The sequence below is a fragment of the Eumetopias jubatus genome, unplaced genomic scaffold (assembly GCF_037043125.1).
Source record: "Eumetopias jubatus isolate StellerSeaLion01/CBP00866 unplaced genomic scaffold, mEumJub1_p1.0 scaffold_15, whole genome shotgun sequence".
In the NCBI taxonomy this organism is placed as follows: domain Eukaryota; kingdom Metazoa; phylum Chordata; class Mammalia; order Carnivora; family Otariidae; genus Eumetopias; species Eumetopias jubatus.
Genome location: NW_028274821.1, coordinates 74,267,938 through 74,321,023, shown reverse-complemented (window position 1 = coordinate 74,321,023; position 53,086 = coordinate 74,267,938). Strand labels below are relative to the sequence as shown.

At 39.8% G+C, this 53,086-nt stretch overlaps 1 protein-coding gene and 1 pseudogene across 1 annotated transcript; both read left to right on the top strand.

The window, feature by feature from the left end:
• The first annotated feature begins 5,045 nt into the window (after window positions 1-5,045).
• Window positions 5,046-25,515, top strand: LOC114212855 (uncharacterized). Its single transcript, XM_028107867.2, is given in 4 exon segments — window positions 5,046-6,276; window positions 18,734-19,622; window positions 19,624-19,658; window positions 25,448-25,515. Coding segments are annotated over 4 exon segments (2,223 nt in total).
• A 7,841-nt stretch (window positions 25,516-33,356) lies between these two features.
• Window positions 33,357-38,192, top strand: LOC114212889 (lipocalin Can f 6.0101-like; annotated as a pseudogene).
• The last annotated feature ends 14,894 nt before the right edge of the window (window positions 38,193-53,086 follow it).

The window sequence follows — 53,086 nt, the reverse complement described above, 5'->3', positions numbered from 1 at the left end:
ACTGAGCCACCCAAGCACCCCTGTTCTCTAGAGTATTTTAAAGCAGACCCCATAAGTGACATTTCATCAGCATATGCTTGTTTTGCAGATTTTGTTATCTTCATTTCAGGAACTGATACTGGTTTTCCCTTTAGTGGTTTCCTTTTAAAATCATTTATTTAAGTAAAAGAGTTGTTAAAACTATTAAGTCAAAAATAGTGTGAGTGACATGCAGATACATAAAAATTGTGAAAACAGTAAATGAATAAATGATGTCTGAGCGTTATTCCGAAGGTACGAACAGTTCCTTGAATTTGCCATGTTCTTTTTCCTGTCCCCATTGCTTTTTTCTTTACTAATTTCTCCATCTAGAATGATCTTTCTCCCTCCTCCGTATCTTACTGGCGTTTATTCATTTTTGACACTTCAATAAAGTATTTTATCTTTACTTTAAAAAATTTTACATTTTTCATTATTCATTTTGCATAACTGTATAAATTCTACAAAACCCATCTCAACCTCCCCAAATAGAATCATTTCTTCTTTCCTATTTCTATTATAACCCATTTAACACCCAATAGCTTTTATACATTTACTTGTTTGTCTCCATCTACTATTCTGTAAACTTCCAGTGTTTTCTTCATATTTGTATTCTGACTATCAAATAGTGCAGGTTGTGTTGTGGCCTAATACATGCTTATTGGTGGAAAGAGAGGATGAATGGTTTCTCAATAGCAGAGTTTTTCTAATAGGAGTTCTGCTTCTTCCACATAGTAAAACTGGCCTCATAGTAAACATCTTCTTTAATTTATTATGATGAACTCTGCATGATTAAACATCTTTTACACATCACCCAGTGTTTTTCACTTTAGATTGAACAGGAATGTCCTGTTACAGGGATTTGTGTCACTCAAGGATGTCACTGTGGACTTCACTTGGGAGGAGTGGCAGCACCTGAACTCTGCTCAAAGAAACCTGTACAGGGATGTGATGCTGGAGAACTATAGCAACCTTGTTTCAGTGGGTAAGAACATCTCTCAGAGGGTACTGGGTATTAGTTATCTGCTGCTGCATAACAATTACTTCAAAATTTAGTGGCTTAAAACAAACAGTTTAGTTTGGAAGGGCTTAGCTGGGTGGTTCTGGCTTGTGGTCTCCCGTGTGGCTTTAATCAGATGTGAGCAGAGGCTGCAGTCATCTGAAGGTTTGAGAGTGTAGGATCTGTTTCTAAGATAACTCACTTACATGGCTGTTGACAGGAGCCTTCAGCTCCTTCCTCACCATGGGGGCCTGTTCTCACGACATGACAAACTTCCCCAGAGAGTGATCGGGAGAGCCAGGAGGAAGTCACAGGGCCTTTTGTGACTGGGTCTCTGAAATCACAGACCATCACCTCTACCTTATTGTGTTTATTAGAAACAGTTACCAAGTCCAGCCCATGCTTAAGGGAAGGAGAGGACTTCTTGAAGGGAGGAGTGGCAAGGAATTTATGAACATATATTAAATCCACCATAGTACCCAATTGACTGCCTTTCCTTTCTTATTTACTAAAAGCTGCTGGGTCACTGCATGTTTTATGAGCTTCATTTCAAGTTACGAAGGTCAAAAGAATATTGATTTTGAGTACCAAATATACCAGTGGACTTGGATGAAAAGAGAATGGGTGCTGCATCCTGCTTATTCTTTGAGGGTTAAAGACAATGGGCTGTGCCCAAGTTCTTAGTTTTTATAGATTAATTGAAATAGAACATATGTAATAAAGTGCTCAGATCTTAAATATGCAGATTGATGCATCTTTTCCCTATGTTATTTAACCACCGCCCAGATCAAGGTATAAAACATTTCAGGCACCCTAGCAGGCTCCCTTTGACCCCTTGCCATTTATCTCCTCAGAGATAACAACTTGTGGCTTCTATCACCATAGATTAGTTTTTTCTGTTCTTGAACTTCATGTAAGTGTAATCACTGTAATTGTCTGACATCTTTCATTTAACATAGTGTCTGTGGAATTCATCCATGTTGTTGCACATGACAATATTTGTTTCTCCTTACTGTTGCACCATATTCCATTTAACGAGTGTAGGGTAATTCATCAACGTATCCATTCTACTGTTGATAGTTATTTGGCTTATTTCAGACTTGGGTCATTGAATAAAGCTGTTTTGGACATTCTTTTTTTTTTTTTATCTTCTTATTCTTTGTTTTTGTCTTTTTGTCTTTTTTTACTTTTTTTTTTTTACGTTTTTAATGGACATTCTTATATGCATCTTCTAGTGGAAATAAGTATTTTATTTCTGTTAGGTATATACATAGGAGTGGAATTTCTGGGTCATGGAGCACATGTATATTTAGCTTTAGTAGATACTACCAGTTGTCCATAGAGGTTATAGCAATTTATTTCTTACTAGCAATATATGAGAGTTCCATCAACATCTGGTAATGTTAGTCTTTTTAATTTTAGCTATTCTGGTGCATATGTGATGGGCTTGAGTTCTAGGATGGTTGGATGTCCACTAATGGCCAAGTCCTGTATCATTTCCCATAAACAGGATGTCAGTCTCTGAAGTCAGATGTAATCTCATTGAAGCAAGGAGAACCATGGATGAAGGAGGAAGAAATCTCAAGTTGGGCCTACTCAGGTAAGTGAGAACCTGGCATGTGGGAGACAGGGATGTAAGATTAATCCTGATTAATGAGACATTTATCTTTGAAATATTTTTTAGGAAATCATTCTTTAAGGTCATAGATGTCTAGAAGTGGCTGAAGACGGTTGGTGTGGGATTGTCAAATACCTAAATAACACTGCTACATATCTAATAACCATGCAATCCATTTTCTTTGCTTAACTTTTAGAGAGAGAGAAGTAACCCCCTTACCTGTACTTTGGATCTTATTTATGCCCATGTCATTTAGGACATTTCTTAGTTAACCTCTCTTTGGCTAACATCTTCAGCACCCTATTCTTCCAAAATGGGCTTATATTCCTCCCTTTATCCATTTACCCAGTCTTAGATAATGCCCTCTATCAAAGTGACTTATTGAATGATATTCATATCCTTTATAATTACCTTGTTTTTCTCACCTTCCTTTCAGTGTGATATGTCTTGGAGTTATAATCTTTTGCTTTGTGTTTTTAAAATTTTTCAGATTCTCCAGTAATATAAATATTACTTTGCCTTCTTCTTTTTCTCCTTTCTCTGTGACCATTTTTACTGGATTTTTTATGTTATTTTTATTATGTTGGCTATTTTCCTGCCTTTTTCCGTGCTGCTTATTAAATTCTCCTTACCCCCTATATATATGCAATGGAATATTATGCAGCCATCAAAAGGAATGAGATCTTGCCATTTGCAATGACGTGGATGGAACTGGAGGGTGGTATGCTGAGCGAAATAAGTCAATCAGAGAAAGACATGTATCATATGACCTCACTGATATGAGGAATTCTTAATCTCAGGAAATAAACTGAGGGTTGCTGGTGTTGGGGGGGTGGGAGGGATGGGGTGGCTGGGTGATAGACATTGGGGAGGGTATGTGCTATGGTGAGCGCTGTGAATTGTGCAAGACTGTTGAATCACAGATCTGTACCTCTGAAACAAATAATGCAATATATGTTAAGAAAAAAAAAAAGAAGAAGATAGCAGGAGGGGAAGAATGAAGGGGGGTAAATCGGAGGGGGAGACGACCATGAGAGACGATGGACTCTGAAAAACAAACTGAGGGTTCTAGAGGGGAGGGGGGTGGGAGGATGGGTCAGCCTGGTGATGGCTATTAAAGAGGGCACGTTCGGCATGGACCACTGGGTGTTATGAACAAACAATGAATCATGGAACACTACATCAAAAACTAATGATGTAATGTATGGTGATGAATATAACAATAAAAAATTAATTAAAAAAAAAGAAATTCTCCTTACCCCCTGCCCACACCTTATAATTTAATCTTTCATTCCCCCCTCCAAATTTAACCAATTCTTTTTCATCACTCTATTTTTTGTTTATTTGTTTTTTTCTTTTTTAAATAAGTTCTGATTCATGATGGTTTTCCATGACCTGAAATACTTGTTTGAGTATATTTAATTCTGTTTAGAGTTCAGACAAAATTTTATTTTGCTTTATGGCTAGTTTTCTTTTTGGTTTTGGTTTGACAAGGGACAATTTCCTCTGTTGATATCTGCACAAATTCATTTCCTGATTTTCGGTAGTAGTTCTCTATGGACTATATTTTTCTTTTGTTCATTTTTATTACATTACAGTATTTTCATAAGACTTTTGAATATTATGGAGTCCTTCTCTGTTAATATAGCAGGGCCTTTCCCTCCTTCCTTTCTTTTGGATTGAAGAGGAGTTTCGGCTTTTCTGGTTTTGTGGTTCTCTTTGTCTTCCAGGACCCTGAATTTCCCTTGTTTTCTTTCCCCATTACCACCACCCAATTATGAGTGGGTATTTCTTCCTTCTTTTTTTGCCTTTTTTCTCCCTCTGAAACTGCCTGGTCTTCAAACTCAGAATTTCCCCCTTTTAATAGAGCCTGTCCCATCCCATGCTTTTTGTGTCTTCTGACTCTTTCAGATGAATGTACTTGGAAAGCCCTACCCTGTAGTTGTGCTTCTACCTGGTTACTTATAAAATATTTATGAATATTTTTATATTTAGTGTGGATTTAATCTTTCTGCTGGTCACTTCAACTCACCTTCAGTCTCCTTTGCTAGCATACTTCCTCTGTCCTTCCTGAAATGATTTTTTGATCTGCTTCTGCTCTTCACAGAGCGTTGTGGTGGATTGGCGCTGGTGCCATGTGGAACTTTGACACTGAGTTCATCAACTCTTTTTCCATTGCTCCCTTGCTCACTTCTTTTAGGTCTATTTCTTCTTCTGTCTTTGAGTTTTAAGGTCATATTCTACATTTCAAAGCTAATTGCACTTATTATCAGATTTCTATCTATTTCTACTAAAATTAAGAGCTTTGTTTTTTATTTTTGTGTTTTGTTTTGTATTCTTCAGAGCTCAAGAGTGAAGTAACATCATTTACACTTGGGCTTTTTTTCAGACTTTGATATTAGACCCAAGATGAAAGAATTAACACCATGGAAGAGCATTTCTGAACAAGTGATACTCCATAACATGATTGTATACTCAACTTTTGAAGACTGGAGACTTGAAGATGAGATAAATCACCAGGAAAACCAAGACAAGCGTTTGAATCAAGTTGCATTCATTAACAATAAGCCACTAACTGAGGAGATAGATCATGAATGTAACAATGTACTTGGGAAAGGAATTCATCGGAACAGAACATCTAATGAACACATTGGAGCCTTCATGCAGAAGTCACACCTCTTTGTACAACCAAAAATTCTAACCAGTGAGAAATCATATAAATGTATTCAGTGTGGGAAAGCTTTCAGTGGAAAGTCAGGACTCATTGTACATCAGAGAATTCATACTGGGGAGAAACCATACAAATGTAAAGAATGTGGAAAAACCTTTATTCAGAAGTCACAACTCACTGTACATCAGAGAACTCATACAGGAGAGAAACCCTATAAATGTAGTGAATGTGGGAAAGCATTCATCCAGAAGTCAAACCTCATTATTCATCAGAGGATTCACACAGGGGAAAAACCCTATGAATGCAATGAATGTGGGAAAGCTTTCATCAAGAAGTCAACGCTTGGTGTTCATCAAAGAGCTCATACTGGGGAGAAACCATATGAATGCAGTGACTGTGGAAAAGCCTTCATCTGGCGGTCACAGCTCGTTGTACATCAGAGAATTCATACTGGGGAGAAACCCCATGGATGTAAAGAGTGTGGAAAAGCCTTCAACAGGAAGTCAGAACTAAGTGTACATCACAGAATTCACACTGGAGAGAAACCCTTTGAGTGTAATGAATGTAAAAAAGCCTTCATTCAAAAGTCAGATCTCATTGTACATCAGAGAACTCACACTGGGGACAAAAGGTATCAATGCTGTGATTGTGGGAAAGCGTTTATCCGGAGCTCACAGTTCATTGAACATCAGAGAATTCATACTGGGGAGAAACCCTATGAATGCAGTGAATGCAGAAAAGCTTTTATCCAGAAATCACAACTCACTGTTCATCAAAGAATCCATACTGGGATGAAGCCGTATGAATGCATTGAGTGTGGAAAAGCCTTTAGTAAGAAGTCACACCTCACTGTACATCATAGAATACACACTGGAGAAAAACCCTATGACTGTAGTAATTGTAGAAAAGCTTTCAGCAAGAAATCTACTCTCATTGTTCATCAGAGAATTCATATGGAACAGAAACCCTTTTAATGGAATGAGAAAACTTTAATTAAATGATTAAAATTTCATCACACATCATAGAATTCATAAAGTCTAAAAACTCTATGAATGTACTAAACATGGGAAGCCTTCAACAGTAGCTCCTAAACTATTAAGCACCAGAAAATTCATACTGAGAAGCAAGTTTGAAAAATCATGTATCCAAAAAATTATATTGGACATCTTGGTCCAGGCCTAATAGTAAAAGTTTTTTAAGTATGTAGAAAAATCTCAACCATATGTGATTAGCTTGATCACTTGTGGTACAAATTTTTTAAATGACTGAGCTACCTAGGCATTCCAAGGTACAAATTTTTTAAATGAGTGAGTACAGTTGATCATTGAACAACGTAGATTAGGGTCCCCCTGTGCAGTTGAAAATTCATGTATAACTTTTAACTCTCCAAAAACTTAACTACTAATAGTCTATTATTGACTGGAAGCCTTACTGGTAACATGAACTGTCAGTCAACACATATTTTTATGTAATATGTATGGCATACTGTATTCTTACAATTAAATGAGCTAGAGAAAAGATGTTATTAAGAAAGTCATAAGGAAGAAAAAATACATTTATAGTACTGTACTATATTAATAAAAAAAAATATCCATGGACCTGCACAGTTAAAACCTGTGTTGTTCAAGGGTCAACTGCAAATTGATTAATCAGGACAACAAAGTGACTACTATATGTGATCATTCTACAAGTGATGTAGAAATAGCATTCATAACCTAAATTATCTGTCATTTGGAAGTGAATATGGATATTTGCACCTGCCTTTCTGCACTAAATGACACCATTTTCCCCACATCTTAAAAAACATAAAAGGATAAATTGTAACTAAATAATAGATCTTCCCCCACTCTTTCTTAAGGTATATAGAATTAAGAGAAGATGAAGCCAATGCATTTATAGAGACATCAAAAGTTAGTGGTAGAGGGGTGCCTGGGTGGCTCAGTTGGTTAAGTGTCTGACTCTTGATTTCAGAACAGGTCATAATCTGAGTCATGGGATCAAGCCTCACATTGGGCTCCATGCTCAGCAGGGAGTCTGCTTGAAAGTCTCTCCATCTCCCTCTGCCCCTCCCCCTGTACACTCTCTCTCTCCCTCTCAAATAAATCGTAAAAAAAAAAAGGGGTAGACTTTTAAAAAATATCACTTGGTGTAAAGCATACAGTTAAGAGGCAACAGGCAAAGCAGGCAGTGATGTGGCTGTAAGCAATGTTGGCATATTCGACACGTGATAAAAATAGTTCTACACAAAGAAATTCCTGTTCCTAGTCCTGTTTCAACTCATAGTACTTACATGAGTACTGCTATGCATAGCTTGGGATCTCTATATCCTTGTGATTATCAGAATTGAGTTTTTTAAAGCTTCCTTTATTGGATATTTCTGCCACACACACATTCTGCTAAGCACTTTGACATGTACTTTCTTACTTAATCCTTAGAGCAAATATATGAAACTGAGATTATTACCATTTTATAGATGAGGCAAATGGAGCCCAGAGAGGTTCCCTGGTTCAGCTAAACTCATGTGCCTGGTAAGTGGAGGGCTGAGATTCAGATCAGCCTCTTAGCCTCCACAGGATTCTGTCCCACTCGAGACAAGCAGGACTGAATGTAATGTCACTTCAGCTCCAGACAGAATTGAATTGAATTTGACTGGACATCATATGGTATTCTGTATCCTGTCCCTACATTATATTAAATCAATTAACAAGAAACATGCATTTCAAAGGAGGTATTAAGTTTTAGTTTCTTACATGTAGAAGCTCTTGGAGGTGTATTTTGAGATATTGGTTCAGGGATACCTGTTTTGCTGCCCTATACATTTTTTTTGTGATCAGTCTGAACATAGAAATTATACTATTATTTTATAATTTGTTTGAAAAAATTAAGTGTTTTGTTGAGTTGTCATTTTATCATCACAAATAACTTTTCTTACAAATTCTTACAAATTATTATCCAGGGCATCCTTTCCTTTTCAAGCACAATAACTTAACCTTATGTAAGTTGTAAATATTCATCGTGAAGCAATATTAGGAAAAGAGGGATTGATAGCAAAAAACCTTTTCAGTCTTTCCTTGAAATGAAGGTAAAGCTGATACACCATATTGAGCTTGATCCTAAATTTTTTTTAAGATTTTATTTATTAGAGAGAGAGGGAACACAAGCAGCGGGAGTGGGAGAGGGAGAGGGAGAAGCAGGCTTCCCGTGGAGCAGGGAGCCCAATGCGGGGCTCAATCCCAGGACCCTGGGATCATGACCTGAGCCGAAGGCAGACACTTAACGACTGAGCCACCCAGGCGCCCCTTGATCCTGAATTTTTAATCAAACATTTTTTCTTAGATTTTCAATTAAAAATGTTTTAAAATTTATTTATTTTTTAAAGATTTTATTTATTTATTAGAGAGAGAGAATGAGAGATAGAGAGCACAAGAGGGAAGAGGGTCAGAGGGAGAAGCAGACTCCCCGCCGAGCAGGGAGCCCGATGTGGGACTCGATCCCGGGACTCCAGGATCATGACCTGAGCCGAAGGCAGTCGCTTAACCAACTGAGCCACCCAGGCGCCCAAAAAATGTTTTAAAATTTAAAACTGAACAGCAGCCATGATTTTCACTGTAAATCTTAACTTTAAAATAATTCATTTTATTTTTTAAAGATTTTATTTAGAGAGTGAATGTGAGCTGGGGTAGGGGCAGAGGGCGAGGGAAAGAGAATCTCGAGCAGACTCTGTGCTGAGTGTGGAGCCCAATGTGGGGCTTGATCTCATGACCCTGAGACCCAAGCCAAAATAAAAAAAGGGACACTTAACCAACTTAGCTACCCAGGCACCCCACAAATAGTAATTTTAAACTAAATAGTGAATTGCAGTCATGTAATTCTTTTATTAGTCATTTTAAAAGTCACTTTTGAAGATAAATATTGAGCTGTTATGTAAATGTAGGACATTCATTTTCTAAACATATCAGAAACTAAACTATTAATGTGTATCTTGCCTTCAATGTTATCATCTTGGAAACTATGTGATAATACCACTTGTGCAGCCAATAATTTGTGGAATTCCTGTCTATTAGAATTTCTTTCAGATCCAGTTTGCCTGTCAGGCCCCATATGAAACTATGTAATATTTTCAGAGAGCCTTCCGTAATTAGAATTCATTGTTTTTCTCGCCCTTATCCTTCCTATCATCCCATTAATTCTGTGCATGACTTCAGGAAGAGGAAAGCTTGTGCCCCTTCTATAGTCATTTCAAGTCTCAGGTGCTTAGAAGATTCAATATCTCTATTTTCAATGTTTTGCCTTCTATTTAGTGGTTTCTTATACATAGCTGGTATCGCCATTAACATAAGATAGGTAGGAAATTCTTAGTGTTTTTTTTTTTAAAGATGTTATTTATTTTGAGAGAGAGCATGAGTAGGCAGAGGAGTGGGGGGTGGAGCAGAAGGACAGGGACAAGCAGACTCTGCGCTGAGTGTGGAGCCCGACGCGGGGCTTGATCCCACGACCCTGAGATCATGACCTGAGCTGAAATCAAGAGTCGGGTGTTCAACTGACTGAGCCACCAGGTGCCCCCCAGGTTTTTTTTTTAACTTGCCTCCTAATATGTTGTCATCTGAGCCTATTTACTTGTATTCTCTTTAAAAGGATACTTCATATTACCACCTTTCTACTTAAGTAGTATTACTAATAGATATTTCTTGGGTACTATGAATTAATTAGGTACTAGTCTCCTTAAACAACTGGAATTTAAGAGATTACACAAGATACCATGACTCATATCTAAGGACTCTGAAACATTATGCTATAGGTAAACAGATATTTTGGAGTTTTCAGGCAGAGTTAAAAGTTGAAACAAGTGGAACTACCCTAGTAATTCTGAAAATATGGTTTTAAATAGTTTGAAAATTAAATAATTAAAATGTTAACATGCTTGCTATTTTTTTTAAGATTTTATTTATTTGAGAGAGAGAGAATGAGAGACAGAGAATAAGAGGGAAGAGGGTCAGAGGGAGAAGCAGACTCCCTGGTGAGCAGGGAGCCCAATGTGGGACTCGATCCCGGGACTCCAGGATCATGACCTGAGCCGAAGGCAGTCACTTAACCAACTGAGCCACCCAGGCGCCCCAACATGCTTGCTATTGAGATGTTAATGTTTACTTAAAGTTTTATATGCTGATGGTCACACAAATGCTTAGGTATTATGTTTATTTCAACTTCAAGTTATCACAGTTACACTTAAACACTTCACAGTTTACCCTATTTTGGACATTCTTAGAGTATAACAGAACAAAATGGCATTATGTAAATATGAGTGGGTAGATGGGAAAGAGGCACACCATGGAATTTTTTCTGAAAAGGTGGAGAAAACTGAATTTCCATTTGTTAGCCTAGGTAGAGATGAGTCACAAGAGAAATTAGAAAATGTTTAGATAATATTGAATGAAAATACAATATGTCAGAATTGAGGAGATAGATTATGAATGGAACAATGTGCTGGGAAAAGGAATTCATCCGAACAGAACATCTAATAAACACATCAGAGTCTTCATGCAGAAGTCACACCTCTTTGTACAACCGAAATTTTAACCAGTGAGAAATCATATAAATATATTCAGTGTGGGAGAGCCTTCAGTGGAAGTCAGGACTCATTGTGTGTGTGGGTATTGGGGATGTCACTAGACCAGAGCTTAGAATAAAATTTATAATTTTAAATGATTTATTAGAAAAGAAGAAATGTGTAAAATCAATTATTTAAGCTTCCATCTTATGAAGGTAGAAAGATATGAGCAAATTATACCCCAAAATAAGTAGGAAGATATACGTAATAAATGGAAGAGCACAAATCAATGAACTAGAACAGGGATCGGACTACAGGCCAAACCTGGCTAGTGGCCTGTTCCCATACAGGCCTTAAACTAAGATTCATTTTTACATTTTTAACAAGTTATAAAACGCACAAACCAAACAGAAAGAAAAGAAAAAAGAATAAAACAGAGACTATGCAACAGAAATCATAGGTGGACCACAAAACCTAAAATATCCACTATCTGGCCCTTTACAGAAAATGTTCGCCAATTCCTAAACCAGAGCATATACAAACAAAAATCATTGAGAACAAAAGGTGATTCATTGAAATAATCAATATAATTGGTAAATCTTTGGATAGACTGATCAAGAGAAATAGAAGACAAATTACTAGTAGGAATAAAGGAGGTGGCACCACTATTTTAGAGTCAAAAAGAAGATAGAGTTAATAATAACTTTTATTTCGAAAATTTGACAACTTAGGTAAAATGGAAGATCTCCTTGAAATCATGTTACCAAAACTGAGTAAAGAAGAATTAGAATGCACAAATAGCCCTATACTGATTAAAGATATTGAATTTGTAATTTAAAATCTTCTCTGAAAGAAAATTACAGGTCTAGAGGCTTCACTGGGGCATTCTATCAATGTTTAAGGAAGAAATAATACTAATTCTACAAAAACTTTAGAAAGTAGAGGAGAATTAACATTTTCCAACTCATTATATTGGATCAGTATTACCCTGAAACCAAAACCAGATGAAGACATTATGAGTAAAGAAAATTATAAGCTGAGGGGCTCAGTTGGTTTGGCAACTGCCTTTGGCTCAGGTCATGATCCTGGAGTCCTGGGATCGAGTCCTGCATCGGGCTCCCTGCTTGGCGGGAAGTCTGCTTCTCCCTCTGACCCTCCCCCATCTCATGCTCTCTCTCTCTCTCATTCTCTCTCTCTAATAAATAAATAAAATCTTTAAAAAAATTATAAGCTGATATCCCTGATAACTGTAGATGTGAAAATTGCTTTAAAATTAATGTTTTTGAGGGGCACCTTGGTGGCTCAGTCGGTTAAGCATCTGACTCTCAACTCAGGTCTTGATCTCAGAGTCATGAGTTCAGGCCCCAGGTTGTGAGTTCATGCCCAGCATGGAGCCTACCTTAAGAAAATATTTTGAATCCAGCAGTACATAAAAAGTGAAATATGTCCTGACCAATTGGAGTGTATTCCAAGAATGCAATATTTTATTTAAATATCTGATTATCCATCCATGTAATTCACCAAATTTTTTTTTGATGAGGGGAAAAACATCATTTCCATAGATGCAGAAAAAGCATTTGACAAAATTCAACATCCATTTGTGATGAAAACTCTCAACAAATGAACAACAGATGGTAACTTCTCTACTTCAACCAGTTTCATGGTTACTTCTTTCTACATAAGATTAGAAACCAATAAAAAATATCTGTCCTCATTTTTTTTTAAAGATTTTATTTATTTATTTGACAGAGAGAGACACAGTGAGAGAGGGAACACAAGCAGGGGAGCAGGAGAAGCAGGCTTCCCGTGGAGCAGGGAGCCCGATGCGGGGCTTGATCCCAGGACCCTGGTATCATGACCTGAGCTGAAGGCAGATGCTTAACTGACTGAGCCATCCAGGTGCCCCGTCCTCATTTTTTAAAAAGATATTTATTTATTCCGGAAAGAGAGTGAGAGCAGGGGAGGGGGGGGAGGAGCAGAGGGAGAGGGACAGACTCCACACTGAATGTGGAGTCCAACTGAGGGCTCAATCCCAGGACACCAAGATCATGACCTGAGCTGAAACCAAGAGTCAGATGCTTAACTGACTGAGCTACCCAGGCACCCCCTCATTTTTATTCAACAATGTAATAGAAGTTCTGGCCAATGTAATAAGCAAAGGGAAAAAAAAAGAAAGCATACAAATTAGGAAGGATGAAGTAAAATTTTCTTTTATTCGTAACAACCTGATCTTATACATTTAAAATCCTAAGGAATCTACAAAGGTTAAACCTTTTTTTTAAAGATTTAAGCTTTTATTTATTTATTTGAGAGAGAGAGGGGGAGAACACAAGCAGAGGGACAAGCAGACTCCCTGCTGAGTGTAGAGCCAGACACGGGGCTCGATCCCAGGACCCTGAGATCATGACCTGAGCCGAAGGCAGCCGCTTAACAGCTGAGCCACCCAGGCGCCCCCAACTGATTTTTTTTAAATTAACATTTTGTTTGAAAATAATTTTAGATTTACAAAAGTTACAAAGATGGTAGAGTTCCCACATGCCCGCCACCTGGTTTCTTCTGATGTTCACATCTTACATTACCATTGTACATTTGTGAAAACTAGAAAACTAACATTTACATTAATATTAATCATATCCCAGTCTTTATTTGAATTCCACTATCCTTTTTATGTTCCAGAATTCAACACAGGGATTTCATGTAGGATTTAGTCATTATGTCTCCTTTGTCTCTTCTGGCCTGCAACTATTGACAGGTTAGCTAAATTACTTCATAGCATTGCCTCCTTGGCATCCATTTTGTGTGGCTAAGTGGCCTGGAGGGGACTTGAACTGACATTGGCCCCTCCCTCCTGTGCATGCCTCCCTCAGATAACAGCCTGCAGAGTCACAAGTAAGTAGTCTTTGTGGTAAACAGTCTCTCCTGGGACTGTGCGTCCTTCCCTTATGGGCCCCTTAGATAAGACCCCTGCAAAACTTACCAAAACCTCATTCTTCTTAGTTTGAATTGACCAATCTCGCCTTAGCCCAAGGATCCCAAAGCACTAGACCCTCAAGCCCTAGAAAAGCCCTATGCTCCAACTCTTGCTGCTCACTCTTTGCCTGTCCCCTGCCTTAACCTCCCCATGTGTGTCCTTGAGTGCCATGTACCTCCTCCAGGACCTGTGAGTCAGTGTAAGTATTGTCCTAAGTGTAAGGACAGCATGATATTGACCAAGCATAAAACTAGATCACTTTCCCTTGCAGTCTTTGTTGAACTTTGCCTTGACATCAGACACCCCAGGACCATACTTAACAAATGTTAACAAAAACCACACAACTGACCTTCTTACTCTTTCCTGTTTTTCATGATCTTGTCCTTTTTGAGGAGTACTTTTCAGGTTTTTTTGTAAAATGGCCCTCAGTTTAAAAAAAAATGTAGCCATTCTAGGAGATGTGTAGTAGTATTACTTTGTGGTTTTAATTTGCATTTCCCTAAAATCTAATGATGCTGAGCATCTTTATGTGTGCTTATTGGCAATTTGTTTATCTACGTTGGTGATTTTCCAAATCTTGTACTCATTTTAAAAAAATCAAATCATTAATCTTTTTATTATGGAGTGATAATTCCTTTTGTGTTCTAGATAGAAGTTTTATCAGATATATTTTGCAAATGTTTTCTCCCTATCTGTGGTTTCTCTTTTCAATTTCTAAGCAGTCTCTTCAGAGGAGGAAAGCTTTTAATTTTGAGAAGTCCAGTTTATCAACCTTTCCTTTTATGGTTTGCGCTTTTTGTGTTCAAGAAATCTTTGCCTAAATTAAACTCACAAAGATTTTTTCCCTTTGTTTTCTTCTAGAGATTTTTGTAGTTTTAGCTCCCACATCTATGTTTAAGAGCCCTATTCAGTTAATTTTAATATATTTGTGAATTAAAACTGAGGTACATATTTTTTTGCATAGGGATATGCAATTGATTAGCACCATTTTCCAAAAAAAGATTATCGTTTTCTATTGAATCACCTTAATACCTGTCAGAAATCAAGTATGTATATTTTTTTACTTTCTCTTTTTTTCACTGATATTTACATCTGTTCTTACCACATTGTATTTATTCTTTAGTTTTCTGTTGTGTTGAAATAAACCTTATTCTTCTTTTTTCAGGATTGTTATGCATATTCTAGACCCTTTGCATTTTTACATCATTTTAGAATCAGCTTGTCAATTTCTACAAAGAAACCTGAAGAGATCTGATTTAGATTTAATTGAACCTATAAATCAATTTGGAGATAACCATCTCAGCAATTTGAATCTTCCTTTCCATAAGCATGATATATCCCCTCTATTTATTTGGTCTTTAATTTCTCTGTGTAATGTTTTGTAGTATTGAACATGCAAGTCTTACCCATACTGTGTTAAATTTTCTTTAATAATTTCATATGTTTAGGGGCGCCTGGGTGGCTCAGTTGGTTGGGCGACTGCCTTCGGCTCGGGTCGTGGTCCTGGAGTTCCAGGATCGAGTCCCGTATGGGGCTCCCTGCTTGGCAGGGAGTCTGCTTCTCCCTCTGACCCTCTTCCCTCTGGTGCTCTCTATCTCTCATTCTCTCTCTCTCAAATAAATAAATAAAATCTTTAAAAAAATAATTTCATATGTTTAGGATATATTGTAAAAAAAATAAAAATAGGGCGCCTGGGTGGCTCAGGTCATGATCCCGGGGTCCTGGGATCGAGTCCTGCATCGGGCTCCCTGCTCCTTGGGAGCCTGCTTCTCCCTCTGCACCCCGCATCTCTCATGAATAAATAAATAAAATCTTAAAAAAATAAAAATAAATCCAGTAAGTGAATTTAGCAAGGTTACAGAATAAAAGTAATACAGTAATTATATTTTATATACTAACAGTGAGAATTCTGGGGAGCCTGGGTGGCTCAGTTGGTTAAACGGCTGCCTTCAGCTTAGGTAAGGATCCTGGGGTCCTCTGTGGAGCCCCACCTCTGGTTCCCTGTACAGCGGGGAGTCTGCTTCTCCCGCTGCCCCTCCCCCTGCTCATGCCCTCACTCTCTCTCTCTCTCAAATAAATAATCTTGAAAAGAAAAAAAATGAGAATTTTGAGTTGAAATGGAAATAAAATACCATCACAAAGGGTCTAGAATATGCTAACAATCCTGAAAAAAGAAGCCCCAAGCCCCAACGAAGAATGGGGCTGATTGTGAGACTTATTTTTAGAATACTGTGTGTATACCACAGTATTAACGGTGATTATCACTTTGTTAAGGAATTCCATCTAGTTTGGGGTGTTTTTTTTTCCCCCGCCCTTTTTAGCTTGTTGAATAAAAGGTTATATTCCAGCTGAATCATCTATTAATATAATGAATAGGCATTCCTTTTATGTAAAGGTTAACGGAAAAATCTGCATCCCTTTGGATTCATATTTACCTATTGCGAAAGAAAAAGCTTTTCTTCGTCTCTTTTTTCTTTTTATTTGAATAAGAAAAGAAAGAAAAAAAAAAAGCTACCCCGCTCGCAAGCAGCGGTGAGAAGGAAAGGCAACTCCGGAGCAGGTAGGAGACACTGCACCCGGGCGCCCGTCCTTTGCAGAGCATGTTGGGTAATGTAGTTCTAGGCGGCCGCGTGCGCAGGCGCACTTCCTGGCTTGCGGGGTAAGGGGGGCGCTGGATAGCCGGAGGGTGTTCATTTCTCCTTGGAGCTGGTGACATTGTTCTTTCCCTGACGCCTGCATCCGAGTGGTAGCCGGGGAGGGACCTTCGCTCAGGACTCCTCACGACCCCAGGGGGTGGGGCGGGGGCGCGAGGGGCTTGGATAGCGCGTCCCGGCTCCGGGGCGGGGGCGGAAGAAAGGCGGAGAATTGGAGGTCCGGGTTCGGGTCCAAGTTCAGCGCGAAGCGGTCACCTGGACTCCGCATCTTCACCTGACTCATAAGGGGCTGACCCTACTCTAGTATGATCTCATCTATGTATATCCGCACTGACTCTTTCCAAGTAAGATCACATTCTGAGGTACTGGGGGTTAGGACTTCAGCATATTTGCCGGGAAAGAGGGGTACCTTCAACTCATAAGAGCTGGCATCTTTAAGGTATTGAGTCTCTTCCAGAAGAGACTCCAGAAACATGCGTTTTCAGTTGATTCTCTTTAACTGCTGAGAAGTGAGTGAGCAGAGTGTTGCTATTTTGAAGTTACCATGCCTGTTTCTTACACTGCTTTTAAGATTTTTTTTTCTTTTTTGTCCCTGAGTTTCAGAAGTTTGACTATGATATCCTTGGATGTGCTTTTCTTTGTATTTAGTGTGCTTATGGCTTGGGACTTCTTGAATCTGTGAGTCCTCAATTGGGAAAATCTTCCATCCTTATTCCTTCACATATTGCAATGTTCTCATTTTCTCCTCTTGTTTTGCTTCTTTTACTCTCAACAGATATATAGTGGTGCCAAATAATGTACTTTTAGCCACTTTTTAAATGTAGAACCATGAACCATCTTTGAACAACTTGCTAGCCCTCCATTTTGTTATTTTCAGTTCTTAGCTTTACAGTTTCTGTCATAAATAGTTGCATAAGTGATCCTTTAGTGAGTAGGTATTTGATGTGTTAGGAACCAGTGGCATAGGAGGATGTGCCAGTGAACTTTACCTTGTAGTAATGAAAAGAACCAGATCATTATCAGACACTGTAAGGGATGTGATGACAATTGTAGGAACCTTGTCTCTTTACATAACTAAGGTTTTGTAATTACTACAGATTATAGTGACTTTCCCCACAAATGTCAAAATATGTTTTATAAGTGCTTATCTGAGACTGGACTTTGAGTTTTGGGACCAGAGATTTTTTACTTTATTTGTGCATTGAGTTAAGATATTTCTTTTAGTACTAAACAGGTGATACAACTTTTCTTCAAAACACTGTAAACGGATAGATTTATTTTGCTACCTTAGCATCAACATTCCTAACAGGCATCTTCATCTAAAATGTTTCATATTTATCATGTTACCACTACGACAGAAAACTTTAGTTTTCTTATCTCTTATTATAGCATTGAATTTCTGTTTGTCAGAGTTTTTATTAACCAGTCACATTTCATTTTTCCTGTCTTATTTTTTTACCTCTGCTTTCCAAAGACATTCATTTGAATTAGTGTCATTGACTTTTTGTCATGTCATGTACTTTTCTGTATCTTTATTTTTTTATTATGCTATGCATTTTGTCTCAATGCTTCCATTTCTTTCACTCTACCTATCTGTATTAATCCTTCTCTTCTTTAAACTTCGATATTAACAGGACCTATATGTATAATCATTTGTTTCATCATAGCACTGGTTCATTTTTATTTTTATTATATTTTTTCTGTTATTGATGAGTGAGTTTTATTTTTTCCTTTTATATTCCAGAGGGAAGAGATATTGTCTTCTCCTTAATCTTGGATACTATATCCAAAGTCAGAACATCAACTCCATAGCAGAAAGCTTCTGAAAAAGAATAGTGTCATGGCATGATGTTAGATAGTTTTCTAAATGATGGTTCCTAAAACTTTGCATCAGAAGAATTGGAATTTGATAACCAACTTGAGAAACACTAGTAAAATCGAATTACAAGGACACTCAATTAAAGAGGAAAATCATTAACATAATAATTTTGAGGAAACATTTAACCTGAGCTCAACTCTTTTTAAACAACAGAGAGTTTCTAAAGACAATTATGACATAAATTATAGAAGCTTAAAGCATAGTTCTGTGTCAGTTGATTTTTTTAAAAGGCAACTCATAAATGGAAAGTAATTTATTAGATATGAGCAAGGATGCATTTTTATCTCAAACTGTACTTATTCTGGAAACAATTTAAATGTAAAGCTATAGTTCAGTACTAATGGAACCTAAGAAAATTTATATGAAAGAGAAGCACGAATGTAAATTATGTGGTAAATCCTTCAGCCGGAATGCTAATCTTATTCAGCATCAAAGAATACACACTGGAGAGAAAGCTTATGAATGCAATGAATGTGGAAAAGCTTTTAGTCAGAGCCCTAATCTTATTCAACATCAAAGAGTCCATACTGGGGAGAAACCTTATGAGTGTAATGAATGTGAAAAAACCTTTAGTCATAGGTCATCCCTTAGAAATCATGAGAGAATTCATACTGGAGAAAAACCCTATCCTTGTGATGAATGTGAGAAGGCTTTCAGCCATATTTCAGCCCTTACTCAGCATCACAGAATTCATACTGGAAAGAAACCATATGCATGTATTGAATGTGGGAAAACCTTCAGCCGGAGCACACATCTTATTGAACATCAGGGAATTCATTCTGGGGAGAAATTGTACCAGTGTAAGGAATGTCGGAAAGTTTTTTGCCATAGCATATCACTAATCCGACATCAGAGAACTCACACAGGAGAAAAGCCCTATAAATGTAATGAATGTGGAAAAGCCTTCAGTCATACTCCAGCCTTCATTCAACATCACAGAATTCATACTGGAGAGAAACCCTATGAATGTAATGAATGTGGAAAGGCCTTCAATCGGAGTGCACATCTTACTGAACACCAGAGAACTCATACTGGAGAGAAACCTTATGTTTGTAAGGAATGTGGAAAAACCTTCAGCCAAAGTACACACCTTACTGAACATCTAAAAATTCATTCTGGTGAGAAACCCTATCGATGTAATCTGTGTCAAAAACTATTTTGCTATAGAACATCACTAATTCGACATCAGAGAACTCATACAAGAGAGAAACCCTACCAGCGTGATGAATGTGGGAAATCTTTCAGCTTAAGCCCAGCTCTTACTAAACAAGCAAACACACACAGGGGAGAAACATCAATGTAATAAATGTAGTGACGTTTTCTGTCATAGTACATCTTTAATTCATCATCAAAGAACTCATTTTAGAAATGAAATCCTATCAGAGTAATGAATGTGGGGAAGCCTGCAGCCATAGGTCATCACTTATACCTCAACACTCAGTGGTAACAAACTCTAGGATTGCTAATGAAAGAAAAACTTTAGGCAAAATGCTCATTTTGTTTGTACTGAGAAAAAGCATTGTTCTTGCAATTAATCCTGAAAATGTAATATCATTTAAATAAAAACTTATAATGGAATTATCCCCAAACTAGTTTGTTTTTAAAAACATATTTAGAATATTATTTTTAGAAATAATTTATTATAAATGTATATATTTGCTTATAATAAAAGGTTCCTCAGGTACACAAAAGTTTTAGTGGGATGATGAAAATTGTTTATATATCATCTTTTATCTTTTTAGTAATTCTCATGTTATTCTTCACTGTTAAAAAAACACCTTTATAGTGGATTTGAGTTTTTTAAATTAACAAGTTTGTCTAATAGCCATATAAGAGAATACTTTCCTCCACAGAGAAATATGCATTATTTTCCAATATTCATGGAATATTTTTTAATGGACTGTATATAGTTTTTTGCCAAAGTACATCATATATATATAGTCCATTTAAAAATATTCTATGAATACTGGAAAAAAATATATACATACATATATATAGTCCATTAAAATATATATACATATATTTCTATATATGTGTGTATATATATGGTCCATTAAAAATATGGCTACAAAGAAAATCTCAAAAAATTCTCCCCAAGGGAAATATTCAAGCCCTTCCCATTTTTTAAAAACCACAATAGGATAAAAGTAGACATGAAAAGTTAAAACAGCACCACAAAATTATTTAGAAATTACAGAATAATTTTGTGAGTAACTTTTGTGTTAAAGGATAAATCCAAACAGAAAAAAGACAGTTATTAGAAAATAATAAAATTAGAGCATAAATTAAATATTACATTACAAAAAAAGGAAATAGAATAATGATATAAACCAAAGAAAATAAAGGGAATGCATTAATAAATATAAAAGTACACATTAATGAAATAGGTACAAAAATATGTTTGATAAGCCAATAGACAAACTCTCGCAAGTAGGACAATGGGAAAAACGGAAAAAACAACATCTATACGAAAAGGAATGTAAATATAGATAAAAAGGGAAGTTAAATTTTCTAATTCAATGACTAACAAGTCAAATCTAGCAGTTTTGTAAAATCAATACTGAGATTTATCATAGGACTTCCAAACTAGTTCAAAAGTAGAAATTACATTAATAAAGAGAATATACTTAACAGATGATATAAAAATATTTGGCAAAGTTCTACAGGCATTGGTGTTTTTTAAATTAGGGATAAAAGGAAACTTACTTAAGTTGATAAAGGATATTTATCAGAAACCTATGTGAACATTATGAATAGCCAGAAGCATTCTTACCTGAGAGAGGAATGAGAAATGATGTTTGATGTCAATACTATTAGCATTGCTCTGAAAGTCCCAGATAATTTAATAAGAGAAAAAAATGAGCTAGTAATATTTGAAAGAACTGGCATCGTTTGAGATGGTATGTTTGGTGACTAGAAAATCTAACTAGTAGAACTAGTAAGGTGGAGATGTATAATCTATCAACAATGTGTAAGTAAAAAGCTATCTTAAGTAGAAAAATAGAAAATGTGGTGGAAAAAAGTGACAGTCACAATATTGACAAAAAATCTAAAAATACCAGGAATAAGAAAAAATCCAAGAGATGTTTATAGGATAAATCTTTCCAGAAGAACATAGAATAATGTAATAAATGAATAAACATATTTGGAAAAATAGTATGAAGATGTCGATTTGTTTCAAATTTATCTTTGATTTGTAAACTTAAATCAATAGAATTTTAAAAAAGAACAGTTTTATTGAGGTATATAATTATCACACTGAAAATTTCACTCTTTTTAAAGTACAATTCAGTGGTTGTTAGTATATTCAGAGTTGTGGTACCATCACCACTATCTAATTTCAGAATATTTTCATCACCCCAAAAAGAAACCCCATACCCATTAGCAGTAATTCCCTTCTCCCTCCAGCCTCTGGTCACCACTCATCTACTATCTTTTTGTGAATTTACTCTAGCCTTTTCATGTCAGTGCAATAACAGAATATGTGGCCTTTTGTGGCTGGCTTCTTTCACTTAGCATTAATATTTTCAAGGTCCATCCATGTTGTAACAAGTATCAGTACTTCATTTCTTGTTATGGTGGAATAAAATTCCATTTTATGGGTCTACCAGATTTTGTTTTCCATTCATCAGTTGATGGACATTTCAGTTGTTTCCACTTTTTGGTTATTGTGCATAATGTTGCCGTGAACACTCATGTATAAATTTTTGTGTGGATGTGTTTTCAGTTCTCTTGGGTATATACCTGGGAGTGATATTGTTGAGTCACAAGTTAACTCTATGTTTACCTTTTTGAGGAGATGTCAAATTTTCTAAAATAACTGCACCATTTTACAAGCCCACCAGCAACATGTGAGGGTTATTTTTCCACATCTTTATCACCACCTGTTTTCTCTGTAAGAGATATATGTATACTGTCATAAATATATCCACAAATATACAATAGGTATATTTTTCATAAATATTTTTATAAATACACAGGTGTATATTTTCTTTGGAGAAATGTCCGTTTGGATCCTTTGTCCATTTTAGATTATTGTCTCTCTATTGTTGAGTTGTAAGAGTTCTTTATACTGGATACTAAACCCTTATATATATAATTTGCAAATATTTTTTCCCATTCTGTGGGCTTTCTTTGAAGCTCTTTGAAGCAGAAAAGGTCTTAATTTTGATGTAGTCCAGCTTACCTATTTTTTTCTTTTATTGTTTGTCCCTTTGGTGTAACCCAAAGTTGAAGAGTTATGTATTCTCTTCCAAGAGTTTAATAGTTTTAGTGCTTACCGTTAGGTCTATGATCCATTTTGAGGTAACTGTTTTGTACCTGGTGTGAGGTAGGGGTCCACCATTATTCTTCTGCATGTGGATATTCAGTTATCCCAGCACCTTTGTTGAAAAGACTATTTCCCACATTTAACTGTCTCAGCATCCTTGTCATTCAATGGGATTTTAAAATAAAATTTAGCACACTAAATATAAGTATATTTGAATAACTAAAAGAATGTTAAAAATTAGGAACAACAAATGGGGCTTGCCCTCCAAGCAATTCAAACAATAGTCTGTAGGAAACAAAATAGTTGGTACAGTGCAGATGAGACCATCAGATCTGGAGAATAGAACACAGAAAAATATGAGAATTTAGTTTATGGTAACAGTAGCATCCTAAAATGGTAGGGAAAAAAATGGACTAGTCATTAAATGATATTGAGATGAATGGCTATTTATTTGGGAAAATAATTACCTCATAACATACACAAAATTAAATTCCAGAAGGGACTAAGTGAATGCCATTTTGTGATAGTTTTCCATGAGACAGGAGCTGGGCACACAAATCTGAAGTTTTCTTCAGATCCTTCCACAATCACAACTGGGTAAACTCAAATTTAAGAAGAGTTTTGAAAAAGTTTTATTACAACCACTGATAGAATTATGGCATGACTCTCTTCAAATCCTTACCAAAAAATAAATAAATAAATAAATAAAAAGGAAAAGGCAAACAACATTGCTTTAGGGGAAAAAAGATTGTAAAAGAATAAACCTAAAACATAGTAACAAGACTAAATGTAACCATTATAGCAGTGAAGGACCCTTTTTAAAGGTTACATCTTTTAGATTAGATTTACAGGAAGGAGAACAAACACTTATTGGTTGCTAAATTAAATAGTATAAGAAATTAAGGTGCTAAAGTTAACTGACTCATCCATGGTCACCCAGCACTTTAATAGATCGTTCAAATTCAGGCTTTCTATTTAATGCTGTGAAAGATTTGCTAAGTTGTATTTTTGGAGGAATTTCCCCATTTCATCAAAGAAGTTGAATTTCCAATTCTGAAATATTATTTCTACTTGCTCTGGTAGGAAGGCACCGGCATCCTTCTTTTCTAGATGACTCAGAAACTATAACCACTGTGTCTTTGTTAGTTTTATCTCTTGGACTGTATTGGAGCAATTTGAGGAGACATGGTCACCAGCAGAAGATAAATCAATACACTGCATTCCTCTTTGATTCTTGAAATATGATATACTTGCTTTTCTTTCATTTCCTAGAGTTTCTGGAACACTATGGTCGTCTGTTTTTATTTTTGTTTGTTTGTTTCCAGTTATATCTGAATCAGAGGTGTGCCCTGATAACCTTCCCTTCAGCATCCTCCTTTTGAGCACTGTTAAAATAACCTTCTAGACCCAACGTGGAGCCGCTCCTGGGGGCTCTGCAGCAAACCAAAATTTAGATAATGTTAGTGTCCCTGTAAATGCTCCACTTGACAGAAATGCAATATATTCCATCAGCCAATCCCCCAATGCCAAGCCAACTCTGGGCCTTCTTACCTGAAACAAGGTTGTCTATGTGGCCCCAGCCAATTAAATATTTTTTATTTGTCTCTTCCTTGTTCTTTATTCTATAAAAGCCTTTTGCTTTTTGCCTCATTTTGCAGTCCTCCAAAAGGATACTGGCTACTTGATGAAGTGTTAAAGCTTGTGTGTCTCACCTAAGTGGTCTTTTTAAATCAATTTTTTTTTGAAGATTTTATTTATTTGACAGAGAGAGACACAGCGAGAGAGGGAACACAAGCAGGGGGAGTGGGAGAGGGAGAAGCAGGCTTCCCGCTGAGCGGGGAGCCCGATGCGGGGCTCGATCCCATCTTATTCCTTCTCTCAAAGTGAAAATAGACCGGCTTGAAAAGATCCCTATTGGTAGAAACCACCACCCTGTGGGACTAGGGTTTAATTGAACTGTCCCAGTGCGCCCAGGCAGGAGCCCCCTCTAACCCACCAGCATGCCATGCGCCCACCCACCCCTGCCTCCAGAGAGGATGTGCCAGGCCAGCACCCCAACACTGAGGGGCACAAGGGGGCCAGAGAAGGGGAGCGGTGGAGCCCTGCAGGCAGCACCCGACCTCCTCTATTTATTTTGAGTTTACTTTGCCCTTCTACAAGCCTCATACAGCGAAACGTTAGGGCACTGATTTTTAGACTTCGTTTATAAAAAGAAAAGTATTTAAAACTACAAATTTTCTTCTAAACCCTGCATTAGCTGCATCCCACAGATTTTGATATGACGCGTCTTCATTGTCATTTAACTAGCCTGAACGTTTCCTAATTTTGTTGTGATTTCCTCTTTGACCCGGGCTCCGGCTGCCCATTCCCTGCTCCCTTGGGCGCCTGTGCCAAGCCCAGAATGACTTCATTTAAGCCCCGAGGCCTTAAAACCGGTCCCACCTAACTGCAATCCCGCCACCAGTGCTCGGAGGTCCCCGTGCGTGAACACCGGGGCACACGCGCTCAGGGGAGCCGAGCGCAGGCCCTCCTGCCGTTCTGCTCCGGTGGCCTCAGTCTCCCTTGGGTTGGGCACGTTCGCCCCGCCTCGCGTTCTCTTCTGGATCCCCATTTTCTTCCCGGCGCCCGCAGAGGTTTCTCGACTGGTCTCTTTGGCCCGCGTCCAGGGCTTGGCGAGAGCCCCGTGGGGGGAGAGGGATGGAAAAGAGCGGGTGGGGGGCTAACCTCGCTCTGGAAGTCTGGCGGACGACTGATTAGACCCCGGTGGGGTCGCGCTGGAAGCGGTGGCCTCACTCCGGCGTGCTTTGTCTCCGCCTAGCGGCCGCCAACCCCAACTACAACCTCCCAGGGCCGTGCCTTCTTGGCAACTGTGGATTGGCCCGGTGAAAAAAGATTTTGCCTCTCATTTTACCATGGAACCCCAGGGCCGGGGAGATTTCTGCTGGCTTAGCAGTGGGTAGGGAGTCAGAATTTAGACTGTAGGGCGTGTCAATTAGAATGGGAGACAACAGAAATTAATTAAATTCTCATCTCAAAAAGCCACTAAAATCACCAAGATAAAAAAAAGAAAGGGCAGAATAAAAATAAAAATAGATATTAGTGATGTGTAAAATAGGCAGTAGAACTAATATAAGTCAGAATCCTCATTCTTTGGAAAAAATGGAAAAAAATGGACAACCACTAGTTAAGTGGGTAGGGAGAAGAATACAAGACACTAGTGAAAATTGTCAAGGGGACTGGACTTCAGAAGCAGGGCTGGCTACCTAATTTGTGGGGCCCAGTGCAAAATGAAAACCCGGGAATCCTTGTTCAAAAAAACCCAGGAAAAATGTGCCCCGAAAGGTCCAACAATAGAAGAGCTTTTCCCCTTCTGCGGTCTTCATTGTCATTGATTAGCATAAATTTTCCTTTCCATCTTCCTATTGTGCAATGTCAGCTTTAAGTGCAATAAACAGCATTCAACACATATGTAGAATCACCAAAATTAAGCGAGTTGCTTTTGTAATTCATACATGCACATGAATTTCATTCTCCCAGAACAGTAGAAAAATGCCACACAAAACCAACTCACTTTTTATATCATTTCTTGACATGTGCACATTCCACCAACACTGTCTCCCTCCAGCTTCCTGATGAGTAAGGACCAAGAGGAAAAGGAACTCCATGTCGCGCTACCTTTTCTTTCCTGTCTTTGTCATAATTTTCAGCATCAGTAAATGCAGGGATCTAACTAGTGAAACAGGATAAGATGCGGTTCCTTGGTATCGTTTGTATTTCTTACACCACCACGGCCTTCTTGCTGAGATGGAAGCGAGTTTCTCGTCGGAACAGAAAGCTTGGCCTCTTTTTGGCGGTCAGCACCTGTACTTACTCAGCTGTACATAAAACACGCTTCACTTTTCTTGAGTCTCACTGAGTTCCTTCCTACACACTGTGGGTCCACGGCAATCCTCTGTTCATGGGACCTGGGGAACATCATAGGCAAATGAATAGCGAGGAATGGCAGACATACTTACTGTGTGACGATCCTCTGTCCGTGCACCTGTTCCATCGTCCCAGGGGGTTGCACTCCCGCGGAATGAGCCCAGCTCAGAAGCACGTGCCCCACACATTTGATTCGTCTGTTGGTTTACAGGTCAATCCCTGACGCCTGAGTGCTGAGCAGAGCATGGATCAACTACCCACCGAGCCAGGTGCACCGCGGGGCTGTGGGCTGTGGGCTGTGCGCCGGCTCCCAGGAGGGTGAGTCTCCAGCCGATCCAGGGCTACTTGCGTGGAGAGCACGAATATCAGGCTGGGCGCGCAGGCTTCCCGACAGGTGGCTGCGCTGACGGCTTTACCTTATTTGGTCCCTCTTAATATGATTTTACTGGAACTTCTTAGTGTTCTGTTATTACACATCTTTTCTTCCAGAAACGTCCATTTTCCTTAGAGTTACTTACTGTTTTGTAGTTTTATTCTCTTTAGGTATCTCTCCCTCTTCATTAAGTATGTGGCGGAAGTGTAAATTGCCTTTTAATTATTTATTTTCTTCCTCTTCTTCCTGTTTTATCCTTCTTCTCCTCCTCCGTTTAAACTTGGAGACACCATCCTGGCGCCCTTCCCCCTCCCCAGTCAGGTGCTGGCTCCTGTCTTAGAACGTTCCTTTCCTGTTATTCGTGGACCTCCCTTTGCTTCTCTCGTGTGCCACTTCCTGTCCACATCTTTCTTTTCTTTGCTTCCTGCCTCATTTTGTGATTCTCTTCCTCCAGAAACTTCCCGGTAAAATATGTTCAACTTTTCATTGGTTGAAACAGTGTTGATCCTTATTCCTACATTTGACTGATTGTTTGGCTGGATTTTGTAAACTCTGGGTTAAAAATCACTTTCTCTCACGAGTTTGAAGTTATTTTGCCATCATTTTTGAGCTTCTAGTGTTTTTGTTAAGAATGCCATCTGATTTTGCCCGTGACTTTTTTATTGTTGTTGTTGTTAACTCTTAGGTTCTTTTCTTCTCCTCCAGTGTTCTCAAATTTAAGTGTGTGATGTTCCTTAATTGTGGATCTTTTCATTCACCATCATATAAATCCACTGCATCATTTTATATGCCACCAACAATGTATGAGAATTCTTCCAGGGTTTGCCATTCTTGTTAGTTTCTAGAGATATATCACTGTAGTTTTAATTTTAAAATGTAAAGAAACAACCACAATATCAAAATATCATTTAGATTTGCCTCCTCCCCCTGCCAAAAAGAGTAGTAATATCCTTTCTTGGTTGAGGCATTTGGAAACCAGGCTTTCATATAGTGTTGCTGAAAGTATAAATCTGTGCAGGATTTTTGGAGAGTAATTATCTATTCAGTAAACCTTCACTTACTGTTTATTATGCCAGGCACTGTCCTAAGCACTAAGTCAAATGGGGAATAAGACAGAGTCCTGCCTTCATAAGAAAAACAGATGACAAAATAAACACAAGGTCTTATATATCAGTGCCACTGCTAAGAAGAAAATAAATAGGGTGCCACAAAGTAAAGGTTGGAGGCTGGCATTCCTAGGTGGCAGGGTCCTAGAGGGCCCCGCAAGGAGGTGATATTTCAGCAATTTGGATTCATATCTAAAGGTAAAATGTGCTTACCTCTTGACCAAGAGATTCTTCCTGTTAGAAATCCGGATCACAGAAACACACACACACACACACACACACACACACACGTGCAAGGGTGCTCACTAGTGCCCCCCTCACCCCATTGCAGTGCATTCTAGCTCACAGCACCACGTCATCTTTGAAAACTCAAATCTAGTCATATCACTTCCCTGCTTAAAACCCTTCCATGACTTGTCCTTGAGATAAAATACAAACTCCTGCCCTTATAAAGCCCACTGTGGGCTTGCCTGGGTGGCTTATCGGTTAAGCATCTGCCTTCGGCTCAAGTCATGATCCCAGCGTCCTGGGATCGAGCCCCGGGAGCCTGCTTCTCCCTCTGCCTGCCACCCCCCCCCACTTGTACTTACGCTCTCTCTCTCTGACAAATAAATAAATAAAATCTTAAACAAAAAAATAAAGCCCAATGTAATCTTCCATTCCCTATTTCTTGCTTCACTTTGTTTCATACCCTTTCTCCCTCTCTCCTTATGATCCAGCCACCTCTGGTCTGTTTTCTGTTCTTCACATAAGCTACGCCTTTGCACATACTGTTCCCTCTGTCTGCAAGCTCTTGCCTAGACGCTTGCTGGGGCTGGCACGTTCCCATCCTTCGGGTCTCAGCTCAGCTCACCTCCTAAGCACGGTCTTCATGACCATATAGTGGCTTGTGTTTTGTTAGCTTGGTTAAACTGAGAACTGTATTTTCCAGCAATGCTTTCCCTGTGTAGTTCCAGTTAGAGTTAGCCAAAAGAAGAGCGTGCATGAAATTTGGAAGTAAAGCAATGGCCATGACTCTCTGAAGGTCACTGTAGTCAGACGAGGTGACGGACAGATAGATGCAAAGATGCCCAGCAGATTCCAGCTTGTACTTGACCTCCCTACCCTCACCTTGCCATGTCTGGCTCTTCTTTCCATGTCCTGCTCCTGTTGAGCAACAGCCTCAGGCTCACCCTGCAGCAAGGGTGATGGAGGTAATGCAAAAATCCTCCGCCTTGGGCCCAGGGAGTCTGAGGCTTGTGAAAGCCCTTGAGTGCATCCCGTAAAAAAGAAAACTAGAGGGATGCTGAGTGCTTCTTTCCCCCAACACACACTGGGCAAGGTGGCTGTGCTGATTCCCATCTGGGGGAGAGAAAAGACGGGAAATTGGAAATGATCCAATTTGAACCATCTGGGGGAGAGTGTATTAATCATTTTCCTGTTATTTTCTATACATAATTATCTGCGGTCTTTGATTGTTTTCCTCTTTTAAGAAACGTTGGTAAAATGTTCAATTGAGAGGATGTGAACAGATTTGTAAAAGCATAAGCGTTGTCTCTTCAGTTCCCAGAACTGATGTATTTTATCACTTGTGTGATTTAGTCTACTTACGTAGCTCCAGAATTGTCATGGAAGTAGATCTTATTTTATTCTCACAGTGCTTGTTCTTAGAAATTAAGCAAATGAATTAAAAAAAAAAAAAGACACTCTGGCATGAGACATCCATAGTAGGATTTTTGACATGCCATATAGCCAGTGTCTTACCATTCCTTTATTCTTTGTCACATTGAGTTCCTGCTTTGTGCTAGGTGCTTTCCTGGGCATTAAGACACAGCAGGAAACAAGCAGACAAAAGCCCTATTCTCCAGAGTTTACATTCTATTCAGAGAGACAGACAATAAGCAAGCAACAGAATAAATATATAATAAAATTAATTAAACAGATCACTCACTGAGAAAGCCAGTGGAAACATTCAAACCATGTTATATAATACCAAGATATTGTCAGTGCCAGGAAGAATAGGAAGAAACACAAGCTTATTTACTTCATGTGCCAGAATGGAAGAATTTTTTGGTCCCTAGCACCCAGCGTGCTTATACATTCTCTTGGTACCAACTCAAATCCAGTTCTAAAATATCCACTCCCTTTATGGATGAAAGGTTGCTAGGAGCTAACAGCATACCGTCTGTGTCCTCTGGAACGCAGATACTGAGACAGATTTGGGGTGTAAAAGGCTTATCAGGGGGTAACATTTGTGAAAAGAAGAAGGAGGAGGCAGGATTACAGAAGGATTAAGAAAAGATGATGTAGATCTAACAAAAGTTTCCGTCAGCCCATTGGGAAGCTCTGAAGGATGTTAGAAGAGTCCTGCGTCAGGCAAAAATTGGATAGGGCTTTGTACCACAGTCGTGTTCAGTCACTGGCTGGAGCCACCTCAAGAAGACCAGTACCTCTGCTCAAGAACTGAGGCAAATCTGAACAGTGGAGGATGTCAGCTGACCACACTCCTCACAGCTCAGCCATGAGCCCTTTCTTGGAGGGGGAATCTGAGCAATACCTCTCTATGTCTGGCATACCATCCTAGTATCCAGAAATAAGAAGTCTCCTCAAAGAGGTCCATAGTTCTTTTCCCACATAGGGTAGGAACAGAGGTGAAAGCAGAACCTTTTATCTTCTTTTCTTTTTTGGGGGGGTTCCTTTTTTTGATTTAAATTCAATTTCTAATGTCAAATTTCTACCACAGCATGAGGGCTCCCTGTAGGTCAGAAAACCAAGTGATTATTGCCTTCAGCAAGTATGTATGTGCATACAGCCCCAAGCTACCCAGAGGGCCATCTTTCCATTGAAAAAATAATAGTGACTTTGGAGTCAGAAAAACCTGGATTCAAATTCTGACTACAATGAACCCCTGTGAGCCTCCCTTTCCTCAAAGAGTTGTTGCGAAGATAACATGAAAAAGTTTAGAAAGCGCTAGAATGCAAAATAGGTTCCCAATAACTATTAGTCCTTGCACTCTCTTCCTCTCCTCTTCTGAGGCTAGAGACCGTGTTTTATATTTCTTGTGATCTCCACCCTCCCCCTCCCTTTGGTCCCCCAACCCCAGCCAGCTCCTAGTAGAACGCCTGTTTAATTAATTAAAAGAGTATGACTGAAGACAAGGTCACCAAGTCCATTTCCAGTCAGCCAATTCGTTTCAATCGAGTTGCCTGGCCATAAATGGATTGTTATCCATTTATATATGGATTCCATAAGCCCCTTGCCCACACGCTGAGTCACGATGTGGGCTAATCATTTCTCAACCACCTGGTAGACTGTCACCCCTCTCTTGGGTCACTTATAAAACGCCCTGTATCTGGTGTTGAATGAGGAAGTCCTTACGTGTTGGTGACCAGGTTCTTCATTTGAAGCCATGAATGGAAGGGAAGAATTTTTCCTTTTGGTATGGAAGTATACTTCTCCTAATTCCTTGTGAGAAGAACAATCTCTCCATTTCATCCATCCACCCACTCAACTATCAAATATCCATTTACTAAAAAGAGTTGTTACTTGCCCTTCACTAGGTCAGACTCTTGGCGGCTACACCCACAGTTCCACGTTTCTGAGAAATCTGTATGTGGCTTCCTCAGTCGTCACTACCAGGCAGATGCCTCTGAGGGTCTAAAGCTTTGCTTGTTCCTACCCCATTTGTCCTTCATGTCAGAAACATCAAGCTTTGATCTTCGACAAGTGAAATCATAAGAGTAGGGACTCTGGGGTCAGACAGTCTTAGGTTCAAACGGGTTCTCCCACAGACTGGCTGTGTGATCCTGGTTGGTTTACTTAACCTCTCTGAATCTTAGTTCATACCTCTGTAAAACAGGATAATCCCTATCATATAAAGCTCTTATGAGGATTATATGAAAGGATATTTGTAAAGTACTTATTTAATACTGAGTTCTTACTCTATTTCCGACATTAAAATATTATTTTTATGTATCAGGCCCTTGGACAGATGATATTTGTACTGCTGCATCCTCATTGTAACTATTTGCCTTGGTAAGTGGATTCTGACACGATCCCATCCTTGAACAAATGTGACTTTGAATAAGACCTTCTTTCTTTGATTACCAGATTGTTCCTAAGTTTGATGAAGCCTAAAAGCCTTAAATATAAAAGTTGCTGAGGCAACTTGACTGTAATATAGCAGTTTGGATTCAGGTTTCATGTTTGAAATGTGGCTATATAATTGAATATTGGCTCGCTGGTCTTAAAGGATTGGTAGATTTTTGGGGCCTAGGCAGTTCAGCCTGGAATGACTGGCTACCCTTAACAAGAATTAAGACCCTACTCAGCTGATCCCATAAAAGAGAAGGTGCAAAGGCTAGCTCCCCAATACAGTGGCAGGGGCCAAGAAGTACCCTTCATCAATCTGCTGCTGTTGTGCTGATTGAGACCAGCTCATCAGAGGTGCTCTTGGTCCCCTAGCATAAGGGAAGGAGTCCATTTCCCTGGGGCCCGTAGGCAGGCAGGACAAGTCAATTCTCAGCCCTTTCCCCACAAAACCTTTACTTCCCAGAGACCCTCTCTCTCCCTCTCCACTGGACTGGGAGAGGACTGACGTCTATTAAAGCTTGTGTTCTTTAGGTGAAGCTCTACTCATCCGAAGGGAAGAAATTCTGGCTCTGCCCCTGGAGTGGTCAGTCTTTAAATGAATCAAATCACATTTTATTCTTTCCCCTTTTATTCCTCATCTGCATTACTATTAGCTATAGTAACTACTATTAGCTAAAGTAATTAGCTATAGTAAAATATATCTATTTATTTGCAGGTATTTTCTCCCAAATTGTCTCTTTCATTCTTTTGTGACTTTTGAAGAACAGAACTCTTTAATGTTGATGATGTCCTATTTATGAAATTGCTGTTTTATGACTCAGGCTTTTGGTATTGTATCTAGAAAATCTTTGCCTAATGTAGGGTCACAGAGATTTTCTCCTCTGTTCTCTTTGAAAAGTTTTGTAGTTTTAGGTTTTCAATTTATGTCTATGATCCATTTTGAGTTAATTTTTGTATACAACGTAAGGATTGAAATTCATCTCTCTGAATGGATAGTCAATTGTTCTAGCATCATCATTTGTTGAAAATATCATATCCCTTGTCAAAAATCAGTCATTCATATACCTGTTGATCATGCTGATACAACATGGTCTTTATTATGGTAGCTTTATTTAAAAATCTTGAAATAGAATAATGTTAATCTTCCAACTTGTTCATCATTTTTTCAAATTTGTCAAATTCTAGACCCTTTGCATTTTCATATAAATTTTAAAATCTATTTGCCAGTTTCTAGCAAAAAAGTGCCTACGGGGATGCCGATGTTGGTTAATCGAATGGAGGGAATAAAGTACACAGCCTTTGCCACCCATTCAAGGTCAGTTCTTCTATCTAAGGGGCAGGAAAACCCATAGCCAGCCCATAATGGCTAAAGTTATATAGACCTCAAAATACCAGTGCCTGGATAGTGGTTGAGCAGGAATTAGGAATGGTCACAGGGCAGGAGTGACTTTTATTTTAAAGATTGATTGATTGATTGATTGATTGATTGATTGATTGATTTGAGTGAGAGAGAGCGTGCACGCACAGCAGGAGGGGGAGGGAGAGGGAGAGAGAATCTCTACTTAAGTAGACTCTGCACTGACCTCAGAGTCCAACATGAGGCTCGATCTCAGGACCCTGAGATCATGACCTGAGCCAAAATCAAGAGTGAGCCACCCAGGCGCTCCTGGAGTGGCTCTTTAAATTGAGCTACAGTTAGAATGCCACAGTTCCTAGGTTCACTGCCTTGTGCCCAGCACCTTCCATGACACCAACCCCTTTTTGTTTTGGGGGTGGTACAGAAGGGGGCAAAGCACAAGGCATAAATGAACCATAGCTTTTAACAAGCCCCAGCTGGGGGCATGGGATCCTACTCAGCTGCCATGCTCTTCCCACATCTTCATACCCTCCCTAACTTTCAAGACCTATGCCAAGTCCCACCTTCTCCAGGAATAATTCTCTGACCAATATGTGCCAGACATTATGCTGAGGGTTCTACACACATCATCCCATTGAATCCCTATAGTAATCTATGAGGCACATATAATTATCCCCATTTAAAGGAAACTAAGGCTCAGAGAAATTAAATCTGTCCTCATGGCTTCAAAATGGCAGAGATAGGAAGGAAGCCCAGATCTACATGAACTCCAAAGCCGTGTTCTTAAGCCCTTTCTACGTGATACCACCTCCCCAGTGTCACCCCTTTTCTGACCTACAATGGTTTGGACTTAGTTCCGCTCAGTTGGGTTATGTCATATGCTTGTAGAATCAAGTTTTCATTGAGTAGCATTTCCCCAACTCCACCAAAGTTTACTTGAAGGAACAGATGACATATTGTACTTCTCTATCTCTCTTACAGGTCCTATGGTATAGTGAGGTATACACAGGGATTAAACACTTTGTCCATTCATTGTGGGGGAAAGGGGAAACCACACTGGTTCAGAGAATAAGGAAAATAAATTAAAATATACTGAATACCAGAAATCATATTTCATTATTTTATTCTATCCTATTTTGATCAACTCTGTTTTAATGTTTTGTGAAAGGTACTATCATCTTTGGTAGAGACAGTTTCTTTGCTTCTGAAATTAATAACAGTGGAGTGGCACGCCCAATTCTACATACCATGTAAGTGGTGGAATATAAATCCCCTACACACTCTACTTCCCAGTTATAGTCCATTCCCACCACATATAATTGCCTTTCTGATTCCAAGCCAGATCCACAGTTAAATCTGGTTCCAAAAGGCGGCTCTTTTTTTTACCACTATTTTTTGTTTTTTTTGCATATGTGTTTTAAGAAATGTAAGGCCAGCAAGTAGATCTAAAAGAGGTGAGATTGCCAGGTCTCAAAAGGGCAGGAACAATCCTTGGCCTCACACCAGTGAGTGATAGACCATTTCACAGAGTGGGAGGAGGAAATGTGGCGTCCCCTGGACAAAAAATACTAGACCGGATATAAAAACAGAGGGGCTGGGGAGCGGAGCCACCATCAGGGAGAGACTCCCTCTCAGTGACTGTGGGGAAGACGGTGCCATCTCCTGCCAAGACGAAGCTGCTGTTTCTGTATCTGGGGCTGATGCTCGTCTGTGCCCACCAAGAAGGAAATGATGTTGTGAGAAGAAACTTCAGTGTTTCGAAGGTAGAGTCGGTAGAGTGTAGTAGCTTCGGACCTTGGGGATGGTTTGGAGGATTCTAAGGCAACATGGCCCTACTGGAGGGCAGGGGTTCCTTTGACATACTAGACAAAAGAGGTGGTTTCAGACTTTCCACTAAGAGCAGTTGTCCTTTGTGAAAAGATGACAGTGTCTGGGGACCTCTATTCTCCCTGGAAGGGCAATGGAAAGAGCCCTAGATGTGGCACCAATTGACCTGAGTTCTAATTCCACATTCATGTCACCATTATGAGGTCCAGCCCACAGGCCAGGGTTCATGGAGACACGTGATCCTGTGGTATTCCCTTCCCTCTTTTCTTACCCAATCATTTTACGGATTTATTGCAGATTTCAGGATATTGGTATTCCATTTTCTTGGCCTCTGATGTCAGGGAAAAGATAGAAGAAAATGGTAGCATGAGGGTTTTTGCGAAACACATCGAAGTCCTGAGCAACTCTTCTCTGTTCTTTAATATGCACATAAAGTAAGTGTGGCCTTTTTCACTTAGGAAAGGAGACATGAGAATCTGAATATGGTGTTGGAACTCTGCGTGCGTGAACACGTGCACACGCACACGCACACAGGTGTACACATACATCCTGGGTCTGTATTCAAAATCAGAGCCCATTATCTGACGCTGATCCAGGACCTGGAGAACCTGGGCTTTTTCTAGATTCAGAGATAAGAAACATGACATAAATAAATAAAAACAGGAGTAGAGGAGGTAAGGGGTAGAGAGTTTCAGAATCATAAGGAGGGTGGCATAGGTTTGGAGCACAGGATTTAGAATTGGCAGCCTATCTCTCTCTTGAACCTCTCTCTTACTAGCTGTTTAACCAGGAAACTTCATCCCTTTCACCTCAGTTTTCCCTTGGGTAAAGAGGATGATAATAATTCTCTTGTGGTGTTTTGCAAGGAGCATGTGAAGTAATGTTTGTAGAACACTTATCTGAGAGGTTAGCACATGGCGAGCCCTCAGCTAATTATCTAGCCAGGTGTTTGTAGCAATAGTGGGAAGTAGTGGCAGAAGAACAGCGATAGAAATCGTTGACTCATTCTTAAAGTATCACCTAAAGTGAAATAATGTAAATAAAAGCTCTTTGGAAACTGCACCCCCAAAGTGTTCAACAGTTAAGTGGAATCAGACACTCAGAGTGTGAGGGAGCTAGCCCATCAGGATCTCTGGGACATCAGCTTATTCTGTTTTACAGAGTGGATGGAAAGTGTACTGAAATTACTCTGCTGTCTGACAAAACAGAAAAGGATGGTGAATATAGTGTTGTGTGTAAGTATATGAAAAAGTCTTTCTAAAATTTACTTCCAACTCCAAGAATTTACTAAACCCCAACATCTTCAGGATCTTGACTGATTCCTAATCAGTGTTTATGCACATGATATAATGGGGGCCATCTAATAGGTAATATCCTGAATCAGGAAGAATCTTGGGTATAAAAGCCGATGCCTAGCACATAATACTACCATCAGATAAAGAAGGCAGTTTGGTTATATGTACCTCCAGCAAGAAAAGAAAATTGGCAGAAAAACAAGTGGCTGGGCAGCTTCTCATTCCCTGCCCACTTTCTGATGATGTCTGGTGGGCCATTGCCACAGCACCTTGCTCAGGATATAACACTGGAGGGGCACCTGGGTGGCTTAGTCATTAAGCATCTGCCTTTGGCTCAGGTCATGGTCCCAGGGTCCTGGGATCAAGCCCCACATCAGGCTCCCTGCTCGTGGGAAGCCTGCTTCTCCCTCTCCCACTCCCCCTGCCTGTGTTCCCTCTCTCACTGTGTCTCTCTCTGTCAAGTAAATAAAATCTTAAAAAAAAACACAACTATATAGCACTGGGTATGGAATGCCAGTGGGGCTTGGAGAGAGGACAGAGACACATAATTGGCAGAGATGGTCAAGGGGGGTAGGTGAGTCTCAAGGAGGATGATAGAGCGTAAGTTGCCGCTAGATTTTTCTACCACCAGTAGTCATTGTACCAGTATCCCTTGGATGTTACCTCGTGAAGCCCAGGGAGATGTAAATGAAGGCATTAGATATCCCTCTCTATCTCCTCCCCGATATGCACTTGAATTTGTTTTGTGGGTGAGACTAGGTAAAGGGTTTCTCTTGCTTCCCTTGGAACAAACAAGCTCTGAGCTGTGTTCTGTTTCTTCCACAGATGATGGATATAATTTATTTAGCATAGTTGAAACAGACTACACTTGACTATATTATGTTTCATCTTGTGAATTTCAAGGAGGAGCAGCCATTCCAACTGATGGAGCTCTATGGTAGAGTATTTTCATGCTGACACTTATCATGGGGTGTGGAGGGAGAGGAAGAAAGGTAAGCCTGGAGACAAAGCAGTCCTCCCAATTTTATCTTGGAACGCCTCTGCTCGCCTGAAGACAGATGCTCACCTTTGGTAATCCCTCAGCCTCAGTGATGGGAAAAATGATAACATCTCTCGTGGTGCCAGAAGCATATCCTTAAGATGTCCACCTAAGCACCCAATCAGTGCTGTCCATTTTCCCATCCATCTGGAGCCGCCCCCTCATGAGCCTCAGTGACATACTCAAGACACAACAGTTCTGCTGTGTCACAACAGCCTGAGAACCAGACGTGAGTGAAGAAGTCAAGAAAAGGTTTGTGAAATATTGCCAAAGATATGGAATTGTTAAGGAAGACATATTCGACCTGACCGAAGTTGGTAAGTTTAGCTATTTTTGGTTTTCCCGTCCTAAATTCCCATGTTACTGAAGGGATAAAACCAAGAAAAGGCAATACCCCAAATCAGTCCCCTTGTCTTACCCTGGAAAGTAAACTGGGGTCGGTGTTTGCATGTGCTCTGCCTCTCCAGATCGCTGTCTCCAGGCCTGAGGGAGTGAAGAGGCCCAGGGCTCCAGGTTGGTGATCTCTGGTGGAGAGGGTGGCCCAGGGATGAGTGCCTTCCAGAAGTGTTAGGGGTTTATGTCCAAAGAGGACAATGAAAATAATTTGGTAAGGAAGCTTGTGGGGAGAGCATGAGAGGTGGAGTTGTAGGAGCTGGGTTCAGGACTCTTTCCTACCATGTGCTTTTGAACAAATGGCCTAAACAATTACAAGGGGAACAATGATGTCTACCCTACTGAGTTACTGTATGGACATAATGCTGGTGAAAGTCCTCAGTAACTGATGACCTGCTAAAAATCATTAAGACTTAAATATTTGAAATGGGGAAAGAGTAAATAGGGTGTGATTTTCATACTCATTCCTTTTTTTTTAAAGATTTTATTTATTTATTTGAGACAGAGAGAATGAGAGAGAGAGAGAGAGAGAGCACATGAGAGGGGGGAGGGTCAGAGGGAGAAGCAGACTCCCTGCCGAGCAGGGAGCCCGATGTGGGACTCAATCCAGGAACTCCAGGATCATGACCTGAGCCGAAGGCAGTCGCCCAACCAACTGAGCCACCCAGGCACCCAAGTTTTGCTTTCTTAATTAAAAACCTTATAAAACAAATATAGAAAACTTTTTTTTTCTGGGCAAATAAAAACATTTTGTGTGTGTGTGTGTGTGTGTGTGTGTGTGTGTGTGTGTTTTACAAAGAGCAGACCAACAATCTAAGAAAACTTTCTTTTTAACAGAGAGAAAAATCAAATTCCAATCTTATATGAGTGTACTTTTAAAATTCCCTTATTCCAATCTTAATCAGTCCTGACCATGCATAAAATTCTTTTTCAAAGATTTCCCTTCACAAACCTTCTACAACTTTCTTTTTCATTTAGACTTTGCCCTAAGTTCTCCCTCTCTAAATAACCAGTCTGATATCAGGACAAAATTACTTTCTTTTCCCTCAACAAAAATGTATTCTCATTGCTTAAACCTTTCTCACACATCTCCTACATACAGAGTTGCTTTCCTTATTTCCTATAGTCTCAATTACATTTATGCAGAATTTTAACTCTTAGAAACCTCTGGCCTCCAGTGAAGACTAAGTAGTAACCAATTACACTAGAACTCCTTAGATTTGCAAACTTATGAGTACATCTCATAAATTTTAGAAATATTTTTTCATAGTACAACTTTGAGTAAAGCGTAAAACATGTTTATTAGCAGATGCAATTATCTTTAGTTTCTCTGTAGTAAGACCTAAGCAGACAAACCTATGCTTAGTAATTAATGTCTCAGTATTTTATTTTATTTTATTTAGAAAAGACTTAGATACCCAAAGATTTTGGAAGCTATTTCAAAGTTTATAAATGTTTTTATTTATTTAAATGATTTGCTCTTAGCAATTACCCATGAAAACTTCACGAGACAGACAAGATCAACTTTTATCATTGATCAAATGATCAACAAGATCATTTTAAGTCCTTTTTGCTGACAAATTGTAACAGACACAACATGAATTTAGTACGTTCAGGTAGAATAAAAGCTGATTATCTGTTGTATTTGATGTTAACCCCCAAAACATGTCTATTTTAATCAAACCAACCTTGAATTAGCTTTCCTACCGAATATATTGCACCTGTGTCCACTAAAAAGGCAGCTTGTTCCCCACTGGTCCGTTTCACATGGGGTTCCTGTGTGGCGATCTCACGTGGGCAAGAGCCAGGGAGCCAGGGGCAAATTCAGAGTTTGGACTAACATTCCTCCATCTTTGTCTCCTGTTTCTCCCTCCTGCAAAAAACAGGTTTTTTGGTTTTTTTGTTTTTTGTTTTTTTTTTCTGGTGGCTTTTCAGCCCTATGGAGGAGGTAGAGGAGGAAGCGGTGGGTTGGGCTTTGGTTCTGGTGTTGTGCTTGGGGGTGGGGGCAAAGAGGGGGAAGACTTAGGATTTCTTGTGTCTGCCTATTTTCCTCCATTTCTTCATTATTCTATCAAGATGAGGGTCAGGTGTCTTACAGTTTTGTCCATCTTTGTCTCTTTGGACCATCAATCGGGTCCCTTTCCATGAGGCATCTTTATTATAGAGTAACATAAAAGTCTGAATGTGAGGAATTTCATCCCAGATCATGTGAACTTGAAAAACATTTGAGTTTTTATCTTTCTGAGTTTTAGAATGCTCAATTTTTATAAGCCTTTGCCTTTAAGCCAATTAAATAGAGCTCCTTTACAAATTAGTTTTAGCAATACCATCTGGAGGTAGAGAAAATAGCTCCCCCATTTATAACACTGTGGACACATACACACAAACAAGATGCAAACAAAACTTAGCCTTTGTTTCACTCATTTGTGGAGAGGTAATTAAAGACCCCAATTTCCAAATATTCCCCTTTTTAAAAACACATCTAACTGCAAGATAGCATTATAATTTATGGATTCACTTATTATTTTCCACTTTCCAATCAGAACACAGCCAGTTTCACCCAAATACATCAAAAGCTGCAGCAACAAACCAACCAAATGAGGCTCAGAGTACCTCCATGAGCATCGGTTCCTCCCCCAAAGCCAGTGGGTTTCACCGAAGGAACCAAATGGCTTCCTAGTTTCTGGTTGCTTTGTCTTATAGCTGGTTTTCTCTAATTGCGCACACAAGAAAACTAATTCAGACGTGTCAAAAGAACCCCCAGCTGGGCCCTCTGAGACCCAGGTTATCGTTACATTTTCCCATGTAAGTAAGCGCTTGCAAGTATAGGCTCTATATGTATTGTATATATAGCCCTGCTGGAGTTTTCTGTGGGTAGTTGTTGGTTGTGGTGGGGGCTGTTTAGCTTTTAGTTATTATTAATTTTTTGAAAGAGAGCACAAGTTGCGGGGGCGGGGGCAAAGAGAACGGGAAAGAGAGAATCCTAAGCAGACCAGGCATCAAGCATGGAGCCCCACGCCAGGCTCAATCTCATGACCCTGAGATCATGACCTGAGCCGAAATGAAGAGTCAGACACTTAACACCACCCAGGCGCCCCATGGCGGTGGGGGGGGGGGCTCTTTAGCTTTTGAAGCATGGTTCCCTATTCCTTTTAGTTTCACTTTTATTTTTAGAATAAGGCTTGAATAAGATCTAAGTATATTAAGTGTGGTGGATCAAAAGGGTGTGGTTTATAAGGGTCTCTTCCAGACTGCTGTGATATACTCTTAGGTGTGCCAGTTTCTCCCTGCGAGGTCTAAGACCACTGAAGGCACTCAGAGCACTGGATGACCAATCATGTGTGTGTCCCCAGATGAGCCAATTTTTAGTTAACTTATGAAATGAGAAATTCCTATGGGACCCCGACACCTCTCAAGGAATAGCCTCAAACATTTCTGCTAGGCTTTCGATCACCTGAAAGCTTCATTGCGCCAGATGGAACAAATGTCTCTTTGGAGCTGAATGATTCAGTCTCCTATTTCTAGCTAGAAAACTTAAGCCTTATATTAATATCCATTAGTATAATGCCAGATTAAAATAACCAACCCATCAATTCCAACCCCTCTAGGTTATTCCCATGTAGACAATATTACTGGTGACTCTCAACAGTTCAAATAAAAGGACCGTCAACTCAAATTGAGGAGGTCTGGAGATCAGGAGAACTCACCAGATAATACCCGTGAGGTGCTGAGAAGTCAGAGGAGCACAAAGGGGGCCTAGCTGGTACTGCGTGCTGAGTCCCGGATGACGCCCAGGTGTTCTCAGGCAAATGGCCCTGATACCCTGCCAATTATGCCAAGAAATGTTGATGCAAAATAAATCTTTTTAAAAATTTTAAAGAGAAAGGCAAAGAGTTTTATTTGAGCCTAAGTTAGGACAGCTGCCTGGATTATACAATCTTCACAAAGAAGAGAATGCTCCAGGGAAGGGACTTTTGGTGGAGGGTTATGTATGCTTTTTACATAAAGAGTAACAAAGCATCATGACAAAGAACATTCCAGAAAGTTATAGGCTTTAGCTTATGTTTTTAGTAATATGCAAGCCTATTGACTTTAATCTTATGGGAAATAGAGCCCCTGCTTTGAGGTTTTGCAGACTCATCTTGACCTTGGTAAAAGTTAAGGTATAGCTTCCCTGGGAGCCCAGAAGCAGGGCCTGCAGATGTTAAAAGGTGAAATTTTCCTTTATCAGAACTTACCAGAGATTGCTATCATTTACTGTTTTTTTTTCAAAGAGCCAGTTTCTGGTTTCATTTGTTGAACTTTTTCTCGTCTGTTAATTTCAACTTTTATGTGAAGGGAGGGGTCTATCGCGGCAGGTAATGCTGTGAACTCAGAACCAGACGGCCTAGGTTTGAATTCCTCATGAAAGTCGAGGTGTGTGATCTTGAGAAGTTTTTGTTTGTTTGTTTGTTTTTTTAATCTTCTCTGGGCTTGTTTCCTCCTTACCTACTTCATCTGGTTTGTGTAAGGACTGATGCATATAAAGCAGTGCCCAACACCTGTATACATTCAATGGTATTACTGTGTGTTGTTTTTTTTTTTAAGATTTTATTTATTGACAGAGATACAGTGAGAGAGGGAACACAAGCAGGGGAGGTGGGAGAGGGAGAAGCTGGCTTCCCGCGGAGCAGGGACCCCGATGCGGGACTTGATCCCAGGACCCTGGGATCATGACCTGAGCCGAAGGCAGACGCTTAACGACTGAGCCACCCAGGCGCCCCAATGGTATTACTGTTTTTGTTCTTCCCCATATATTGAAATTAACATTTGGTTCATTATAACATTTCAGTCTTATAAAAGACTTTTAAAGCTAACATATGCTCTCAAATCTGTCATTTTTTTGGTATAAAATTCCCTTTTTATAGATTACTTCTACCTTATTAAGTTCAATATCTGGATCAAATAGGAAATCAGGATAATCTCTCAATTCAAATTAGTAATTCTTCATCTTTATTTCTAATTGTTCAGAAAAGAACCTTGAAGTTTTAAATATGTAGTCATGTGAGTCCTGTTTTATATGTTCTGCAGGATGTCTATTCTCCATGTACTTTACTACAGAGCTGTTAGATCACTGCAGGTTGTTTTATTTTTGCCTCTTAAGTTCAGCATGACTATTGAAAACAGGTCTTATCAAGTTTCATTTCTGTTTTGAGCAATTTTTTTTTGCTTTTATAGGTGCTTAAATGTAGGGCAAGGTTCACTATTGTATTTTCTATTTATTTTTTAAAAGATTTTTATTCGAGAGAGTGAGCGTGCACAAGCAGGGGGAGCAGTAGAGGGAGAAGGAGAGGCAGGCTCCCCACTGAGCAGAGAGCCCGATGTGGGACTCGATCCCAGGACCCTGGGATCATGACCTGAGCCGAAGGTAAGCTTCGGCTTACCAAATGAACCACCCAGGCGCCCCTATAGTTCCTATTTACACTGCAAATAATTACATCCTAAAACCCATTGATTGGCTGGGCCCTCTTCCTTTGCTGTCCCTTGAGGGGCAGGCCAGCAGTCGGACCAGATGCCTGCTCCCAGCGGGTACTGCAGGTGCCCTGGGGTGTGTGGGTCTCTTCCCCTCTGCCCAGGGCAGGAGTCCCTTTGGAGTGGTGCCCATCCGTGCTGGGGCTGCTTGCAGGATGGGTGGGGGCAGGAGGCGGGGGGCACACAGTGTCAAGTGTTGGTGGATCCCACAGGTGTCTATCTAGGCTGGGGGGAGGGGGAGAACTAGTCTCCAGCTCTTTTATCCTTAAAGACGTCTCCCTGCCCCTCCACTGTGTTGGGAGATCAAACTCCTCCCCTGATACACCAAATGCTCTTCAAAGTGCTGCTTTGTTGGGTCTCTGAGGGGTAATTCTAGCTCCTTAAGGAGGAAGACTAGGGCCCCCCCGGGCTCTTCCAGAGCTAAGCCTGTAACGAAAACCAAGTGTGTTTGTCCACCTGATGCACCGCAAGCCAAGAAAAATGGACAGTAAGCTTTTGCATTGAAGGTAAGCTTTTTATTGGTGTGGCACCGCCCAGGAGAATGTCCCAAACTACCCAATGGCTTATATACAGGGGATTATAAAGGGTGAAAACTCAGGGTAAGGGTCACAGGAGCTTGAGTCATGCCGATTGGGGATTAGGTGGGTGTAGAATTCCTTTCTTGATCATCTGGTTGTCCTTCAGCTTCAGGGGCTGGTACCGCACCCCGTTCTCAGCCAACATTTGTGAGGCCAGCTCCAGGCTACAAAGGCAGACGTTCTACAGCCGCAACCTACTAAGCTGCAAAGCTTTTTCTTGCAAACGTGGCACATTTCTTAGGTCAGACAGGACAGCATCCCCCAGACTGTGTGGAAGCAACTTTGATACTAAAAACCTATAAAATTGCCTCTGGGAGTAAGGGCTACAGACTCCGGTCCCAGGCAGGCAGGAGCGATAGGTCTACATGGTGGGGGCTACATCCCTGGGGTCGGTCCCCCCTTATCTTTGACCATTCCTCAGTGATGAGGGGTAGGGATAAGGACCAGTCTAGCTCCTTTCTGTGCAACAAGGGCCAAGGTCAGGATTGGAGGAGAGAAACTGTTTTGCTCCTAACTGTAAGCCCTGTTGGGTGTCTGGCCTAACTTTGGTGCTTAAATTCCTGCTTTTGCCCAGTTTCAGGAGTAGGTAAGTCACAAAAAGAACAGCCAAGACAGAGAAGCTAATTTTGGTTAACCCCCCCGAGTTTTGATGGAATTCCTTGAGGAATGCCAGAAGACTAGAAAACCCGTCCCCTTCTGCTCTAATTTGTTGCAGCACGTGGCTTGTTCTCTGTTCTTGTCTAGGGAGCTTGTCCACTTCAGCTGAAGAATTAATGTAAATGCAGCAGCATAAGTTAATTACCTGGCATAGCCCTCTCCTTGTTCTGCCAAAATCGAACCCGAGGCCGTTCTATGGTCCAGCACTACCTGGGCCAAGGAGTCAGATGGTTTTTGTTGAGCAAGTTCATTGGCCAAAGTCCCTAAGGTGATAAAAAAGATCATGTGTTCATGAGCCCTAATTCCCCACCAGGATAAAAATGTTCTCCCAAGTGACTATCAAAATTTCTCCTCTTGATAACTAGGCAAGTAATCCCCATCTGGTGTTTATTCCCTTGTTGTTCAATAAAAAGTTTAGTCAGTGGACTTAGCCCTCTTAGTTTCACTTGAACTGTGAACGGAAAGGAGTAACCAAATTCCCTAGTAAATAGATCCCTCTTATTTTTCAGCTATCAAGACACGGAGAAGCCCAGGGTTTGGTGAGAAGTGAGGGGAAGGACCTACCTTCTGACCAAGATTTTTTTTTTTCCTCAGACAAACATTACAGATCAACGTTCTTCCCTCCTAGTCAGAGTTTAACTGTTCTGGACCTTCGGTAAGAAGTCTGTCCCATAGCTCATGAAGCAGTCAGTCTTGAGAATAGGTCAGTTCAGTTAAACAGTGGTCTCCTGTCAGGAGGCGGTCCTGCAAGTGGGCTCTCAAAGTTAGGCCGATATTGTACAAGCAGTCCCATAATAGGCATTTCTATGGAAACAAAGGAAAAACATGTTAATGGTTGGAGCAGATTATTAACCCATTGCCTGAGTGCCCAGTGCTCCTCGGGAGAAGATTTCTAGATGTCAGGCTTGAAGTGTCTGCAGATGGAGTGACGGCAGACCGTGGCAAGCTGATTTTCTTGGTCTTTAGTGCGCATACCCCTGGCGCTCCCAGTGGCCCGTGCAGCAAAAGGCACAAAGGTTGTCTAAACATGGGCTGTTGTGGCAAGATCTGACGTTTACCTGAAATTGTCTAGCTTTGGTTTGTAGGGCTTCAGGGAAAAGGGCAGGGTGAGTCCCAAAGAATAGAAAATTGGAAGCCTTAGCTTGGAGAGTCATAGGCCGATGCTCAAAGAAACTAGAAGAATTCAGGATCCCAGTTTTAGAGGCAAACGTTCAAAGGCAATCCGAATTAGAATTTAACATCCACAGAGGTAGGTTATTCAAACAGGATTTCTAACATTACCCTCATTTGCAAAGATAGCCCAGTTAAAACTAGCTTGTTGGCAAAAATAAGTCCAGTTTTAACAAACTGGGCCTAATTATATAAGTGCTACAGGAATAGTGATTGACCATAGAAGCTTTTTAAAATCTGCTTTGCTGGAACTTTTTGCAAGGAATTTCAGACTGAAATTTTAAGAGCCTCTCAAGAGCAGAGGCCAAGGCAAATATTTGCCCTCGGATTTCACCTGTAATACCTATAACATTTGGGTTATTTCATCTCAAGGTCCCCCAAATATCCTGGGGTTTCTGAGACTGCCAGGAAGTGACTTTTTACTCACCTGGTAAGACTCCCAGGTAAACAAGGTAGCAGGTTGATATTTATTTCCAAAGGGCTTCATTGGCTCCATAAGGTCAACCCCAGTTCCTTAAAGCTGTCTGGTCATATCTGACTCTATGCACATCTCTCTCAAATATGACCTTCCAGTCAAAGCCTCGGTAATAGAACCAATGGTTTCCTGTTACAAGGAGAACAGATTCTTATTGAACTTATGTAAATAACTAATTGCCATGAAAGAATACTCACAGAGTTTCCGAATTCTGGAGGGATCAGGTAGGGAGAAAGTTTTCATATTTGTTTACAAAGGAAAATTTTTTTAAAGATTTTATCCATTTATTTGACAGAGACACAGCAAAAGAGGGAACACAAGCAGGGAGAGAGGGAGAAGCAGGCTTCCTGCTGAGCAAGGGAGCCTGATGTGCGGCTCCATCCCAGGACCCTGGGATCACAACCTGAGCCGAAGGCAGACGCTTAACAACTGAGCTACCCAGGTGCCCCTACAAAGGAAAATTTTACCAAATTTGTATAAGTCCTAGAGAGCTAAGAGAAAAAAGCTTCCTTAAATCTGGGAGAGCAAACATTATAAACAAGGTTTTAAACAAGAGTCATAAAAACTATAATCTTCCTCAATTTGTTCAGCCCCCTGTTAATTCTTGTTCTGTTGAAATGCAGTTTTCCCACTAGTTCTGGAAATTCTTAGTTTGGATCTTAAAGGTATCAGAAACCTGTATGTGTCCAAAGTCCTTTCCATGAATCTCCTTGAAGCTGAAATATAGTTGCAAAAGAAAAAAAAATGGTGACTATAAACATGACTCAGAGGGTCATGGCTCAAGCAGTAGTGAGCATTCATAATGCAGTTGACAAGGAAATGTTATTTCTGTGACCAGCAGGGTTTTTATTTTTTTTTATTTTTTATTTTTTTGAGAGAGAGAGGAAGAGGTTGGGGAGAGGGGGAGAGAGAATCTTACGCAGGCTCCACACCCAGCATGGAGCCCAACTCGGGGCTCAATCCCACGATCCTGAGATCATGACCTGAGCCCAAATCAAGAGTTGGATGCCTAACCAACAGCTACCCATGCGCACCACAAGCGGGGTTTTTAAAGTGCGAAAATTCAGGATGAGGATCTCTGGGCCTTGGATCATGCTGATTAGGGATTAGGGTACCTGTAATACTTCCTTTCCTCTTGATCTTGTCCCTTCTGGTGACTTCCTGTCTGGCTTTGATGTGATTGGAGTGAGGTGGCCGTTCAGCTTCAGGGTCCTGGCCCTGCAAGATGTTCTCAGGAGATTACATTAGCGATGTCTCTAGAGTACAGAAAGAAGTTCTATATTCTGTGACTACTACTGAGCCGCAAATTAATTTTTTTCTCATAAACGTGGCACATTATGTTTCTCCGGCAGAAGAGTATCCCACAAACTTTCAGGAGGCAACTTTGTTATTTCCCGAGGCAATTTTCCAGTTTTAACAGTAACTAAGGGCAATGGGACTCTGGTGAGAGGGAGCTAAGAGCCATATGTCTAAATTGTGGGGTATTGTGGGGGCTTGCATCCCCCAGTTTTAAGCCTGCTGATTTTTAAAGTATCTGAAATTAAGCTCTGCTAATTGTTGAAACTCTGAAGTTAAGCCCCACTGGTCTGCAGAGCCAAATGTTAGAACTTACCTTCCTAGGGCAGGTTGCCCACGCCTGGGATGCCTGGTGTGAGGTCTGATCCTCTTGCTTCTCCATGCTTGTGGTGTCCCTCCCATTTGGGGTTAGTCTTGCCGGGAGTTTGGTTCCCAACTGCATTTCCACACCTCCTACCCTTTTCAATGGGTCCTCTCCTCTCTGTGGAAAGTCTGTTCTGCCAGTCTTCTGGTGGCTTTCAGAGTTAGTTTCACTGATGTAGCTGTTACGTCGGTATGTCCATGGGACGAGGTGAGCTCAGGATCCTCCTACTCCAAGTTAAAGATGAAATAAAGGCCTCCAAGCATAACACTGAAGAAAGCCATCAAACCACAAAGGAAGACCAAGAAAAGAACAGCTAAGAACTGCAAAAAGAACCATAGACCAGGGGCGCCTGAGTGGCTCAGCCGGCTAAGCGACCAACTTTTTGATTTGGGCTCAGGTCATGATCTTGGGGTCCTGGGATAGAGCCCGACATTGGGCTCCATGCTCAGTGGGGAGTCTGCTGGAGGATTCTCTCTTCCTCTCCCTCTGCCCCTCCCCCCACTTGTGCACGCTCTAAAATCTTTTTTAAAAAAAGTAACAAAATGGCAAGAAATACACATCAATAATTACCTTAGAGCACTTAGTACATTTACATGTAAAGACATAGGGTGTGGGGCGCCTGGTAGTTCAGTCGGTTGAGCGTCTGACTCTTGATTTCAGCTCAGGTCATGATCTCAGGGCCATGATATTGAGCCCCATGTCAGGCTCTGTGCTCCGCAGAGAGTATGTTTGAGGTTCTCTCTGCCTGTACCCCTCCCTCCTACTCATTCTCCCTCTCTGAAATAAATACATAGGGTGACTGAATGGATAAAAAAGCAAGACCCATCTACATGCTGCCTGTAAGAGACACACTTCAGACCTAAAGATACATGCAGGTTGAAAGAAAAGGGATGTAAAAACATTTACCAAGCAAAAGGAAGAAGAAACCTGGAGTAGCAATATTTCTATCAGACAACATAGACTTTAAAAAGTCTTTAAAAAAAACAAAGACTATAACAATAGATCAAGAAGGACACAACATAATGATAAAGGGAACAATCCAACCAGAGGATAGGTTATAAATAACTATGCACCCAACATGGGAGCACCTGAATAAATAAAGCAACTATTAACAGACATCAAGAAATTGACAGTAATAGGGGACTTTAACACCCCACTTACATCTATGGACAGATCATCCAGACAGAAAATTAACAAGAAGACAGTGGCTTTGAATGACACATCAGATGGACCCAAAAGACATGAGAACATTCCATTCAAAACAGTGGAATACACATCCAAGTGCACATGGATCATTCTCCAGAATAGAACACAGGTTAGGCCACAAAATACATCTTAATTCAAGATTGAAATCCTATCATGCATCTTTTCTACTCTGAATGCTATCAAACTACAAGTCAATCACAAGAAAAAAATCTGGAAAGAAGACAAATACACAAATAGGCTAAAAAATAACATGCAACTAGACAATGAATAGTTTAACCCAGAAATCAAAGAGGAAAATACATGGAAACATATGAAAATGAAAGCATAATGGTCCAAAAAGCTTTGGGATGCAGTAAAAGCAATTCTAAGAGGGAAGTTTATAGTAATACAAGCCAACCTCAAGCAACAAGAAAAATCTCAATCTAACCTTAAAGGATCTAGAAAAAGAGCAAAGCCCCAAAAGCCTAAAGTCAGTAGAAGGAAGAAAAGAATAAAGAACAGAGCAGAAATAATATAGGAGACTTAAAAAATGAAACCAGGGGGCGCCTGGGTGGCTCAGTTGTTAAGCGTCTGCCTTCAGCTCAGGTCATGATCCCAGAGTCCTGGGATCGAGCCCCGAATCGGGCTCCCTGCTCCATGGGAAGCCTGCTTCTCCCTCTCCCACTCCCCCTGCTCGTGTTCCCTTTCTCCCTGTGTCTCTCTCTGTCAAATAAATAAAAATCTTGAAAAAAAATTAAACTAGGAGCAGGTTAAGATAAACAAAATTGATAAATCTTTAGCCAGACTCCTCAAAAGAGGACTCAATCAGAAATAGAGGAAAAATAACAACAAATACAAAAAATTATAAGAATATTATGAAAAACCATGGGCCAATAACCTGGCCAACCTAGAATTCCTGGAAATATAACCTTCCAAAACTGAATCAGGAATAGAAAATTTGAACAGACCAGTTAGCAATGAAATTGAATAATCAAAAAAAAAATATCTCAGAAGTCCAGGACCAGATGGCTTCACAGGTGACTTCAACCAAACGTTTAAAGAGTTAATATCTATTTTTTTCAAAATATTTTTTAAAAAAATAGGAAGGAAAGCTCCCAAGTACATTCCACAAGGCCAGCATTACCCTGATACCAAAACCAGATAAAGATACTACAAGAAAACAAAAACAAAACCTATAGCCCCATACCTCTGATAAACATAGATGCAAAAATCCTCAACAAAATATTAGCAAACCGAATCCAAAAATTTATTTAAAAAAATCATTCACCACAATCAAGTGGGATTTATTCCAGGGATGCAAGAGTGGTTCAATGCTTGCAAATCAACATGATGTATCATATTAACAAGAGAAAGCATAAAAACCATATGATCACCTCATTCGATACAGAAAAAGCACTTGACAAAATTCAACATCTATTCATGATAAAAATTCTCAAAGTAGGTTTAGAGGGAACATACTTCAATATAGGCCATATATGAAAAACCCACAGCCAACATCATATTCAATGGTGATAAACAGAACTTTTCCTCTAAGATCAGGAACAAGACAAGGATATCTATTCTCACCACTTTTATTCAACATAGAACTAGAAGTCCTAGCCACAGTAATTAGACAAGAAATAGAAATAAAAGGCATCCAAATTGGTAAGAAAGAAGCAAAATTTTCACTATTTGCAGATGACATGATACTATATATAGAAAACACTAACAACTCCACCAAAAACCTATTAGAACTGAAATGAATTCAATAAGGTTGCAGGATACAAAAGATACAGAAATATGTTGAATTTCTATACAGTAAGGAAGTAGCAGAAATTAAGACAATCCCATTCTTAATTGCACCAAAAACTATACCTAAGAATAAACTTAACCAAGAAGGTGAAAGACCTGTACTCCAAAAACTATAAAACACTGATCAACGAAAATGAAGAGGACACAAATGATAAGATATGCCATGTTCATGGATTGAAAGAAACAATACTGTTAAATTGTCCATACTACCCAAAGCAGTCTACAGATCTAATGCAATCCCTATCAAAATACCAACAATGTTTTTCATAGAGCTAGAACCAATAATACTAAAGTTTGTATGGAACCACAAAAGACCCCCAAACAGCCAAAGCAAGCTTGAGAAAGAACAACAAAGCTGGAGCTATCACCATCCCAGATTTTAAGGTATGCTACAAAGCTACAGTAATCAAGACAGTATGGTACTGGCACAAAACAAAAATCTGTGGATCAGAATAGAAAACCCAGAAATAACCCCACACTTGTATGGTCAATCTAGGACAAAGGAGGCAAGAATATACCACAGGAAAAAGTCTCTTCAACAAATAGTGCTGGGAAAACTGGACAGCTATATGCAAAAGAATGAAACTAGACCATTTGTTACACCATGCACAAAACTAAATTCAAAATGGATTAAAGACCTAAGTGTGAGACCTAAAACCATAAAACCCCTAGAAGAAAACACAAGCAGTAATGTGACATCAGCGGTAGAAATATTTTTCTAGATAGGTCTCTGCAGGCAAGCAAAAGGAAAGCAAAATTAAACCACTGGGACTGCACCAAAATAAACTTTTGCATAGCAAAGAAAACCAACAAAACAAGGCAACTTACTGAGTGGAAGAATTATTTGCAAATGATATATCCAATAAGGGATTAATATCCAAAATAAATAAAGAACTTATAGAACTCAACACCAAAAAAAAAAAAAAGATTAAAAAGTGGGCAGATTTTCAGACATTTTCCTGAAAATACACAGATGGCCAAGAAACAATTGAAAAGATGGACCACTTCACTCACTAATCAGGAAAATGCATATCAAAACCACAATGAATACCACCACTTACAACTGTCAGAATCGTTAGAATCAAAAACACCAGAAATGAGTATCGGCGAGGATGTGGAGAAAAAGGAACCCTGTGCACTGCTGGTGGGAATGTAAATTGGTGTAGCTGCTGTGGAAAACCGTATGGAGTTTCTTCAAAACAACAACAGCAGCAGAACCCTAATAGGGTTACAGTAATGATCCAGTAATGCCACTACTGGGTATTTATGTAAGCAAAAACACTAGTTCAAAGATATATGCACCCCTATGTTTATTGCAGCATTATTTACAGTAGCTGATACGGAAGCAGCCCAAGTGTCCAACCACAGATGAATGGATAAAGGTGTGCTGCATATACACAATGAAATGTGGGTCATAAAAAGGGAATCTTGCTATTTGCAACGACATGGATGGACCCAGAGAGTAGAATGCTAAGTGAAATAAGTCCAAGAAAGACAAATACCATATGATTTCACTCACTGAATTTTAAGAATCCAATGAACCAAGAGGGAGGAAGAAAACCAGACTCTTACAGAGAACTGGTGGTTGCCAGAGGGAGGTGGGTGGGAGGGTGGGTGAAATAAAGGGAACAAAGAGCAAGAAAGTTACTAAAGCATTAACAAAACAAACATTAACAAACAGGGATTGTAACAATCTCCTCCTTCCTTAAGTACCAATTTGTCCAATAGCATTCACTCCCCCACCTATTTTTAATTTCTTTGCCTTTAAGTCACTCTAAAGACTCACAGCTGTTTTAATTAAAAAAAAAAAAGATTTATTCATTTCAGAGAGAGCAAACAGGGGATGGGGGTAGGGGCAGAGGGAAAGGGAGAGTGAGTCCCAAGCAGACTCTGCACTGAGCGGGAAGCCCAACTCCGGGCTCGATCTCAGGACCTTGAGATCACCACCCAAACAGAAACCAAAAGTTGGACGCTCAACTGACTGTGCCACCTAGGCACCCCTTATTTTTTATTTTTTGAAGATT